At 40.2% G+C, this 72089-nt stretch overlaps 3 protein-coding genes across 4 annotated transcripts in view; 2 read left to right on the top strand and 1 right to left on the bottom strand.

The window, feature by feature from the left end:
- The window catches only part of LOC125466380 (ras-related protein Rab-18-like), a 21564-nt gene extending 7080 nt beyond the window's left edge, over positions 1-14484 (bottom strand). The window contains exons 1-5 of one of the 2 annotated variants that reach the window (XM_048560805.2): positions 14325-14440; positions 8150-8232; positions 6293-6348; positions 6123-6184; positions 4204-4276 (exon numbers count right to left, since the gene is read on the bottom strand). In XM_048560805.2, coding sequence (XP_048416762.1) covers positions 4204-4276; positions 6123-6184; positions 6293-6348; positions 8150-8178 — 220 coding nt within the window. In that variant the 5' untranslated portion in view covers positions 8179-8232; positions 14325-14440. Of the gene's footprint in view, positions 1-4203; positions 4277-6122; positions 6185-6292; positions 6349-8149; positions 8233-14324 lie in introns of both variants that reach the window. The other variant, XM_048560804.2, reaches the window with a different exon arrangement.
- Positions 14485-24113: 9629 nt separating this feature from the next.
- On the top strand, positions 24114-46831 carry dusp3a (dual specificity phosphatase 3a). Its single transcript, XM_048560680.2, has 3 exons — positions 24114-24496; positions 34172-34398; positions 43802-46831. The coding sequence occupies exons 1-3, from the start codon at positions 24375-24377 to the stop codon at positions 44005-44007; spliced, it is 555 nt and encodes a 184-aa protein (XP_048416637.1). The 5' UTR covers positions 24114-24374; the 3' UTR covers positions 44008-46831.
- A 21343-nt stretch (positions 46832-68174) lies between these two features.
- sost (sclerostin) overlaps positions 68175-72089 on the top strand; it is a 6429-nt gene continuing 2514 nt past the window's right edge. Inside the window, exons 1-2 of the mRNA XM_048560229.2 lie at positions 68175-68569; positions 71517-72089. The exon at positions 71517-72089 is cut by the window's right edge and continues 2514 nt beyond it. Of these exons, the coding sequence (XP_048416186.1) occupies positions 68344-68569; positions 71517-71944 (654 nt within the window). The 5' untranslated portion in view covers positions 68175-68343 and the 3' untranslated portion in view covers positions 71945-72089. The remainder of the gene's footprint in view (positions 68570-71516) is intronic.

Here is a 72089-nt window from a genome sequence, read left to right as displayed (position 1 = left end):
AGGTGGTCGCAGTTTAAATATTCAATATATTGCCTATAAATTTTGTAAATATCCATAAATTTGCATTGTAGTCCTTTCTTACTAATGGAGCAAAAATGGAAATCCCTTACTCTGATAAGTAATCTCAAAAATTCCACATGCAAAACTTCTAGTTTGCTTTGGCCAGTTAATATTAATGTGATCTTTGCAATTACACAGAAACATAGAAGATAGGAGCTGGATGCAGCCATTCGGCCCTTTGAGCCTGCTCTGCCATTGTTCATGATCATAGCTGATCGTCTCAACTCAATACCTAATCCTGCTTTCCCCCCATAACCTTTGATCCCATTCACCCCAAATGCTATATCTAGTCACCTCTTGAATACAATCAATGTTTTGGCATCAACTACTTCCTGTGGTAATAAATTCCACAGGCTCATCACTCTTTGGATGAAAAAAAAACTCATCTCCATCCTAAATCATCTAATGGAATCCTCATACTATGACCCCCGGTTATGGATACACCCACCATCAGGAACATCCTCCCTACATCTACCCTGCATAGTCCTGTTAGAATTTTATAAGTCTCTTGGAGATGCCTCCTCATTCATCTGAACTCCAGCGAAAACAATCCCAACCTAGTCAATCTGTCTTCATATGTCAGACCCACCATCCTTGGAATTACCACTTCAAGTTTGCTGTAAATAAATAAATAAATAAAGTTTATTACTAGGTTTGTATTGCTTGAGTCATGCATTGTTTATGAACTCTCTTTCCTTAAAATTGCTTGAGAAACAAGCAAATGAACTCAACTTAAGTGCACTCCAGATCATTACTCCCTAAAAATGATATACAGTATCATCACAATTCAGTTAAACATTTTAATGTGTTGTTTTACTTGTTCTTGGAAATCAAAGAGAAACATCAGGCATCTTTTTCCTGCATCAAATTTGATAATTAACATACAGTAGAAAATAGAACAGCTGTGACCTTATTCTCTTGGAATAAGGTCACAGTCTCTACCAGTCTACCAGTCTCTAAATTTATAAAGATTTTAAGGGAGTAGACATAGAGCAAGTATTTTCTCTTGTAGGGAAAGAACAAAACTAGAGGCTGTCAGCAAAAGGTAGTCACCAAGAATTCAGAAGAAATTTAGAGTTCCAGGCTCATTCAGCGCAGAAACAGGCCCTTCGATCCTATCACGCCAAACATAATCTCAAACTAAACAAGTCCCACTTGCCTGCTCCTGGCTCATATCTCTCCAAACCTTTCCTATTCATGTACTTATCCAAGTGTCTTCTAAACATTGTAATTGTGCCCGCATCCACCACTTCCTCAAGAGGTTCATTCCACAGACGAACCACTTGGTGTGACAAATTTGCCCTCATTTATTTTTCAAATCTCTCTCCTCTCACTTTAAAGAAGTGCCCTCAAGTCTTGAAATCCCCCATCCGAGGGGAAAGACATCTACCATTAACCCTATCTATACGTCGCATGATTTTATAAACTTCTAAGGTCACCTCTGAACCTCCTATGCTCCAGTGAAATAAGTCCCAGCCTATCCAACTTTTCTTTATAACTTAAACTTTTCATACCAGGCAATGTCCTGGTAAATGTCTTCTAAATGCTCTCCAGCTCATCAATATCCTTCCAATACCAAGGCAACCAAAACCGGACACAGTACTCCAGACAAGGCCTCGCCAATGTCCTGTACAACCTCCACATGACTTCCCAACTCCTATAATCAGAGAACTGAGCAATGAAGAGAGCATGCTAAATGACTTTTTTAAACCACCCTGTCCATATGTGATGCAAGTTTCAAAGAACTATGTACTTGAACTCCTAGATCCCTTTGTTTTACAACAATATGCAAGGTCCTACCATGAATTGTTTAAGTTCTACCCTGGTTTCTTGTATCAAAAATGCAATACCTCACATTTATCCAAATGAATTCCATCTGTCATTCTTCAGCCCATTGACCCATTTGATCAAGATCCCTCTGTAATCTTAGAAAACCTTTTTCACTGTCTACTATGCCACCAATTTTGGTGTTGTCCGCAAACTTACTAACCATGCCTTCTATATTCTCATCCAAATCATTTATGTAAATAACAAAGAAAAGAGCATGAGTAATGAATGCAAGGTACTAAATTGTTATCTCAAAATGGGGAAAAAAGTTTGCACTTGGATAGTGATGTGGGAAGAGTTGCGTCTTCTACAGTTAGCGAAAAGACTTGTATTTAGAAAATACTACATTTAACCTAGTTTTCTAATCAACTTCCTCAGAGATTTTATTACACACCTCTGGAGCAGGTGTGACTTAAAACAAGGTTTTTTGGGCCAGGGGTAGGGATACTACCACCACACCACAAAAGGGCCCTTAAACTTGTACTTATATCCCATGTTTCTCAGGAAAAATTGCATCTTTATAGCCCATGACTTGACCTCGAGAGTGGTGAGAGCCCCTAGCACTGGTTGAGGTGAATATGATAAGTGCATTTAAAGATTTGCATTTGACAGAATGAGAATAGTAGGTTACATGGATAGAATTAAGGTGGGAAGCAGAAAAGAAAACTCAAGAGAAGCATAGAGTCCTAGAGATCTGCAGCACAGTGCAAGAACCTTTGGTCTATCATCTCCATGCTGTCAAAAACAACCACCTTACTATTCAAATCCCCACGTAAGGTTCTTGCATAGATATGTAGCTTGTGTTGTGGATGAGGTTGTTGACTTGGTTGCCGAGCTGGCTGGTTATAGTTCAGATGTGTTGTCACCACGCTAGGTAACATCATTCGTGCGGCCTCTGATGAAGCCATGTTTTTCTACTCTGCTTAATATTTACACGATCCAGTCTGTTGACGTGTTTTGTCATTTCCAGTTCTGTTTTTGCAAGGATTTGTATTTTGGGTCTAGTTCCACATATTTATTTATACCAGTATGGGTGGAGAAACAGGCCTCTAGGAATTTCTGTGCGTGTCAATCGTCGGCTTGAGCTAGCATGGTCATGTTGTCCCAGTTAAGCTAATGGCTTTCATTGCCCGAGTGCACTGAAATGAGGGCAAGTTTGTTGTGTCATTTTGCAGCTAGCTGGTGTTTGTGTATCCTGATAGTTAGTTTCCTGGTTCACCACCCGTAATGCAATCAATAAACATGTGGAATTAGACCCCATATACAAACGCTTGCAAAAATGAACTAGAAATGAAAAAAACACCTCAACAGACTGGATCATATAAATACTAAGCGGAGTACAATTACATCGCTTCAATCACCTCATTCAAGTCCCATTTTCTAGCACTTGGCCCATAGCTTTGTATGCTTTGGCATCACAATTGCACATCTAAATGCTTCTTAAATGTTATGAGGGTTTCACTTGTTGGGTGGAATCATCCCGTTCTGTCCCGTATATTCTGTCTACGATTACAAATGGTGCAGTGTTGGAGCTACCAGCAACCACAATACTGGATGGCTCAAGATCAACTGTCAGGCACTGCTGGTAACAGAAATACTTCAGTGCTCCTTCTCAGTCCACTCGGCAAGTTAGCTTAGATTTTGAGACTGGCTACGAGGAATACTTGTATCAGAATGCAAAGTCTTAACAGCCTGGGAAGCTTCATACAACAGCTTTTAACTTCAACATCATTCCAAACTTTAAAAAAAGATTAGTCTAGACCATGCAAACAGACTTAGATAATGCTTACATGCTGTAGTGAAATGCAACGTTGCCATGATTTCCGAGGATCATACGCTGCTCCGAGGGAGGCAACTGGTAGTGAGTTTAACTCAGCTAAGGAGAGGGTGAAAATATTATCTCTGGATTGTTAGTAAGAGATCCAGATAACATTCTGGGTTCAAATCCAGCCATGGCAGATGGTGGAAACCGCCATATTTACCTGGTCTGGTTAAAAACTTGAGTTCTGAGGAATGGTCACCAGTCCTGAAATGCTAACTCTGTTTTATTTCTTCACAGATGCTGCCAGACCTGCTGAGCTTTTCCAGCAACTTCTGTTTTTGTTCCTGTACTAACATGTGCTGGTATGATCCCACTGCACTAACTGCTATACAATGACTTTACAGTGGGTAATTTCAGTTACAAAGCACTTCTTTTTTTAAAAAAGGCCAACTTCATTGCAATATCAAAGGTTTGGACCATCGTGCCTCTTGCAAAATGGAGCAAGACAAAGATTGAAAATCACACAAAACCTCCAAAATTGATAGACACCTTACCTAAAATAACACCTTGAGCACCTCTGTAATAACTTGGTGTTAATGTCCGGAATCGCTCCTGTCCAGCTGTATCCTACCAAAGCAAAATCAAAATCTGAAATATAAGGCTGAAGGAATTTACAATGCAAGTGAACAACAATTATGATAATGCAAAGATGTGGCTAGATCAAGTTAGCAGAAGGGCACCATTCAAAGATGGACTTGGCTAATCCAAGATTATCTCAAAGCTTCAAGGTAGTATTCAAAACATTGATATACATTTTAAATGTTAAGATGCACGTCTGGGATTTTCAACATATTCAAACATTTTAAGTTAAATGTGGAGAATACATTGATCTGACACCATTAAAGTCTGGGAACAGCGTAGTTTTCACAAACTAGGGCAATTCTGGACATTAATAATGTGAAACAAAGAGTGAGACAGTTAGAAATCAGGAAAGCAAGCTTACAGAGTTTAATTCTTGAAAGAGCAAGGAAAAACTAAAATAGGATTCAAGGGTTTCACAATTCTCATTTTTGGTTACTTTCTTTAAAAAAATTTTTTTTCCCTTTTCTACAAAGTGGGAAGGTGATGGTCATTCAAACATGGAGAAAAGAGCTGAGTTCCAGAGATGAGGTGAGTGACAGCCCTTGATATCAGGGCTGCATTCAACTGAGTGTGACATCAAGGAGCCCTACTAAAACTGGAGTCAATAGGAACCAGCAGCAAACTTCCCACCGATTGGAGTCACACCTTGCACGTCAGAAGATGGTTGTGCTTGTGAAAGGTCATTCATCTCAGCTCTAAAATATCTCCACAGGAGTACCTCAGTGTAGTCCCCTGGGCCAAACCACCTTCAACTGCCTCAGTGGCCTTCCTTCCATCATAACTTCAGAAGTGGGGATATTCACCAAAGATTGCACACTGTTCAGCACTGTTCCCACCTTCTCAGATACTGAAGTCGACCATGTTCAAATGCAAAAGACTTGGACAACATCTAGGCTTGAGCTTATACTTGGCAAGTAACATTCTTGCCACACAAATGCCAGGCAATGACCATCTCCCGTTAGAGACAACTTAACCACTGCCGCTTGACATATTACCATTATTGAAACCCCTACCATCGAATCCCTGGGCATTATTATTGACCAGAAATTCACTGGAGTTACTACATAAACACAGTGGCTATAACAGCAAGTCAGAGGCTCACCTTCTGACACCCCAGTGCCTGTCCATTAGCTACCAGGCACAAGTCTGGAACATGACAGAATATTCCCTACTTGCCCGGATAGGTGCAGCTCCAAAAGCACTCATGAAACTTGGCACCATCCAGGACAAAGCAGCCTGCTTGGCTGGCACCACGTCAGCAAGCAATCACTCCTTCCATCACCAAGGTTCAATCACAGCAGTGTGAGGGGCACTGCAGAAATTCCAAGATCCTTAGACAATACCTTCCAAATCCATAAATCGCTTCCATCTAGAAGGGCAAGGGCAGCAGATACATGGGAACACCACCACCACATGCAAGATCCCCTCCAAGCCACTCACCAACCTGACCTCGAAATATCTTGCCATTCTATTGCAGGGTCAAAGCAGTATTGCAGGCCTACCTACAGCACATGGACCGCAGCAGTTCAAGAAGGCGGCTCACCATCACCTTCTCAAGGGCAACACGGGATGAGCAATAAAAGCTGGCCAGCAACGATGCCCACATCCCACGAGAGAATTAAAAATAATAAATGTCCATTTTAATGCAAAAAGATGACCTACTGTGTGAAGTTTCCTTCCTCTCCACATTCAACTGTCTAAAAATAAATACTGTGCATGTGGAGAGGTGTTTCAAAGAGTTGAAAAGTGAAGAAACAGAAAACTAAGCTTTAATCTCAAACTCAATTCAAGACACCAGCCACTGTTTGCAAGATGTATTTAACTGACTTACCCAGATTGCAAGCTTGATACTGTTGTCATCAAACTTCATGGTTTTCACTTTAAAGTCAACCCCTAAAGGAAAAGGTTGCAAGGAATCACATTAATACATTGACATTAGAAAATTTGATTTTTGAATACCTTGAGATATTACAGACTAAGTAAAATAATGTTTAACCTCACCAATAGTTGAACCAATTTCAGAGTCAAATGTGTCATCTGTGAACCTTAGTAGAAGGCTAAAATATAAAAAGATTTTTTTAGTGATGCACAAAAAAGTGTATTGCTGTAATTTCTTTTAAAACCAGTAGCATACCGAAAGCACCAAGTATGGAATTTCAAAAAAAAAAGCAATCAACCTGCAGCATGTCTCTAAGGGGGCATATCCCAATTACTTCTGTAAGTCAAAGCTTGGAGACCTCCACCTACCAACACCACTCGCACAAGTAGAACTGGGGTACTGATGGAAGTTTAAGTTATAAATTGTACAGGCTTGCAGGATTGCTTTGTCTAACTAGAACCTCTACACTGACTGAAGCAATGCCTTCAAGGATTGTCTACAGCAGGAACTGGAATCAATGGATCCAGGGCAGCTTGGTGCTGTAATTCACGCTAGCTAGTCAATCATTATGATTACGCTTTTGACTAGTGCAAAAATGAAAGAATCAGATATTAAAATCAAAGCACACAAAGATGAGTGTCTAGTGTACATTACCTGCTCTGTCATTTTGAGATCATTTCTCTCCACTGAGAGAGTCATCCATTGGTCGCCAAACAATTGATAACAAAAGGTCTGGGTTCTCACTGCGTGGGCATTAGGGACAAATATGGGTTTTTCTCCCAGCAGGGTACATTCCTGATGAGGCAATACTTGTGTTATACATTGCAACAAAGAAACTAGGTGTGGAATGTGTAGTCTGTTGAAAGATCCAACAGACATTTAGTACAGATAGCTGCTACATTCACATGTACAAATGTCTGGGCTAATATTACACTATGCTTCTAATAGCTTGTCATGCTGCAAGTGATCAGAGTCAAGTTGGAGTCTTGGGTCTTTATACCATTAGGCCATGCATAAAGATACAATAACGGTAGCATCAGCGGGTGTCAAAGGTATAGTGACTATGAGACATACCTCAACAAGAATCTCCCGCCAAGAAATAAATTGATAATTAGGTGGTTAACTTTGATATTTGACAAACTGCATCTGTAGATGCACATGACCCTAATATCACAATAAGGCACACATCAGAAAGAAAATAATGCTACGTAAATCACTTGGGGGTGAAAAAGCACTTCCAGAAATACTTGAAACCAACAACTTAAGACTATCCCGGCAATGAAGAAGATCAAAGAAGATGTGCAACAGTGAACAATATCGCGTTTCTTTTCACAGTTGTCTCATCTACCTCCATGTGATTCTTACAGCCAGAATATACACAGATCAATTTAACCAGGTACCCTTATGGTTTTATCATGCTGTTACTCAATACATCAAATGCCCTGTAGAAAATTAGCACAAGTAGGGTTTCTGCGATAACAAAATGTGTAGCTGGATGAACACAGCAGGCCAAGTAGCATCTTAGGAGCACAAAAGGTGATGTTTCGGACCTCGACCCATCTAGCTTTTGTGCTAAGCTGACGTTTCAGCTAGCACAAAAGCTAGATGGGTCGAGGTCCGAAACATCACCTTTTGTGCTCCTGAGATGCTGCTTGGCCTGCTGTGTTCATCCAGCTCCACGTTTTATTATCTTGGATTCTCCAGCATCTGCAATTCCCATTATCTCTGGACATGAGTAGGGTTTACTTCAGCTGTACAACGTTCTGCAGATTTTACATAAATCCACATCATATCCTATACATTGATTAATATGGAGCTTTCAGGAGAGGAATGGCGTTCCCTGGACAGCAGATTATAGATCTCTAGGCCATCCCAAAATGGTGTCCATGTTTGTTTTGCCCTGGAATGCTATGTATTTGAGTTACAGATCATTATTTCAGTTGTTCCATTAAAAAGTGTACAATCATTGAACAACTTACTAAAATATGCAATGCAGTATTTCATTCATAAGGTTGGAATGCTAGGGAATCCCAGGAGAATGTTCATATCAGCCAGATGCTCCCTACATGAAGGAAGGTTTAAAGAAAGTGAAATTATATAAAGTGAAATGCAGGAATACTTCATTAAGAGGTATCAGCTTAAGTGAAAATTCAACACTCTTTTTTTCAATTACATCATTCAAGTATTCCTTCCTGAATGCAGTAGTTCTTTTTAATGTACTGTTCCACTGCCATTGATCTTTCTATACAAGCTGAGAAGTTATGGGTTATACAACAGTATGGAGTGCATCACACCACAGCTATTTCCTCTAATACAGTTTATGAGACAGATAACACAGTGTGGAGCTGGAGGATCTCAGCAGGCCAGGCACCATCAGAGGAGCAGGAAAGTTGCCATCTCGGGTCAGGACCGTTCCTCATGAGACAGAGCCCTGGCTGTTTCCCCTCACACAGTGCAAGGATCCTAGTCCAACTGAAGTAAATCTACTGATACACCCAACTGGCATCCATCTGAATTTACAAGTCGTTACCATACACTGCTTTAGATTTGGGAGAGTCGCATAAAAGGTAGAGATAAACAACCTGGTAGTTCAGCATTATTAGCCAGCACACTGGAAAATTTTTGAGCACTTTTTTGGAGTGAGCGTTTTAAGGCTTTTTATATGCATGTAAATAGAAGACAAAAACACACAGTCAGCCATCCAGTCAAAAACTGCACCAGACAGTTCAACTCTCCCTGTTTAAAACACTGAAATGTGTGCTCAAGTCCTTAGAATGGAATTTGACCCTGTGCTCCATGACATGGAAGTGAATGTGTGTCATCTCTGAAACAGAGATGTCAGCTTGAAAAATATATCAGAGATTCAAATGCAGTTTACATCCATTGAACAAAGGACAAATAAATTAATGAAAGATGCTCGCCTCCCACTGTCACTCTGACAGATCTGAGCGCTTCATGCTCTGGGAAGATACTAGGATCTATTTCACAAGACAAGTTTATTGCTACAGTCGCCTTCAACACCCATTATAAATAAGTGTTTGTTCAATTCTTCCTTCAACTTGGGTGAAAAAAATGTCAAAATTAGTGCAAGATCCAAGTTAACCAGATTGACGTATTTAATAACAGTGTAAATCCAGGTGTTCTATGCACTAGCTCACCAAATACCATGCAAAAAATCCAGACTTGGAGTTAAAAAAAGTAGTTTGACAGTTGCATTCCAACCAAGGTTTAATCTGGGACAACACATTCTGTCCCTGTTTAGATACAAAGTGTAGGGAAACAATGTATGAGTGGCAACTTATTTTAGAATATAACACTAGAAGCTTTTTGGTATAATGCAAAGCAAGATACTAAAAATAGTTCCATGGGAATCAAAACTTAAAACCTAATCGAATGCTCCTAGTCTGGGATTCTGTCAAATTAAGAAGTTTGGCAATATCCTTGCTACACATCATTTAGTTCTTCGAAAACACCAAATTTATTATTCCAGTTTTAAACCATTGTCACCTTGGCTTCCTGACAACACAATTTTGTTCTATTTGTCCTTCAAATGTAAACAGAAATACAAGATAGAATTTGTTATTGTTCCCTTTTACTGAGTACATTACTTCAACTTCATGGCAAAGTAGAGTTGTATATAGGCCAAATTAAGTAGGAGTGACATATTCATTAATGAAGGCTCTTAGTGAACTTGCTGGGTTGTTAAAATGACAAAACAGCAAGGTTTAGGCCATTTTCTTTTCCCCAACACATATGAAGAACCAGATTTATTAAGTCCAATTTACTCTTGCAGATTTGAACTCAATGTCTACACTGAGTCCACTGTAGTATTTCAGCTACCACAAGCTCGCTTAGAACACAAAGAAAACCAGTCGCTTTCAGTGTTCGGGGAATATTTTTGTATACACTCCCACACCCTGCCTTCCACCCCACCCTTCAATGTTCCCATTCATACTCTTTCTTCAAGATCGGAAAATAGGTCTGGTTGGCTCATCTAGGTAGAGTTTCTTGAAATGAAGTACGACATAAATACCAGGGAAGAGATATAGGACAGCAGACATGATGGCATTTCATTTTCTACAGATAAATCTTTAAGTAGCATGAAATCAAATATTCTGTTGATTTTACTGAAGTACTTTCTTTTCTATCCTAATCAATATAGATTTTCTAGCCCACTGGATACGAAACGTTAACTCTGTTTTTTTCCTTCACAGATGCCACCAGGTCTGCTGGGTTTTTCCAGCAACTTTGATTTTATTCTTGATTTACAGCATCCTCAGTTCTTTCAGTTTTTAATTTAGATTTGCTAGATTATTGACTTAGCCAACAGAATTTACTTTGCAGCAAACCTCTCTTTCCCACAGATGGACAATATTTAGGATGCATAACCAAACCATCACTGAAAATTATTTCAGGAATGACACCCACTGCAATGCATGCCAGGCTCACATCTGAAACAGTCAGTATAAAAGTACAGAATTTAAAAAAAGAGGTGGAAAATTAATCCCTACATTAACACCTAGAACCAACTGAAGCTGAGGAGCAGTTCTTGCATGACAAAACTACACATGCGCATGTGTGTGGAGGGGGGCAGGGAGGGATGAAATTGAGATTTGCGTTAATATTGTTGTTTACTCTCAAATTTGCACCTTGATTTATAACGTCTACTCAAAGTCTTCTATCTTGATCTTCATTCTTCAAAATTAGATTATTGATGCAGGAATGTCTGTTAGTGATTGCGAGTTAATGTTGTAAAATGTACTTTGCAGATGAGGTATGGCCTAAAGCAACGGGAAAAAGATGCAGCTTAGACTTACTCAGTTGTTAGTGATGTGGAGTTGCACCTATGAAGAAAACATTGAGGATGCCAAAGCCATTTTAGGCCCACAATCCTGTTCCACATTCAATGAGATCATGATTGACCTGCATCTTAACTCCCATCCCACAGCCTTGGTTCGAGATCCTTTGTACCAAATCCCTAGCAAAAATTTAATACTGAATTTTAAATTAGTAATTCAGCTAGTATTTATTCCGTTCTGTGGGAGTGTGCTCTACTTATCTACTACCTATTGTACTTCTTGACATAATCTCAATTCTAATACAATTTCATAACATCTCAAAACAATAATAGAAATTGTTAGAGAAACTCAGCAGGTCCTGCAGCACCTGTGGACAGAAAATAGAGTTAACCTTTCAAGTCCAAGACCCTTCTTCAGAGTTTCTCTACATTTTAGAGAATTAGGAAAGTTGCTTTCAACAGTGAAGACTAAAGCCAAATGGGTAAGTGTCTTCACATTCAAAACAATAATAGTGTGATGCTTCTACAATCTCAACATATTTTTAAGACAATTTCAAACTGCAATAGTGGGAGGTGAAGGTGTTTGGTGGGTGGAGAATCTGTCTGGATCGATGATTTAAGACTTTTAAGCCAAATTACCTTTTTAAGTCATAAAGGAGTGAGCGAAAGGAGGACTCCAATTCGGAAAGTCAGCGGCACTAAGGGGTGTAAGCAAGAGGAGGAGCAGTTTGAATGAAATTGAAGGTAATTCATTTCAGTCCCCCGCCACCATTTAAAATTCTCAAAGTAGAGATTTTCTATGTTAACCCATTCAGAAACATGATTATGTGCTTCATATTTCTGCAGCAGGTGTGTCCTAGGCTTAACCATCCTTCTTCAGAAGGTATGAAGTGGGATTATTCACTGATGCTTGCACAACGTTCAGCACAATCAGCAAATTCTCAGATCCTGAAGATTTGTGTGTACAGGCAGTAAGATACAGACAATACTCAGGCTTAGGCTGACAAGTGGCATATAACATTTGAGCCAAAAAGTGCTGGGTAACGGCTGTCTCCAATAAAAGTGAGTCTAACCATTGCTGAATTCCCCATGTCCAACATCCAGCAAGTGACCATTGGCCAGAAACTGAACTGGACGAGCCATATAAACACTGTGACTACAAGAGTTAGTCAGAGCTAAGAATTCTGTGGCAAATAACTCACCTGTACCTTCAAGCATGTCCACAATCTACAAGGCACATGTCAGGAATGTCATGGAATACTTGGCACTTACTTGGATGGCAGCAACACCAATAATACAAGCAACATGACAACATCCAGGACAAAGCAGCCCACTTGACTGGCAACCCATCCCCAGCTTTAACATTCTCTCCCTTCAGCACTGGTGCACAATGGCAGTAATGTGTACTATCTACAAGATGCACTGCAGTAACTGACAAAGAACTCCTTGCAACCTCTACCACCTAAAAGGACCATGGTAGTGAATGCATTCTGCACTCCTACTCAAGCCATAGCCCAACTCATGTTTTATACAGTTCTACCATAGCATCCTTGCTGGAGATTGTTGGCCTCAGTTAAAGAAAAAGTATGCAATGTGCCATCTTGCCTGCCTCATCTACCTATCCTGCTATCCTTAGGGATTATGAATGTGCATTCCCAAGGTCCCTCTGTTTCTCTACAATTCTCAGTACTCATCCATTCATTGTTTATTCCTTTGCCTACTTTGACTTCCCCAAATGCACTCTCACTTCAGACTGAATTTAATTTGACATTTTGCCCTGCTGACCAGTCTATTGAAATTGTTCAGCAAACTACAGTGAATCACAGGCTCACCCATTTTTGTAACACCTGCAAATTTTGTTAAATTGTAGCCCCTACACAGCAGTCTCAAGCATCGATTTGTAGCATGAAAAGGAAGATAGCCAGGACTGAGGTTTGCCCAACGATATTGGTAACAGCCTTCTTGAGAAGTATTCAGCAACTTTTTTTCCTCCTGCCATTGAGCCAATACTAAAATCAACTTGTCACTTGTTCATGGATCCTATAACTGTTACCTTTCTGACAGTAAGATGCACAAGTTCTTATCAAAAACCTTGCTAAAATCTGTACCAATTGCATTAAGCGCATTAGCCTCATTGATTCTCCCTATCACCTGCTTTCACAATGCTTGTCCCATCCATTAGTTCATACTCCTCTTCAACTACAATGTCTACATCAAACCCCTCTTTTAAGAAAGATATCAAACAGCTCCAAGGAACCATATCTAAGCCTTCCTTCACACAACAGTGCACATTGAGGTCTCAAGCTGGGGAAATGGTAACATAGTGGCAATATCATTGGTCTAATAATTGAGAGATCAAGGCCAAATTGTCTCAGCTCAGTAGATCAAATCTCACCAGGGCAGCTGGTGTATTATAAATTCAATTAATAAAATCCAGAATTATATTAAAATTGTCTCAGCGATAAATATCAGTAACTGTTAACCATGTTTCACCTCAAGCCCCACAAGTGACTCCAAAGCCACAGCAACATGATTGACTCTTAACTCCCCTCTGAAATTGCCAAAGGTACCCACATCCTATAAAAACTATAAAGAGAATAAAGTGCCCTACACCTATCCTTGAAAAACAGTTTGGGATTTTCCTTGATTTTGCTTGATGTCTTAATTTTTTTACTAACTGCATTCCTAGTCTTTATGTAGTTCTCTCAGATTTATGCAGTTTTGACCTTTCGCAATCTGACAAAAGGTATATTCCTTGCCAATTAGGAGGCTCTAGAACCAAGAGTCCCACCCCTGTTCTTTCTGGGAACATATTAGTTCCGAATTCTCACCAATCTCCTTGAAATGCCTTTCATTCCCCTGACGCTGATTCCAAAAGATAATTCGGCTTTAAATTGATTCAGCATACTCAAATAAAAAATTGGGCAAGTCGTTGCATTCCGAGGACAAGCTTGAGCCAAATCAGGCAGCCATTATCCCAGAGATAATGGGAACTGCAGAGGCTGGAGAATCCAAGATAATAAAGTGTGGAGCTGGATGAACAGAGCAGGCCAAGCAGCATCTGAGGAGCACAAAAGCTGACGTTTCGGGTCTAGACCCTTCATCAGAGGGTCCCAGACAGAAACTAAAAACAGCTTATACAACGGTCATGTCATAAAGCAATTATACTTCTGTAGTCAGCTGAACTATTAACTTCCTTTTTAAAATGTATGATAGAGATCTATTTAGTTTTTAAGTATAATAATTACTCAGGCAGATTTGTCGCCTTCCCAGATCCCCACGTCGAGTGGCCAGAGTAGTTGCCGATGAATTGTAGAGGAGCCTGAAAATGACACGTTGTGTATTGCTTCTCTTACCTGGACTTGCCCACTCCACTTTCCCCAATGATCAGAATCTTCAGTGTAGCGAGAATTCCCTCTTCCATAGTCCGAATGTATCTGGATTCCAAAAGAACAAAGGCGCCGCGTCAGCTGATCGCCCAATTGTTACATGCACTCGTGACATGGATGTTGCAGCGTGAAGATGACGCAGTCGCGTAATTCATTCCCACGGACCTTTAACCTTTCAGTACGGCAGAACTCCCAGTTAGAAGATTCTTTATCAGACTGGCTCATGAACTAAGTAAATCACCAGTTGTGAAGCTCGTCGGTAGTAGAGTTCTGGATAGTAATTGAAAGTAATATCTTTTACTTTCAAACGAAAGTGGGTTTCTCAGTCTTTAATATACAATCTATCTCTTAAAGACTCGCATCAGGCAACTTTTTTTGAAGTATTGTTTTCAATTGCTATCTAGAACCATTAACGGCTCGTAGCAAATTATTTTTAAAGAAATATTGTGTTGCAGTAATTCGCGGCAGGCGTATTTTTTTTAAAGATCAGGATTTTTATTGTATTGCATAATTGTTAAAGGCTGTCTTTCCTTTTAAGAGTATAGGAACTTTTTTTAACAGAGAGGGTATTACAGAGAATGTTGGAGAGCTGGGAATGTGTTGGAAAGACTTGCTATCTAAAGAGTTTGCAATTTTCCTTCGTTTACTAAACCTAAAGTAACGTTGTCATCCAACCTATACTTTAAATCTAATACAAAATAAAAGTTAAATATTAAGTTAAACTATTTGACGAATCACTGTACGTTGTAATGTCATGTCAGAAACAGGAAGGTTTTCTCTTGTAAAGAGCATGTGACCGGAAAGGTACAGGGATATAGAAGACAACAAAATGTGAAGCTGGATGAACACAGCAGGCCAAGCAGCATCTAGGGAGCACAAAAGCTGACGTTTCGGGCTGAGACCCTTCATCAGAAAATGGGGATGGGGAGAGGGAACTAGAATAAATGGGGAGGCGGACCGAAGATGGTGAGAAAAGAAGATAGGTGGAGAGGAGAGTATAGGTAGGGAGGGGATAGGTCAGTCCAGGGAAGACGGACAGGTCAAGGAGGCGGGATGAGGTTAGTAGGTAGGCAATGGAGGTGCGGCTTGAGGTGGGAGGAGGGGATAGGTGAGAGGAAGAACAAGCTAGGGAGGCGGAGACGGGCTGGGCTGGTTTTGGGATACAGTGGGGGAAGGGGAGATTTTGAAGCTTGTGAAGGTCTAGGCCCGAAACGTCAGCTTTTGTGTTCCTGAGATGCTGCTTGGCCTGCTGTGTTCACCCAGCTTCACACTTTATCTTGGGAACTGCAGATGCTGGAGAATCCATTATTTCTGATATCACAAAACCAGCCCAGCTCGTCCCCTCCCCCCACTGCATCCCTAAACCAGTCCAGCCTGTCTCTGCCTCCCTAACCTGTTCTTCCTCTCACCCATCCCTTCCTCCCACCTCAAGCTGCACCTCCATTTCCTACCTACTGACCTATCCCCTCCCTAACTCCCCATCTATACTTTCCTCTCCATCTTTGGTCTGCCCCCCCCCGCCTATTTATTCCAGAAACCCCTCCCCATCCCCCTCTCTGATGAAGGGTCTAGGCCCAAGACGTCAGATTTTGTGCTGCTGACATGCTGCTTGGCCTGCTGTGTTCATCCAGCCTCACACTTTGTTATCTCGGATTCTCCAGCATCTGCAGTTCCCATTATTTAAGGTACAGGGGTATCCCTAGTTACACTTCAGTGCAGCGATATCGTTTGCATGTAGAGGATTTGTTTATTTGGGAAATTGAGGTAACATGTCTGTGCGTGTTAGAGTACAGTGGAGAGTTACGCCAAAAATCTAGTTAAAAGATTCACGTAATCACAAATGACAAGAATGAACTCTGTGAAACTTATCATTACGGAATAAAATGGTTTTATCAGTTAGTTCAAATGGCTGGACTGCAGATTTGCATTGCAGCATGATACATTAACATTCACCTTCTCAACCTCTCCCTTTCCCTGAGGCATTATGACCTTCAGGCTAAACCACCACTAGATCAGAGATACTAGGAACTGGAGATGCTGGAGATTCCAAGATAACAAGGTGTAGAGCTGGATGAAGACAGCAGGCCAAGCAGCATTTTGGAAGCAGGAAAGCTGACGTTTCAGGCCTAGACCGTTCATCAGAAATGGTCTAGGCCTGAAATGTCAGCTTTGCTACTTGGCCTGCTGTGTTCATCCAGCTCCATGCCTTGATACCATTATTTCGGTGCGTAATGAGAAAGCAGCCCTATGGTCTATTGGAATTATGGTGATTTTAAGATTGCTGTCTAACCAGAGTATTATCACTCATAACTGAGTGCCTTCCCACCACCAAAATCCCAGTGACTTCTTAAACTGGTAATGGCTAGTAAAAACACGTGTGTATCCAATCAAATATTTACATGGTGACTTTAAGCATTTTTTTTGTAGTGCTATGTTAAATGAGTTCCAAAAGTAGAAACATGAAAAGTTTCTTCAGGCTAATAAAAATTTGTGTCTAACAACACACATCATTTAAATAAGCTGTTGGTTACTGCAGGCATCTGTATTTGGAGTCCCAGCTGTTTTTCAATATATATAAATGATTTGAAAATCAAAGAAGGTGGGATTATGATAGCATAGTGGGTAACGTCACTGGGCTAGTAATCCGCACACGAAGAATAACGGGCCGGGAACATAGGATTGAATCCCGGCATAGCAGGTGGTGCTGTCTCGATGTTATCAATGCAAATCTGGAAATATAACCATCATCAATTGCAAAAACCCACCTAATTCGCTAATGTCCTTTGAGGAGAGAAATGTCTGTGCAATTAAGGATGGTTTAACCAGTGATGCCAAAATGACAGTGACAGAGTCAACACAATAACTGAAAACCATAGAGGGAGAGGGTTCGTGGAGTAGATTGGTATTGTCTTTATGTCTGAGCAAGGACGTCTGGGTGCAAGTCCCAGAAGGTTTGTAATAACACTTCTGAATGTGTTGATTGGAAAAACCTGCTAAAGACAATGAAAACCAAAGAGATTGCAGATGCTGGAAATCAGAAACAAGAACAGAAATTGCTGGGAAATCAGAGCAGTTCAGACAATATCTGTGGAGAGACCGCTTTCTCTGCTGGACCTGCTGAATGTTGCCAGCAATTTCTGTTTGTGTTGTCAATGGTTTGAAGTTGGGGATCAAATGTAATACCATAAACATTTTATTATTTTTGTTATGCAGGGAGTGTACACATCACTGTTATACTTTATTTACAGCATAAATTGTTTAAATAATAATGCAATCTTACAGAATATAAAACTTAGTGGCAGGGAGCCTTCTCGCTCACACCCTTTAAATGAGTACTCAGATATCGCAGAGATTGCGGTATTTGAGAAATTAACTCAATTGAATCAACTGTTGATATTTTGTGTGGGGATTCTGTTGAACATGTATATTTACTTCAATGTAAATCAATTTAAAAACTGTAATAATTGGACAGAATAATATAGTAAACAATCGCTTTTGAGGCATGTAATTTTTTGCCAGTTTACCAAGAATGCTGGTTCAAAAGGTGCCAGTTTAAAAAAAGTTTGCTGTATCCTAAAATTTACAAATGATATTCCCACTCAGCTTTGTATACTGTGAAGTAGACGTAAAATGGGTTGTGGAGGATTTGACGGGCTTAGTGAATGGCAGATGGAATATAATGTGGAAAGATGTGAGGTGATTGACATTAGTAGAAGAAATAGATTTTGCAGAGTATTTCTTAAGTAGCAAGGGGTTGGAAAGTACAGCTGTACAAAGGGACGTAGATGTCTTGTCAATAAGTCATTGAACGCTGTACAGCTGCAGGAAGTTATTAGAATGCTGTAAGCCTCTATTGCAAGAGGATTTGACGACAGGAATAGTGAATTCTTGCTTTAATTGTATAAGAGCTTGGTTAGACCTGGAGTAGTGTGTGCAGTTCTGGTCTCCTCTCAGGAAAGGTTTTATTACTGTGGAGGGAGTGCAACAAAGGTTTAGACTTGTAATCAGGATGGCGGGGAAGAGAGATTTGGCAAACTGGGCCTTCTTCATCTCAAGTTTGCAAGAATGAGAGGTGATGTCATTGAAACGTACAAACTGCTTAAAGGGATAAACAGGATAGATGCAGAGGGTCTAGGCCCGAAACATCAGCTTTCCTGCTCCTCTGCTGCTTGGCCTGCTGTTTTCATCCAGCTCTACACCTTGTTATCTCAGAGGCAACTAAGCTGTTTCTCCTTGTTGGGGTTCAACAACAAAGGGACACAATTAGATCTAAGATGAGAATAGCTTTGTTTTAAACTCAGAGCATGGTGAACCTTTGGAATCTTCTATCAGAGAGGACTGTGGAAGATCCATCTTTGAGCATGTTTAAAAATTAATAAATCTCTGATTACCAGTGGTGTACGCAATTATAGGAGATGGATGCGTGAAAGGTATTGAAGTGTTTGATCAGCCATGATCATACTGAATGACAGGATAGGCTCAGTATGCTGAACAACTCACTCCTGCTCATATGCTCCTATCTATGGCAGCCTATACTTCGTTTAAAGAGACATGGCTTATGGTTGAAGTGGTATCATTAACGCTTCTGAGTATTTGAGCATGTGTTTTAATGAAGCTTTGGAGACATAACATGTTTGATTAAAAATATCTTGTGACACACCTCTGGAGCAGTTGGGACTTTTCTTCTGGCCCAGTGATAGGGTCACTACCATTGCACCACAAGACCTTTTATTTATCATTCATAATGGTGTTACACAAGATCTCTAATCACTTTTGATCAATCTGCTGGGACATGTTAGACCTTCTGGCTTGGAGTAGAAATACTGTCACTATGCTACAAGAGCCCTGTGAAAGCATCATGGGTGAGTACAAATGATCCATTAGAACTGACTGAAGTGAAATGGAAATATTTCAACCTCAACCAAATGATATTAACTATTAATTTATTTTGTTCATTGTTTTTGAAAACTTTCTGTGTAAATTCATTGCAACTTTATGCCTACATAACAAAAGTGACAAGTTCTAAAGGAATAATGTTCATATCAAATATTTTGGGCTAAAATGTAGGACATATAATTTTTCTTAAGGGAAGCAACACTGTCAGGGGACCTATAATTGTAAGCTCAAAAATGTTTCCAAAAATTGAAAATCATTGCAAAGATCCTGAATCGAGAATAAGATGGGGAATATGGAAAGATTGAACAAAGGAGAGAATGGATGCAAATGTGAAAGAAAAGAAACTTCACCCTGGAGGTAAAAACTAGATCCCATGGGTGAGTGGTGGGAAAATGTTAAAGCTATGTTGGATGTCGGGTGAAATAATATGACTTGGAAGATAGTAATGTACCAAGCTAACTAAATAGCTGTATCCAGGTTCAATACTACCTTCAAAAGGTCAGAACAGATTTTGGAAGACAGTAAGCTAAATTGAATTAGTTAAATGTAAGAGTTAGCTGAGCACCATTCAGATTTTCATGCTTTTCTGGGATGTGGCATTGTGGACTAAACCAGTATTTGTTACCCTTTCCTAATTGCCTTTGAGAAGGTGGTCATGAGCCACTTGAACCACTGAAGTTCTTTCAGCGTAGGTACAGCAACAGTTCCAGGATTTTGATCAAATGATACTGAAAGAACAGCAACGTCATTCCAAGTCAGGAGGCCATGTAGTTTGGAAAGGAATATGTAGACATTGGTGTTCCCAAACAAAAACAGAAATCGCTGGAAAAACTCAGCAGGTCTGGTACCACATGTGGATAGAAAATAGAGTTAGTGTTTCAAGTCCAGCGACCCATCCTCAGAGCTGTTTACACTCCCATCTTATGTTACTCACATGCCAAAATATTAAAACACACCAGTGATCCATCATTTTTGGACAATTCTTGCATCTAAGTTGGGCACTTCTGCTGTTCAGGTTTTTTGGCTTCACTTCCAAATTTTGAAGCTGATTATTTGGCATGCATGATGGTATCAAATTCAAAATATAAAACCCAACTAGAAAATGAACCAAAATTCGTAGTCCCTCAACTCCCTCGGATGAGCCTTAGCTCCATGTGGCATTGGTATATCCATAGTGCTATAAATCCCACTCATTTCACCTCTGCCAATCACTAGCTTATTCATTCAACTTATTACCATGCATTTGTGTGGGATTTTAAGGTTCTAAGGCAATTTTTGGAAATATCTTCAAGACCTTCAAAGAGTGGCAAATCAGGTATGTTGTGTTCTGTGTCAGGGACAGCAATCCGCATTCCCATGCAGTCTGGCTTCCTGTGGAGAATTATGTATATAGTTCATCATTGGACAGTAACTCTAAATCAAACACTAATTATTACCGATGAGCTTACAAACAATTTGTGGACTGTCATATTCAATCAATGTTGGTGATTCACAGAGCCACCATTACAGCCCAAATAAGCTGCATATTTTTCAGCACATAAAGAGGGAGACTTGGCTGACCAAAGATTTCACTGACTATTGCCAAGGCATTTGGATGTCCATTTCAAGAATATTGACAAGATGAATAATCTACATTTAAACATTACTATTACACAGCTGTCACATTATCACACCAGTGACAGTGAATTAAATGTTCTTTTGGAAATAGGGTGCATTATTCACAAGTGGCTTATGAGAGTCTTCTTGGAAATGGAGAAAGACACTTGCATCTTCACTGATATTGCAGAGATGGTCCATTTATTATGTGGAGAGAAGGTACTACATTAACAACACAATTCTAGAGTACTAACTCAGCTTGTACTAGTTCAAAGATATTATTTTTCTTTAGGATAAATTTTCATCCCAAAATGAACTACTAACACGTCATTCTAGCTGTAAGTGAGCAGAGTCAGGAAAAGAAACATTTTTTCTGAAGATTTGAGTGTATAGATCAGTTTTGTAAGCACATATTTAATTGTGAGAATGTAGTTTCGTCAAGTGAAATGCATCTTGGTGTAGTGTTGTTTTCCTGTCAAGTTTAGATCAATTTGCACAAAACTATAAAAGCTTTCTTCACACACATGACTTACAATAATCTGACAGAAGTTTGAGAAATATCTGTCTTTTGTTATTGCATATTCCAATCTCATGGAAAGATTGTTTTGGCTCATTAAAAGCTATACAGTTATGCAGTGGAAAGGTAGGGGTGAAGAAACTTTGAATGGAGGTCACTTTGTAAATAAATAGTTCAGATTGCCTCGTGCACTCAGGTTAAATTTTGAAGCAGTGCCCCTTAACTCTGGACTGACCCACAAGAGGAAACATCCTTTTTGTGTCCACCTTGGCAATACCACTTTGGATCCTGTACACTTAACACTTGAAATGCCATAGCATACAAGGCCAAGTGCTGGAAAATGGGATGAAAACAGATGGATGTTCAATGACCAGGGTAGATATGATGGGCCGAAAGGACTCTTTCTATGCTGTGACTCCATGACCTCAATGGAATTACCCCTTGCTCTTCTAAACTCCACTGGAAGTAAGCTCAGCCTGATAAACCTTTCCTCATATGACAACCTACTCATTCCAGGTATCAATCTAGTAAATCGCCTCTGAGCCAGCACGAGCATTTACATTTTTCCTTAAATAAGGAGTCCAAAACTGCATACAGTTTTTGAGATGTGGTCTCACTAGTGTTCCATGTAACTGAAGTGCAACACCCTAATGAGAGGAACTGAACATAAACTAGGGTCGGTGTGGACTTTTTAGGCTGAAGGGCCTGTTTCCACACTGTAGGGATTCTATGACCTAAAGATAACATCCAATTAATTTTCTTGATTGTGTGCTGTATCTGCAGACTAACTTCTTAGGACAAAACAAGAGCATCTCTGAATTCCAGTGTTGTTCTCCATTAAAGTTATATTCTGCTTTTCTGTTCTTCATGCCATGGCAAACAACTTCACATTTTCCCACATTCTCCATTCGCCAGATTTTTGTCCACTAACTCAACCTGCTTACATCCATCTGCAGATTGGTTCGCAATAAACAGCTGCACCTCCCGGTTCCCTGCAGCCATATGGTATCAATGTGGACTTCACCAGTTTCAAAATCTCCCCTTCCCCCACTGCATCCCTAAACCAGCCCAGTTCATCCCCTCCCCCCACTGCACCACACAACCAGCCCAGCTCTTCCCCCCCACCCACTGCATCCCAAAACCAGTCCAACCTGTCTCTGCCTCCCTAACCGGTTCTTCCTCTCACCCATCCCTTCCTCCCACCCCAAGCCGCACCCCCAGCTACCTACTAACCTCATCCCACCTCCTTGACCTGTCCGTCTTCCCTGGACTGACCTATCCCCTCCCTACCTCCCCACCCACACCTTCTCCACCTATCTTCTTTACTCTCCATCTTCGGTCCGCCTCCCCCTCTCTCCCTATTTATTCCAGTTCCCTCCCCCCATCCCCCTCTCTGATGAAGGGTCTAGGCCCGAAACGTCAGCTTTTGTGCTCCTGAGATGCTGCTTGGCCTGCTGTGTTCATCCAGCCTCACATTTTATTATCTTGGTTATATTTACTATCTAGTTATATGGAACCTTTCCCAAATCAAAGGAGTTTTCGAAAATTAAATCTACTGGCCACTAACATTTAAGAGCCTAGAGCCTTGATTGAAGTCCATCTGGACCCACAGATGTCACCCCACAGCTCCATTAATTTACTTTAGTACTGCTTTCTCTTTGCCTCCCCCCCATTGTAATTTCACTGAATTTCTTTCACCCTTCCACCTCCTGGTTTACTGTAATTACTGGAATGTTTCAGCATGGTGAAGACAGAAACAAAATACTTGTTGACTTCATTTGTTATTTTGTTCTTCACTACTCTATATGCACATGAAATTAAGTGGAGAGAATGTGGTAGGTGGATTAATTTTGGGTTGCAGTAATGAAGACCCGGCAGAGCTTGAGTGGAATCAGTTGCCTCCCTCTGTGCCATAAGCATACCTATAGTTCTGTCAACAACAGTTTGCATCTGTATGGCATCTTTGACATGAAATAAAGTCACAAGGGTTTCACAGGAGTGTTTTCAAACAAGTTAGACACCGAGCCACATGAGATATTTTGGAAAAGTATGTTCATATTCGGAGGTTTGAAGAACGAACTTGATGAGAATGTACAGAGTTTGTTAGGCTTAGGAAGGAAGGTCGAATGTTTGAGGCCCAAACACAGCCACCATCAGCACAATGATAAATATTGTGGATAGTGAGGGAGTGCAGAGATCTCAGATTGCTGTAAGGTGATACAGATAGGGAGGAGCAGGGCTGTGAAATAGTTTTGAAACTGAGGTAAGTTTAAAATAGAGGTATTGGTGGACCAGAATCAAACTGTAAGTCAGTCAGCAGTTAGGGAATGCGCAGCAAATTTTTGGATGACCTTAGGTTTATGGAGGTTGTTCCTGGAAGAAAGTAGCTAGCAGAGAGTTGGAATCATCAAGTTTAAAGTAAACAAAAGGCATGAGCCAAAGTTTCAGCATCAGATGATCTGGTGGTAGGAGCAGAGATAGGCAAATTGTCAGAGGCAGCCGTAAACAGATTTAAGAATGCTGAGCGCGACCAGAAGCTGAGTAACACACCTGATGCCCTTGTGAGTGAATACAGTTCCCTTGTACCATCATGGTGTTCTCGCTGACCAAATTGCAAAGTTTACACATTGAGGCGTGAGCACTAAGTGAATTGAGGGGCTGGGCGTGGTGGAGAATGCTGGCTGGTGGGAGTTGAGTGTCTCAGATTTCACTTTCGAAGAAGGTACATTCCTGATTGCTGTGCGTGAGGCTGGTGCCTGTGTGACTGCCGCCTGCCGGAGAAAGGCGTTGTTGCTGTGGCTGCCAACAGCTGATCGTCTCTTTGATTTTCTTCCCTTCGCCACCACCCTCCCACCTCCACCAACCGCTTTCCCTTAAGGGTCTTCATTCCGTGTCCACAGATGTGGGAACTTTAACACCGGCTGCGAGAACAAAGCACCCGTACACACACGCCGTCTTAAAGCAGCTCCTTCTGTCTTTGCTACTGAGTGCAGCCGCAGCTACGGAACATGTCAGAGCACCGCTTGATGGTGGAGGAACTCAACGAGCTCTTAGCAAATGACAGCGGCTTCTACAGCCTCCCATCCCAGCACTGCAATGAAGTTTACTCCAGGATCTATGTGGGCAACGCGTAAGTGTTACATTTACATGCAGCAGCTGCACCCGTGATGTGTTTGAGTCTCTTTATTAGCGAATCTATTGAACTGATCTTGACAGGATCTCTGATCATACCTAAACACATTTTCTAATGTTGTAAACGTTATTAATAGCTGGTCGGATTTTAGGTTCTTAGAAGAATCCCACCAATTGATTCATACACAAATGTGGCAATGCTTTTTTGCACCAAAGTCAGCACTTTTTTTAAAAAAAGGTACAAATAACCTTTTGTAACTGAATATTTAAGTTTCTGTTCGTGGCTTTAGATGTCCTGGAATTTGTTCCCCCGTGGGTATTGTACAGGGCTGTGCCAGGCGTAATCAGGGACTGGATTTTGTTTTGTGTGAGGCTTCGCCTCCGGCAGGTTGGAAGGTGGTTTCACAGTTCACCCAGGGGCCTAATAATCCAAAGATCCTATTGTCGCATTGGAATGGATCTGCAATTTGTTTTTGTTTTATAACATGCCATTAAGCACAGATTAGTCTGTGCTCAAAGTTTTCAGGCCCTTATTCCAGTGAGTGATGAAATATTATGTTGGGGTCCCAGGTTCATGCCTGGCCAGTCCAGGTTGAGTCATGTTTGGACTCCAGTGTATGCCAGAAAAGAAATCCCATCACAGTGATCTCTTCAGAAAATGTCCAAGTTCCACCTCCTCCAGAGGTGTGTAACCACATCTCTGAACAGATTGATGAGAAAATATCTACATCTGAGATAATCATAGGATTAAGTTCAAATAGTCTACCCATGACATTGATGTTTACATATTTAGTGCCACTTTGGTAAGGTAACAAAGGCTGCAGATCCCACTTTCAGACAGAGGGAAAACTGGCACAAAATATTATTTGATTATTAATTTCATTGTGTCACCTTTGGAAGGTGTCACTTAATTAAAGTCATTGTAAATGCAGATTTATATTGACTGGTGAAATTGTTCCGTAAACACCACTGGACTGTTATAATGTGTTGCACACACAGGCTTCCATGTGCTTTGCTACTGATCTCCGTTTTACATTAGCACTACAATTCTCACAGAAATATAGTGTCACACAGAGGCTAGAGTGCGAGAGGAAGAACCATCCTTGGGTTGACCTTGGGACAGGATGGTGAGGACCTGGCAATAGGGTGTCCAGTATTTGCCTGATAATGGTATGTCAAAAACATAACCTATAGGACAAATCCAAAGACAGCACTAATGCACTGGATTATAGAGTTCGTAGCTGCTTTTTTTTAGAAACGAAACTCAATAATACAGTTCTAGATGTTTTAAGTAGAGGTGTCCTCTCAAAGTAGGAACTGATTAAGTAAGGGTCTTGTCTATATTTTAAAGTGTCATTATTTCTAATGTAGGGAAAAATAACCTACATTTTCTGGTGAGTTAAATAGCTTGTGTTTGTTAGCTAGTTGATTTAGTAGCATAATCCTTTCTGTCCATAAGATAGCTATGACCTTGTCAGTTTTCATTTACAATTAAATTTAAGTTAAATTTGATCGATTCAAACTAATTTTTTATCACAGAATGTTCTGGGAATTTGCATGATTTTAAAAAATAGATATGAACTAATAACATTCAGTCAAAAGGATGGTGAATTGCAAATTAAAATTTTATGGTACAAGTTCTTAAAGGGTTAAATTAGGAGGATTGTTGTGTTACCTTCATTTATTGTCTGTTGAAGTGAAAAGGTTAAGAAGTGATCTAGTTGAAATCTTTAGTATGGTAAAGGCACAATGGTAGAGCAGACAGATTTTCTCTGGAAGGGCAATTTCAGAACAAGAGGGCTTAGTATCATCTGAGCAACGTTATACAGTAATGAAATCAGGGAGCAGTTTTTTTACACAGAGTATATTGGAAATCTGGAATTCTTACCTCCAAAAGACTACAAATGGTGGGTCAGTTGAAATTTTTAAGACTGAAATTAATAGATTTTGTTAAAGTAAGGATATGGAGAAATACAGAACAAAGATGAGTGAATGGGTTTGAGCAATGATTGAGCTGAATAAGGAAACAAACTCGAGGGGTTAAGTGGCATCTCCTTTTCTTATATTGCTAGAATTCTATTTATTTAGCAGGACCCCATGTCGTGCAGAAAGAATTATAGTTATCTCACCTGTTATTGAACCAACTGTAAAAAGAACCTTATCTGCTCATTTTCTACAATCTCTGAGTTCAACCTTATTTCACAAATTAATCCTTTACAATTGTTGGAAGAGAAGCAGCAGATGTTTGAAGGAGTACATTCATACTTCTGTAATTGTTTAATTATAAGTGCTGTCACAGCAATCATTGTTGCTGTAAGAGATGCAAAGACTGCATAATTAATAATTTGTGAAGAAATGAACAAATGAGCAGAGTGTTACTAATATTTGTTAGATTGACCAATTTAATTTTGGATATTGTAAAAGTACAGCAGCTGGCCAACGCAGGAGTGCAGCACAATGAAAGCCAGGCTACATTGGACTCATTGCATTTTAGTACAGTTGTAAGGAGTCACAGTTGATTTACTGTATTGTGCTGTCTGCTAGAGAGTAACAAAGGGGCTCAAAAACATTGATGTCTGCAAATTTTGTTTGCACATTTGTTCGACAATTTTGACACTGAGGACAAGACAGTTTGGATTATATGAAGTAGTCACCATCATGCCAAAACTAGACAGCAACCAGAAGTCCATCAGAAACCATAGCTGATTTATTAGCCTCTGGAAAATGAGGATTTGCCTACCTTTCACTATATTATATTGTCCTTATGTGTTTCTTATTGCACATGTATGAAATGTGTCCGTAATTGGCTAAAGCAGCATTTATTACCATCCCTAAACGCCCAGAGGACAGTTAAGAGACCATTTCTCTCTTATTGAATTTCTTTTTAAAAATAGTTTAAAATTATTATTTAAAATATCAACACACTGTAGAATTCACTGCGTGAGTGCTGCCTTTGGGTTTATTAAAAACATTTTTAGTTAGCCTGTGAACAATGGACACCCTCTGACAATCATAGAACCGTATGATCCTTACAATGCGGAATGAGACCATTGAGTCTGTGCAACTCTCCGAGCAGCATTCCACTTAAACTCAGCTCCTCCACTCCCGCATTTACCGTGGCTTATCCACCTAGCCAGGGAACTCCAGTAAGGCCTGATTAGTGAACCTGAGAAGTTTTTACAACAATAGACAGTGAGCTAGCATTTTGTCTTGATTTTTATGAAACTCAAATTTCACCTAATGCCGTAATGAGATCCAAATCCATATCCACAGAACATTAATCGGGAGTTCTGGATTACTAGTCTAGTGACATTGCCACACCTCCCCTAATGATATTGCGGTATTGTTGTCAGGCAACAACAGGATGAGATCTAAATAGCAAGGCTTGTTTAAAATACTCCAGACTCTGATCAAGTTCTGAAGTAACTACCAAGGCTGATTTGTTTGCCAAAACCTTTAAGAAAAGAATTTTCTATTTCTGTACTGTAAGAAAAGAATTTTGTCAGTAACCATTGGGTTCACTCATGGTACACTTGTTTTCATATTGTGGTGTGAGCTACATGTATTTGTGCGTTAATGAGGCTTACTGACACAGCTATGTGTGTAGTTAAAAGTTGTGGAACAATTGGAACATTTAGTCAAGTAGCAGTAGGAAACACATTTACAGACATGTTGGATCGATACATTTCCAACATGATTAGGTAAGAGAAAAAGGAGTCCTTCGAGTGTGAAGACATAATTAATCAGGAAAATCACCCATTGGCTTTATGCTTCTTGACACCAGACACTGATGTTTTTCAAAATAACATATTTGTCAACTATTTCACCTGTATTATTTTCTCTTTATGTTAAGCCCTACTTCAGACAAAATGAATGCTAGCAACTTGATTCTAACTGATATCAATACATGAGTCCATTTGTTCCTCACATCCTATGAGAAGGTACTTTGTTTTCATTCCATCCCTGTGTCCGGCTGTTGTAGGAGCTCACTGGTTGGGGAATTGGAGGCATGTGTCTCCCACATGATATCCAGCTGTTTCACGGAAGGCAGTTTTAATTCAACAACATATTTGACCATTTCCATATTCATGATTCTGGGGAATCAAACTGCCTCCTCACATTCAGGGAATGACACCCTGCAAAGCTATATCTAGTTGCTTCTGCAAAGGAGGAAAAAAAAGCCAATCAAGAGAAGAAAATGGAGTCACAGTTTCTAACTGCAGGCTTGGTAAAATATTTTTAAAACTGACATCTCATGACTAAAAGTCATTCTACCAAGTCACACTGAGCTGAAAACCTTATACGGGAAGATTGCATCTGAGGCTATTTGAATATTTACAGCCATCCCAGGAGCATGTGGATAAGTTGCAACAGATTTTTCAAGATGATCTAACAATGGTTAGTTATTGCAGAGCTTTATTACAGCAATTTCAGCCTGAATCTGTGAAAATATACCGGTTGTACCGATATCCATATGTTATTTTGTTGCATTTGAAAGCAACCTTGAATTATAGCCAATGCATATGTCTGAAATACTGTATAGTATAAGGTTTGGGACTATGCTGGGACTTGTGTATTTATTTTTAACACTAATGTAGCCCAAACAAAATGTTACATCTGTCAGGAACTTGCAGAGCTAATTATAGAAATCACATCAGTTCAGCTGCCAGTCGGGCAACTTGGCAAACAGTTAGATCATCCGTGGAACTGTTAAACACCCTTACCGTTTTGCTTGTATGGCTCCTTAAGTTTTAAACTTTTCTCAGAAAAGCCTTGAAAATACCCCTTTGAAAGCTCAGAATGAGATCCTACTGTTAATTACTCAGCTGCAGTGAGTTACTCAAATGGGAGGTGATGGCCTGATAGTATTATCACTAGACTGTTAATCCAGAGGTCCTGATATTGTTCTGGGGACCTGGGTTTGAATCCTGCTAATAGCAGATGGTGGAATTTGAATTCAATAAGTATATGGAGTTAGGAGTCTAATGGTGACTGTGCATTGATTGTCAGTTGTCATGAAAATCCCAACAGGTTCACTGATGCAGGGAAGGAGACTGCTGTCCTTACCTGATCTGGGCCTACGTGTGATGCCAGACCCATAGCAATGTGCTTGACTTTTAACTGCCCTCTGGATAATTAGGGAAGGTAAAAGTTGCTGGCCTGACCAGTGACGCCCATATCCTGTGAATGAAGAAAACAAAGCTTGCTTCTCTGCCTTTTGGCTCAGATTGAGTAGAATATCTTATCAGTTCAATATCTGGAAAGTTACACAATATTCCAAGGAGTGGCATTGCACTGTCATATTGATTGCAGTCAGCACCTGATAATTCTATTTCTTCAAAAATAACTTGCGAACAAGTCTTTCATTTCCCGTTGTTTACTTTCTTCCGTAACTTCGTTGTGATTTTGAAAAAAAATCCCAAACTGTCCAGGTGCTTTCTATATGGTAAATCGAGATTTGAGTAAATCATAATGACGTAACGAACACATGAAGATTGCTGTACTCCCGACTCACTCTGGTAGGCCTGTGTTCCCTTGCCTTCTCAGGTTACACTAATGGAGGGGTCACAGTCATTTTCAAGCTTCACAATGGGATTGTGGTGGGAAACGGTGTAGAAAGCACTCTCATAAGGACTTGAAGAGTTTTATTTGGTGTTAAGGAGTAAGCAGTATCAGGCACCACTTTACGTGCAGACACAAATAGCCCAAGATACTCTGAATTGGTATCATAATGCATAGGTGGCAGAATTGCCTAAAAGCAGCAGGGTAAAGCTTGATTGGAGACAGTGGTGTTGTCACTGGATTAATAATCTGTACACCTAGGTTAATGGTTTGAATCCCACCATGGCGGGTAATGAAATTTGAAATTCAGTTTTTAAAATCTGCTAGTCCAATGGCAGCTATGAAACCATTCCCAAATGATGTAAAAATCCCGAGACATTAACAGTATGCAGAGCTGGGCTGAGAAATGGCAGATGGAGTTCAACCTGGATAAATGCGAGGTGATGCATTTTGGAAGGTCGAACTTAAATGCTGAATATAGGATTAAAGGCAGGATTCTCGGCAGTGTCGAGGAACAGTGGGATCTTGGTGTTCAAGTGCATAGCTCCCTCAAAGTTGCCACCCCGGTGGATAAGATTGTTAAGAAAGCATATGGTGTTTTGGCTTTCATTAACAGGGGGATAGAGTTTAAGAGCTGCGAGGTTATGCTGCAGCTCTACAAAACCCTGGTGAGACCACACTTGGAATATTGTGTCCAGTCCTGGTCGCCCTATTATAGGAAAGATGTGGAGGCTTTGGAGAGGGTGCAAAGGAGGTTTACCAGGATGCTTCCTGGACTGGAGGGCTTGTCTTACGAGGAGAGGTTGACTGAGCTCGGACTTTTCTCTCTGGAGAGAAGGAGGAAGAGAGGTGACCTGATTGAGGTGTACGAGGTTATGAGAGGCATGGATAGAATCAGTAGCCAGAGACTTTTCCCCAGGGCAGGATTGACTGCCACGAGGGGTCATAGTTTTAAGGTGTTAGGAAGAAGGTATAGAGGAGACGTCAGAGGGAGGTTCTTCACCCAGAGAGTTGTGAGCGCATGGAATACTTTGCCAGTGGAAGTCGTGGAAGCAGAGTCATAAGTGACATTTAAGCGACTGCTGGACATGCACGTGGACAGAAGTGAATTGAGGGGAATGTAGGTTAGGTTATGTTATTTTTGGATTGGGATTATTCCACGGCACAACATCGTGGGCCGAAGGGCCTGTACTGTGCTGTACTTTGCTGCTGTGCTGCTGTGTTCACTAATGTACTTTAGGAAAGGGAACTCTGCCAATCTCCATGATCCTGTGACTACAGACCACAGTAATATGTTTGACTCTTAACTGCCCTCTGAAATGGCCAAACGTGTTGCTCATTTCAAGGCGAATTAGTCAGAGATGCAGTCCTCACTGTCAGCTCCCACATCACATGAATGAATAAAGGCACACTGTAGGTGCAGACACTCCCAGCCTGGAATTCTTAAGACCATGATTTCGTTGGCTAAGCTTATCATGAAGATCTCTCCTTCTCAACTTCTCCCCTCCCTTGAGGCGTGTTGACCCTGAGGTTAAACCACTACCAGTCATCTCTGTCTAATGCGAGAGGAGCTGTGGGTTCCCCGGGACTATGGCAACTTTACTTACTGTATCAATATGTAGGCAGCAGTGTTGGCTTATCACACAAGATAAAACAATTTAATTGTAAGAACCTGTTAGGGACTTAATAGAAACAAGCCAGCAAAGACTAACTGCCTTGCCAGTGACTTGAAGTTGCTTCTGGGTGATGTTTTTAATTTCTATAGTTGCATAACCAGAGGGGGAAAAACCTATAAAGAGCCTGTCGTACTTGGAAATTAATGCGCTGAATCTACGTTTAGAGGTTTATGAGATGAGTCAGACTAATATGTGTCATTCGCTAGCTTTAGTATTGTTTTCCTTCTGGGTATACTCTACCTGCCTACACACACACACTTCCAGATGAAGAAGGGCTGTTTGGGTGAGCGCCCAAGTGTGAGTCACTGCCTAAAGGAGAGAAAATGATGGAAGTGGGCCATAATCACTTTTCTTTTTTCATTATTGAGAGGTGAAAATAACCTGAATTGCCTGTCGCAGATTAGCAACAAAATGTTTATGTTTGGCCAGCAGGAGTGGTTCAACATATTTTGCTTACCCCTGTGAGTTAGAGAATCCACAATATCAAAGTATCACTGAAACTCTGTGATGAAGGGTGCCAGCTTTGAATGTGTTCAAGTGTTGGATTTGAAGTTTTCCTGTGGGGGATTATTTTCCGAAAATTCGCAAAGTTGCCTGACCTCAGCTGTATTCTCAACCTGTTTAAAAGCATCGTTGCATGTAACCCATCACCCCTGCACTCACTGACCTACATTGACCCGCACAATCGTCACCCCTTTATTCACTAGCGTGAGCATTAATCTTACTTTAAAATTGCATTTACCATTCCCATTTATTTTAATTTTGTTATTATTATTATTATTATTATTATAATAAAATCCCTACAGTATAGAAACAGGCCCTTTGGCCCAACACGTCCATACCGAGTCTCAGAGCATCCCGTCCAGACTCATCCTCTATGAAGGGAGATTTTATACTACAGGCATCTCAATTTCTCATCCTGTCTTAATTATTTTGTACTGAGGCCATAGGGTTAAATGTATTCATGCAAGCTTCACTGCATAATAACCAATAATGTTTCACTCTGTTGGTCCTCTGCCACTCAACCCACCAATGGCCTCTCGTGCAGCATGTCTGTCCTCCTTCACAAACCAGTAGGAAAGCAGAAAGTCTCTACATCACCCCCTTACATGATCTTTGAGTGTCAAATGAACAACCATTTATCCCCATCTCCAATATTTATTGTAGATAACACAATCATAGATTTTTAAAGTAACAAGTAAAGACTAATATTTATATACTACCACTTAGAACAAAGCACTTTAGTCGTTTTTGTAATGTAGGAAACACATACAATACATCCGGAAGGAGGCTATTCAACCCAAAAATGCCTATACCTGCTCTTTGAAAGAGCTGTTTAATTAGTCCCAAACCCTGCTTTTTCCCTATAAATGTGTTTTTCTTTTCCTTTTCATGTTGTTGTCCAATTTTATTTTGAAAGTTGTTGTTAATTCTGCATCACCTCAGAATTCACTGTCCAGATATAGCAACTGAACCAAAATGCGAAAAGCAGATCGGGTAGAAAAACACACTCATCTTGCATTTTAATGAGATAATAGGAACTGCTGATGCTGGAGACTGAGATAACAAGGTGTGGAGCTGGACGATCATAGCAGGCCAGGCAGCATCAGAGGAGCAGGAAAACTGACGTTTCGGGTCAGGACCCTTCTTCAGAAATGGGGGCGGGGAAGTGGGCCCTGAAATAAATAAATAAAACCCTGCAGCCCAATGGTCTCAATGTGGACTTTGCAAGCTTCAAAATCTCCTCATCCCAAGACCAGTTCTCCCCTCATCCCCGCTTCCTTGACCTGTCCATCTGTTCTCCCACTTAACCGCGCTTCCCTCCTCACTGACCAACCTCCATCCTAACTCCCGACCTACACTCACCTGTACTGGCTTCATCCATGCCTCCTTGACCTGTCCGTTTTCTCTCCACCTATCCCTCCTCCCACCTCACTGACCAACCTCCGCCCTCACTTCCTACCTCCTCGCCCCATCGCCCCTTCCTTGACCTGTCCGTCTTTCCTCCCACCAACCCGCCTGTCCCTCCTCACTGACCAACCCTCATCCTAACTCCCTACCTACAATCACCTTTACTGGCTTCATTCCCCTCCACCTCCTTGACCTGTCCATCTTCTCTCCACCTACCTACTCCTCTATTCACCTTCTATCATCACCTCACTTCCTCTCTATTTATAGAGCCCCCTTCCCCGCCCCCATTTCTTATGAGGCTGCTTGGCCTGCTGTGTTCATCCAGCTCCACACCTTGTTATCTTGCATTTTAATGATCCTAGTCTCCTCCAGGCTTCCTTACCTGAAAAATAAATGCCAATTCCTGACTTTCTGAGGTCTGCCCTGGAGTAGATAGCAAACTCTTTTTGACTCTGAAGCTATTCACATGACTGAATGATTTCTGGTCTTTGAAGGATTAAGATTTTGAATCCTTTGTTTTGCAGATTTGTTGCACAAAATCTTATGAGATTAGAGCGTTTGGGGATAACACATGTACTAAACAGTGCAGAAGGCAACTCATTCATGCATGTTAACACCAATGCCGAGTTCTACGCAGGATCTGGAATCGTCTACCATGGAATTAAGGCCAATGACACAGAAGCATTCAATCTCAGTGCCTATTTTGAAGAAGCTGCAGATTTTATTGACACATCATTAGCACAAAAGGATGGTAAGCAGAAAGTATGCAGCAGAAATGTCATCATATCATAACCACTGTTAGTTTTGTTAGTAGGTAATTATGCAGTCTCACCCACAACCCTGCTGTGATATTAAATAATTTATTGTGCCACTCATTGGTTTAAATAAAAAGATTCTGCCAAGCCTTACATGAAGCCAGTTGTCAAGGCCAGAAGGCATTAGGTGGGTACCCACTAAGCCGTAGGGTCCTAAGTAAGAAAGAATAAAATAAATATCTTTATGAATGTTTCGTGGACATTATAGGTTCAAATGATATTATTAAGTTAGGATTATTTCTATCTTGGCAGACATGGCACTAGTGAATGGTACTTTTTGTTTTTGTTGTTTGCTCTCATAAGAAGAATTGTCTATCTGGACTCGATCATAAGTGCCAATAGCAGAGTTCATATTCTCAAAACTGAACTGTACACAGAGAACAAAGGGGACTTCTCTTTGCAAAATAATACCTGAATATTTTGAATTCAGAAGGGTAATTTGGGAAACTGCACAGGAATTTAGCATATAAATATCTTGTACTATTGTCATGACTGCATAATGGTTTGTCCCTACAAAAGGGTATGATTGTGACCTGGTTATGTTAACGTATGCAGAATGGTCACTTAGTTTTGTACTGCTCTGATAATCCAGAGGCTCGAATGATAATACAAAAAAGGTAAATTCAATTTTCATGGTTCCCATTTAGGAATCTCAGCTTTATTTAAGCAAGGTTTGGAAGTAAAAAGCTGGCATCAGTAAAAGTAACCATGAAAGTATCAAATTAATGCGAAAATTCAACAGCTAACTAGTTTTTTTTAAGGAGAGGAAACCTGTTAACGGGACTGTAGTCCCATATCAGTGTGTTTAACCCTCACTTGTTTTGATGCAGCCTGTCAAACCACTTCTGCAAAACAACTCAACAAAGACCTACCGCAAGGTGACTCAGGATGGCCAGTAAATTCTGACCTTGCAAGTGGCACCCAGTTGTTGAGATTTTTTAAAAAAATACTCAAAAGCTGAATAGTTCTTTAGAATGGTGCTATGAATAGTCAAGGACAGAGATCATTCTGCATTTCCCAGCAACCAGATTTAGCAGCAGCAGCAGGTTGGGATTAAAACACATGCTGAACTCTTCAATCAGCAAATATTATTTGGTGCAGGGTACTTGGAAGAACAGAGGAACCAGAATTCCTGTTTAACTGTGCAAAAATAAGTTAGACATTGAGATTGCATTATCTTGGACTAGCGGTTGTGAAAAGTATTCCATCCAGTCGACAATAGGATTGATGAATGCCTAAACTTTTAAAACCTATCAAAATAAAAACAATTATTTTTGGCATGGTACTCAGTGAATGTTTTTCTGGATTTCATGTCACCTACATTAAGATTGAGTCACATCAGTAGCTCAGTGATGCCAATAGACAACTTCTACTTACCTTAAACTTTGAAGCACAAATTATTTTGATACTCAACTAAGCAACTACTCAATTTGAAAGAGGATTATAAACATTAATCTTATGATATGATTGTATACAGTTTAGATGATCTTTTTGCACTGTACCAGCTATAAATCTTTTCCACATTAAAGAGAGGCATTTGTCTGTAGTCTGGTAGGCTCAACCATCTTCAATGACCTTCCGTCCATCATGAGGTCAGATGTCGGGAGGTTCACTAATAATTGCACAATGTTCAGCACAGCTTCTAACAGCTCTGCCACTGAAGCAGCCCCGGAATCTGTTCAGCTAAACCTGGATAACATCCAGAAATGGAGTCAAACAGCCCAGAAACAGACCCTTCAGCCCACCAGTCCATGCTGAACATAATCCCAAACTAAACTAGTTCCACCTGTTTGTTCCTGGTCCATATTCCTCCAAACATCTGCTATCATGCATTTACCTAAGTATCTTTCAAACTCTGTAAACATGTCCGCATCCGCTACTTCCTCAGAAATTGCATTCCACACATGAACCTCGCTATGTGTGCAAATTTTGTCCCTCATTCTTTTTTTAAAATCTCTCTCCTCTCACCTTAAAAATATATCCCTTAGGCTTGAAATACCCCATTCTAGGGAAAAGACACACACCATTAGCCCTAGTTTATCAGGTCACCCCTCAACTTCCCATGCTCCAGTGTAAAAAGTCCCAGCCTGTCCTGCCTTTCTTTATAACTTAAACCTTCCATATCCAGCAACATCCTGGTAAATCTCTTCTGAACTCTCTCCAGCTTGATAATATCCATCCTATAACTGGGCGACCAGAACTGGACACAGTATTCCAGAAGAGGCCTCACTAATGTCCTGTCCAACATGACTTCCCAACTCCTAGACTCAAAGGGCTGAGCAATGAAGGCAAATATGCTAAATGCCCTCTTAACCACCCTGTCAATACGTGATGCAAACTTCAAAGAATTATTTATATGAACTCCTAGGTCTCTCTATTCTACAACACCAACCAAGACCGTACCATCAATTGTATAAGTCGTGCCCCTGTCAGTTGTACCAAAATGCAATACCTGGCACGTATCCAAGTTAAACTCCATCTGCTAACTTTCAGCTCATTGACCCATTTGATCAAGATCCCTTTGTAATCTTAGAAAACGTTCTTCACCACCTACTATAGCACTAATTTTGGTGTTGTCCGCAAACTTACTGACCATGCCTTTCATATTCTCATCCAAGGCATTTATATAAATGACAGACAGAAGAGGATCCAGCACTGACCCCTGTTGAACACCGCTGGTGACAGGCCTCCAGCAAGAAATGCAACCATTTACCACCATTCTCTGTCTCCTGCTGTTAAGCCAATTTTGTATCCAATTGGCAAGCTCACCCTGAATCCTATGTGACCTAACTTTATTAATTCGTCTACTATGCAGAACATTGTCAAAGGCTTTACTAAAGTCCAAGTTAGCAACGTCTATTCCTCTGCCCTCATCAATCTCTTTGGTAGCTTCCTCAAAAAAGTTTTACCTCTCACAACATGTTGACTATCCTTACTCAATTTTTGCCTCTCTGAATGTTTATAAATCCTATCTTTTAGAATCACCTCTAAGTACTTACCCAAGCTGAATTCAGACTTACAGGTCTGTAGTTCCCCAGTTTCTCCTTACAATCCTTCTTAAACAAAGGCACATTAGCCACCCTCTGGTCATCACCTATATTTATAGATGATGCAAATATTTCTGCAAGTGGCCATGCAGTTTCCTCCCTTACTTCCCACAGTGTTCTTGTGCTCATTAGTGGCAACTGACATTGTTTGGCATCTGCATGGCACAAATGACTGTCTCTAACAGGAAAGAATCGAACCATCATCCCATGACATTCAATGGTATTACGGCTGTATCACACATTATTGATATCCTGGGGCTTACCATTGAATTGAAATTGAACTGAACCATAGTCATATAAAGACTGTGGCCAAAAGAGCAGATCAGAGGTTAGGAATCCTGTGGAAAATAATGCATCTTCAGTCTCCCCACTACCTTTCCATCATATATAAGGCACAATTCAGGAGTGTAATGGAATAATCCTCACTTGCCTGAGTGGGTACCGCTCCAACAACACTCAAGCAGCTTGACTTAATCCAGGACAAAGTAGCTCTCTTTTTGGAATTCCAGTTGCCACTTCCAGCATTCCTTCCCTTCATTGTCTACATATAGTGATAACAGCATATACCGTATACGCCATGTACCAGAGCAACTCGCTAAGCCTGCTTTGGTAACATCTTCCAAAGACACAGTCTCCATTACCTTGAAAAACAAGGACAGCTAATGCATAGAACCATAGAACCATCTGCAAGTTCCCTCCCAAACCACACACCATCCTGAATTGGAACTGTATTGCTGGGTCAAATTTGTGTAGCTCCCTAACAGTGCTGCAACAACACTGGAGCAATTCAAGAAGGCAGCTCACCATCACCTTCTCCAGAGAAATTTGGGATGGGCAGTCATACCATTATGTAAGAAATAACAAGAAAAAGGATCAAAGTAATTTTAGTTTCTATCTTTCAAAAGCTCAACTTTCTCCCACACACAGAATCTGTTACCATTTGGCATAAAGGTATTTGTTACAACCCCCACAAACAGTTCACCACAAACAATAAGGAACTAAATACAAGATTTTCTTGAGTGAAAGTCAGAGCATTTTAATTCTAGGCTAATCCCATGAAAAAGAAATCAAAGATGTGATATCAAACTCTCACACACATGAACAAAGTTTGCAAAGTTAAAATGAGAAGAGTGTCCAGTGCAACAATGTAGAGAAACAAATTGGGAGTATTTTTAATGTGTGAAGTTTTGATTATCGGGTTAGTTAGGGACATCCTGGATTGAGGACAGCCACAAATATTGCCAACTTCTTAGAGTTCTCAGTGTTCAGACATTACTCCAATTCATTTTGTCACTAGGATTTGTCTTTCCTGAGAGAGAGAGAGCCTCCTCTTTTTTTTTCCCAAATTCAAAACCATCTCTTGGCCCTGCAGTTCCTTGAAATCTACTTCACTTGTGTATTCTAGATTCAGAGTTCAATATCTCTAAGTTGGCCAATTGTAGGTCTTTTTTTTCTATTTCCAAGATGCCTGCTTCTCATGATTATGAAAAATCTAACAGGAGATTCAAGTCGCTTCACACTTTCCTGGTTTCCGTCACTTTGATAAGAATTTTGATTTTAGTTTTGACTGGTTCTCGTTTATTGATGATTTCATGAAGCTTAATTCAATCTGTGGTCAGATGTTTACTGTAGCCATGCTTAAGTACCTTTTCCCCACCTTTTGAGATTATTTCAGAACACAAAAGCCCCAAGAATAAATTCAGATGATGGAATTTGAAAATCCTTTGTCTACATTTTATCACTATTGTAACATATTAAATAAAACAATTGCTGTGATAGCGTGGTGGTGCTGTAATGAAAATATTTTGTGCAATGATGTGGCAACATGCAAATGTTCTGCATAGTTTCACTCTCAAATTTGCGTGTGATACATAGTGCACAGTAGAAATAATTGGGTAATAGGACACGAAGATCATAAATCTTAGGTCACCAGCAATTTATAATAAATACTAAGTTATTAGAAAATAATGGAGATTGATGTTAGCTGTTTAATTCTGAACCAAAACCTTGTGATGACCCACACAATCTGATGTGGCATTAGTTAAGCATTTCCTGCAGATAAAAATCGGAGGTCAATAATTTCTGAAAAGTTGGAAGTGTAACATGAGAAGCCAATCTCCTTCATCTTTGTCAGTACTGAATTTAATTGTTCTCAAGGACATTTGACATTATCCATGATTTATGTACAAATAATGATTGGAAAAGGTATAGATCGATGATAATTCAGAAACTAGAGAAGACGAATTATTAAGATGCAATCAAGAAGCTTTGCTGACATATTAGCCCTTAATGCTGCAACATGGTCTCAAAATTCTGCTATATGTTTATTAGTGGAGATAAAATGCTCTCTCTGTTCCACTACCTTGTTGATATGTTTATGAATAATGACCTTAAAACTTTAGAGCCAGATAGGATTTTCATTAATGGTAGCAAGGTATCCTCAAGCCTTAGTTTAACAGGCCTATTCTGAGAAAGCCAGTTTGTAAACACCCAATATGTTACCCAATATAAGTTTAATTTTCTAGGACAGAGATGCTAGGGAAGCTCAGCAGGTCGAGCAGCATTTATGAAGAGAAAGCAGAGTTAAGTTCTGAATTGAGAAACTTTCTCTTTCTCTGCTTTCTCTTCACAGATGCTGCCAGAGCTGCTGAGTTTCTTCAGCAATTTCTGTTTTGATTCAGAACTTCAGCTTCTGCAGTTCTTTGTTTTGTGTTGATTTTCCAGGACCCTTTTTCAATCCTCTGCATCACAGCTGGTGCTGTGGTTTTGAAAGTAGAATAGAAAATAGACCGGTAGAGTACATGTTTTGCACTTTGAAATTAATTGATTAAAAGATGCACAGTTTGGTTTTCTATCTTACCTTCTGCTGCAGAAGTTCTGGTTTGCTAACTTACAGCTTCTCATTTGTTGCTAAATGTCCAGTTCACACCACAAAACGACAGGATAGGCACACACATAATCACTAATGTGAAGTAGCACCTACATTATACATTCAATATTTTATATACATTAGTGCTGTATTCTATCTAGTACAAATATGCCCATGTGCTTCCAAACAAGATCCATAAACTAATGCACCAAAAATGTTCTTCAGAACTCACAACCTATTTGTTAATGATTATAAATCCCCTCTGAATAGATTTAGATGCTTGTGCTCTTGGTTGTGATGGACTCATTGCCAATGCTGAACGACAAATCTTAAAAATGAATGTGTCTTCAATGACCCTGGTCTTAATCGGGCCTGATCGGTTTGAGAAATAATTTATGTTCATGTATTATATGTCAAATTATCAATGTTAAATCTTTAAAATGGTTTTGGAGCAGAAAGTAGACTGAAGTTACTGTTTTTACTGGATCACAATATGAAAAGGTGGCTTAAAAACATTGTACATCTTATGGTCTGACATCTATATTCTAATATCTCCTCAAGAGTACCTTTAAAATCCTGGTGCATCTTACTGCCTGGAGTATCTTGTGGTCAGGCAATGTGGTATTTCCCCATTTACTTCATGTACTTGCTGCAGCTCCAGGAAAGTTACACAAAAGTAAGGTTGCTGATAAATCCAGGGACTACCACTCCTGCCTAAAACTGCTACCTCCTGATACACGGCTCTCGGAAGAAATGCTAAGACTTGGACTATATTGAAACCAACATTGAACTGTCAATCCATGAAGATCTTTCAGAACCTGTCAAATATGTGATTGAAACCACACAAATCTGTCCGAAATTCTGTGAATGCTTCGAGTAATTTTAAGTTTTGACAGAAAGGTCAAATGACACAATCTCTAGACTGTCCCGATATCTACCACAAAGACCTAGTGAGTGATACAATGGTACAGCCTTCAGGATTTGACTTTCCGCTAACAGGGTCATTGTCCCCCATTTAAAGGTTATTACACTTCCATCACAAATGAAATTTCACGGACTGCTCAGCTTGTATCTTCGGCCACCCAGATCATGCTGTTCAATGCATGGTGAGTGAATGTGGCCTCCAAAAATTTCTATCTGATTCGTAACAATCGCCCAACAATGCACGGTGCAGTGACTTGCTTGCCAACAAGGACCTAGATTTGAGCATGAAAACATGAACCTTATGAAAGGTTGAAGAAAGCAGGGGCATAAAGTTTTAGACAAAAAGCCACCCTTTCTTTATGCAGATCTAATACGAGCAGGATTCCAAAACACAGAAAACTCTGAATTTGGAAAGCTTAGGCCAAATGCAGGATAGGCTGATCCCAACTCACCTGACACACCGGGGATCCAAATCAAGTTTTTCTTCATATTTTGATTGTTTTGGTTGAGGCTGTGTCACGGTCAGTAGGTTTGTACTATGTGGCGCAGACATTGGCTGAGACAAGACTGTGTTCATCCAGCTCCACACTTTGTTATCTTACAAAGGAAAGCCTGTTTAGTTATTTCCAAGCCTTTTGAGAAGTGTTGTTTCATAGTGAGCATGTTTGTTGACATTATCTCTAGACCTCTTTCTTGGTCCCATGATATTGTCCTAGTAATCCTCTAATTTGGTAAACCATTTTAAGGTTAGGATTATGAAAGGCCATTTGCTGAGATAATTTTTGACTGCCTCCAAATGAATGATATTTTTGGGCCTTAAATAACATGCATGTCCTAGCGAGTTTTGAGAAGATTTGTAGCTCAGGTTGAGGTTCTGGATGTGAGTTTGCTCACTGAGCTGGAAGGTTAGTTTTCAGATGTTTTGTCACCATTCTAGGTAACATCATCAGTGAGCCTCCGACGAAGCTTCATCGGAGGCTCAGTGATGATGTTACCTAGAATGGTGACGAAACGTCTGAAAACTAACCTTCCAGCTCAGCGAGCAAGCTCACATCCAGAACATGCATGTCCTCCATAGGTTCTTGATAATGGAAGAAATGACATGCCAAGTTGCTGACAAGTGAATAAATATAATAATGCTCGTCACAACCAGTTTTGATAGAAACTCAAGACTATTATCCCTTAATGGCTGTCAAGAAATTGCCCTGCTGAGTGTTTTGAGCTATCTTCTGCGAACTTGTACAAAGATCCTGCTTGTTTCATTAAATTCCTTGCTGTTCTTTTGAGGAGGTTTGGTTCAGTGAAGATTATTGTACCAGCTGTGTCCTTCAGTTGCACTTCAGAGCCCAGCTTGTTGATTCACAGTTCAGTAACATGGCCAATGGAGCAAGATCCTGTACTAATTAACAATATTGTCCTACTGAACAAAATATCTGAATAATTCAAGCTATCCTCCAAGCCCACTAGAAAATTCCTGACACTTTTGGCATTAACCCAAGTATCTGTATGTATCTTATTGCATTTTCTTGTAAAAACATGGATCATTTCCACCTCCATAACATGGCTCAACTCCACCTGACCTCAGCTTAGCCACTGCTGAAACCTTCATCATTGCCTGTACTATTTCTAATCTAAATAATTCTAATACATTCTAGGCCTGACTCCGTCATGCAACCCTCCAAAAAAACCTAAGGCCATTCAAAAATTACTGTCCGTGTCATTACTTAGATCAAATCTTGTTCACTCATCAGCTCTACGCTCGCTGACCTCCACTGGTGCACAGTCAAGTGGAGCCTTGATTTTAAAAATCTTATCCCTGATTTCAAGTTCCTTTGTGGTTTCATCCCTGTTCTTTCTGTGTAATCTCCTCTAGCGTCAAACTCCCCTACACCTACTCATATAATTTTGAGCATTCCTGATTTTAATCACTTCACTGTTTGTGACTTAGTTGCCCAGACCCTAAAAGCTGAGGAGTTCTCTCCCTAAACTTCTCCATCTCTTTACTTACCTTTCCTGATTCAAGACACTGATTAAAATTTATCTCTTTGTTCAAGCTTTCGGTCATCTGCCCTCATATCAATATCTGTGCTTGAGTGACAGTTCTGCTTCTGCTTTATGATGTTCCTGTGAAAGCCCTTGGAAGATTCGCAATGCTAAACGTGCTATATGCATATAAGTTATTACACTCCTTTGGAGCAGGTGACACTTGAAGCCGGGCCTCCTGTCTCAAGACACTCCCACTGCACCACAGAGTCGGATTGATCAGAAAAGTTTTAAACTAACACGAGTAATAATGAAATACTCCACAAGAACTGATTTGTTTTATGCAGCTGTAGATGGATAGTAACGCAGGAAAATTAAAACATTGGAAAAACTGTTTACACATTCTACTGTTCAATTTACTTGGCTGTCCAGGAGATTAATTGAGGCAAGAAGTTGTTTGAGTTATTTCATTTGTAGGGCAATCAGGTTTGATTCTGTGCTGCTCTGCTTCCCCAGGACGAGTTTTGGTGCATTGCCGGGAGGGATACAGCCGATCGCCTACTCTAGTTATCGCTTACCTCATGCTCCAACACAAGATGGATGTCAAGACAGCCCTTTTAACCGTGCGCCAGAAAAGAGAGATTGGCCCAAATGATGGATTTCTGCGACAACTTTGTCAATTAAATGAAAAACTGGTCAAGGAGGGTAAAATTAAATCTTAAAACAACCATTTTGCAAGTAGCCAGTGCCTGGTGTGAATTTACAGAGGTTTTATTGTACCAAATGTTGTCTGTTGATTTTAGGGCTAGGACAAAGTTTCAATATTTCAATTCTTTCTTCGGGGGATTGGCTTTCTTTGAAGGAATATTTTTCATGCGTTTATATAAAGCCATAGTTTCAGCATCTCAAAGATTTATTTTAAACTCATCTCACTATTACCAATTTTATTGAACCTTTAAAATCTGATGGATGCACATTGTGGGGTAGAACTTCACCAACATTCTGGTATTGTTCATACACCTGAACCTGGAGGCCTGGGTTCAAGTCCCACCTACTCCAGAGTTGTGTAATAACATCTCTGAACAGGTTGGTGAAGGATATTCTTAGGCCCTCTTGTGGCACAGTGATAGTGTCTCTACCTATGGACCAGGAGGCTTGTGTTCAAGTCCCACATGTTCCAGAGGTGAGTACTGACATCTCTGAACAGATTGATTTTAAAAAAAAAAGATAAAATAAAACTTAAAAGTGAGAATGTAAACAAAGCAGATTGGTAGAAATAATGCACAAAAATATCGAAGTGCTTAGTGTCCGTACTGACACATTTTACCTCTACTGATGGTAATGGCAGTGGTTACTAACTGCGTGCAGTTTACCTGCACATTGGGTCTGTAGCATGAGGTATTTGAAGCGCTTGTTATCCCATTTTGGAAAAAAATATCAACACCGTACATTGAGTCACCATCAGAATTGTAGGTTTCTTTACCTGATTCAAAGCTGGACCTTTCTCCCAGTTTGAATCGATGAAAATCAAACCCATAATTTATTTCTAAAGCTGACAGCCAGTAGATGGTTGTGATTGCCTGTTGGCTCCTCCACGGAAATAAAGTCAGAGCATCATCAGCACTTTTCCCGTAACTGTTCGATGTTTTCTCACAACCCGTGTAAATCCTTTATAGCTTGCTGGCAGGTTTGATTTCCTTGAGCTGAAAATGATTGGCCACCATAATTTTGTATAACCTTGTTAACCAGTCAGGAGTTGTTATAATTTATCTGTTGTGACATATTTCTCTTGTGCTTGGTTTGCTTTGCAGCTCCTATTCTGACAGTTTGAAAGATACGGCGCTTAAAATGTCTTAAGTCAGCAAATATACTGGTTGGAATCTGTCCCCTTTCTAATTACAGCAAAACACATGACTTATTTTAAAAAGAACAGGGCTCAGTGTGCATCTTTTTCAGCTTTAGCAAGTTTTGTTTTCATCCAAAAGAATGGGGGAGGTGGGGGAAGGAGAAAAGAGGACTGAAGAGTCCCCTGAAGAAAATTGAAAAATAGCTTTGGTCCTTGCTTGACTTAACTAATTTTGAGTTTGCAAGATGTTGTGATTGTTCTTATTTCTGGAAGGGGTGTGTCATTAGGACTGTAGCAATAAGACACTTGTCAAAGTGACAACTGTTCAGATATTTTATGAAACCAGCTGTGCTTTTAGCTACCAATGGACAAAACAGAAATCACCTTAAGGTGATAACTTATGGGTGCAATGGGCATTTCTTCATCCAGATCTTATGCTGAAATGTTCAGTGATTTTGATCACTAGTTATAACAAGTCAAGAGTCTCAAATACCAGGAAGGATTCCCTGTCTAGAACAATTTAACTATTCTGATATTAAGTGGAAGTTAGCCTTTCTGCTCAGAGGCTGAGGAGGGAATTAATGAGCAAGTTTCTCCATTACCAGTGCTGCCTTATGACTCATGTGGAAAGGTGTCCAAGTTTATGTAAGTATAGAATCAGACTCAATTATGATGAAATCTTTGGCCAATTAAGCTGCTTTTTCTCTTTACCCAAGTGCTTACAAATGAAGAATAATTACTTGCACCAAATGCACCAAAATCCATGGGACAGTATCCCAGCGTGGCTACCTTCAAGAGGGAAAGGGCGAATAATTTGGATGGGGCAGGGACAGGGCCAACTGAGAGTTGAGCCAATTTATTCTACCTCTGGTTTTGATTGATATGGCTTCCAGGCTGTAATTTAAACACATCGTACTCACAGGACTCTTAACTGGCACTTGCAGCTCTTCTCTTGTAGCTATGAAAAGCTGAATATAGTGAAAACATGACAAACGTTGGTTGGGCATCTATTTGTGACTTGCAGAGGTCTCACCTGTGACAGCATATGTCCCCGTAGACATCAGCCAGCAAAAGTAAGATGAATGCTCCTCCATTTTTGAGTAGAATGCAAACTGCCTTTACGCATACAGGAATGGTAGAAAGATTTATGACTGAAGCTAATCATACGTGATGAATTAATAGTTTAGTATTTGGCCCATGAAAGGCTTGAAAAGATTTATAACGGGCTTAATGTAGGTGCGTAAAGTGTGTATAATTTGAAAAGTGGACTTACCGTAATGTACACAGAGAAAATACCTTAAACAACAATGTGTATCTAGTCTATATGAGCTTCAAATGCTTTCTGTTAATGTTAAATATTAATCTTATAATGTAACCTCTGTGCTCCACAATAGTGAAAGGGAAACCCCTGCCCTTTTTAGGTGAATGAAGGAGAATGTTGAGAATCTTTTCTGGACCGTCAAACTCCCTGCTCCCACAAATGGTACAACAACACCGAGTACCTAAAGACAGATACATTTTTAAAATCTAAAAGAAGAAATTATATTTTCTTCAAAAAGGAAAAGAGACATAAGCAAAGAGAACATTAGCCAGCAGTTCAATCAGATGATGGCTTGCCAAAACTTTCTCTGACAGTTAGCATGGAGGTAATGGAGTTTTCACTGAAACTAGTTTCATATTCTAGGAGTTGCGCTGGGGATATGGGGGTGGGGGTGGGGGTGGGCGGATGGTGTGCGAAAATGGTCTATATTAGTTGTGCAAAATGAGCTCATAGTGAATTGGCAGCAGACTTCTTACTATGCTAATTTGGAAAGTATTGACGAGATTTTGAATTACAAATTAAGTAACAGTGAGACTGGAAAATAGGTCTCCAAGAACACTTTGAAATCTCATTTTCAAAATTAGGGCGTGTGGTGAAAAATGAGCTGCCCGTTTATTGTTAGATGGTTTCTGTTGATGGTATAAATCAGTCTCATTCCGAGTTTTATTTTAATATTTGAATTTAAATGGCAGTAATGCATGAGGTGTGTGCATTTTCTTTTAGAGGACAATGCGTTTAAATTTGGATTTTCCTTTTATTGATTTGAAAACTGAGACAGGATAAAAATTTGATATATATGTAACAGTATTTTCAACATTGCCATGCCTTTCCCATTTTTTTGAGAAGTGGGATACAATAGAAATAAGTACATTTAGAGCAGTGTTCAGGTGATTGCATTGCCTGATTGAGCTACCAAATTCCAGTGTTCCCTGTCACTCTAACCAACAGACTCAAGAGCCTTCCTTGAATAGTGAAGCTTTTTAATCTGATTCCACTTTTCAAATATTGTGATCACTTATTTAGAAATTAGCTTGGAAACCCTGTGAGAGACAGTGTTTGGAATAGCTACACTGCTACAGTTGGGAGAATCACAAGCTGGGATCAGCAGGTTACCCAGATGGTTTCAAGAAAAGCAAAGTGTTTTGTAGATTCTTTTTAGTCAACCTTTTCAAACATATTATGTATGCCACACCTCTGGAGCAGTGAGGACTTCAACCTGACTAACCATAAGATCCCTTAATTTGTTTAATGTTTTATGTCCTGACTGACCAACACAAACTAAATGTCCTTTCGGCTTTTTACTTTTGTTCTCTCCCTCTGTCTCTATTTGTAGTTATTTTAATTAAGCTGTTTGGACATGTTTTTGAAACACCTCTGGGGAAGGTGGGACTTGAACATGGATCTTAGGGACACTACCACAGCACCACAAGATGTTTTTTGTAGCCTTGTTATGCTTGCCGTATTACTGTTTGCTGCAACCTACGTTTTCCTGAAACCATGGAAAGCATATACAGATTGGCATGAAGGGTCTTGTTGTTTTAACTTTGGTGAATTTTCTGATTTAGTTTGTTAAGATCTAATGTAACTCATATTTCTACCTTGTAAATCAATATCGTGTACAAGGCATGTTTTTCACCAGCATTGTGATATCAAGCTAATAGAAGTTCAGTCCTGGCTCAGTTCAAAATTTAATTAATATAATTGATAAGTTATAAAATGGGCTTGCCAAATACAAATGTAAGGTACACTTTTTAGTGGTAATCTATAGACAGCACTTCCGTGTACTCTGAAGTAATTTAAAGTTTGAATTAACTAATTTTATTTCAAGTCCATGTAAATATGCATAAACATTTTCTATTGTAATGCTCTGTACTTGAATCAATTATATATTTAAAATGTTCTTTATTTTACAAGCCAACACAGGCCCTACAAAGATGCTTTCTATTGTAGAAATGCAGGCTTATAACTCAGGAAATTTTTCCTATCCTTAGAGTTATGCATTGTCATCTCAAAGATATTATTCTTATTATTGTGAAATAGACATTAGAGCCTATGCCTCGATTGCAAACTGGATCCATCACACTGCTATTTAAGGGAACTTGTGTGCAAGTAGCTGCCACTGTTCTTATATAAGATAGTGATTAAACTACAAAAGTAATTTTTTGTTTGTCACACATTTTGGGAGGTCTGGTGATTACGAAGGGCACTATGTAAATGCAAGTTTTCCCTTTTCCTAAACGGCCAGATCAGTGAGTATTTATTAAAGGTCCATAGCCAATTCTGCAAACCTTCACTAAATTGCTGTGTCTGACCATAACGTTTAAAAATAAGCATCAAGTGGTTATGTTTCACAATCTAGATTGTTTGTTGGTGCTGCTCACTAATTGAGAAATATCAAACTATTTGTACTTAAGTTTAACTAGATATGACAAGAGTCTTGAATTATTATTTGCATATGTGTGTTCGAATTATAAACAGTAGGGGAGCCTGTGACTTCACTAGCAGGAATGTACAGTGGGGTTTTGGATCCAGTTGTTGAATTCAAAAATTATCCAGTCATTTTCAATATCTGCTAAGCTTGATTGGGCTCTTTCTTTACATGCATACCCCCCATTTTATATAGTATCATATGACAGATAATGATTGTAAATGATGCTAAAACAATAATTCCTTGCCTGATTGGTATCAGCAGCACCTATTAAGAATTATTTAAACCATGGGGGTGCCAGGTTCTGTGCTGAGTAAATGTCTCCCATCAAAAGTGGCAGTGAGCTTCTGCAGGTGACCTCAGCAGCCCTGGTGAGGGGGGAGTGGGGCGTGCAATAAAAGCAGCTGAGGTTTCTTCTCATGATCTCTATCAAGAGGCAGTTGCATGTATGCGGCCATCGTAAGGATACATTGTGTTGACTGTAGTGACCAACACTTGGAAGATGCCAGTATTCGTTCATAAAACAGTAAACTAGGATGAGTCAATATTTCAAGGAAATGTGAAAAAAATGCTGAGCTGAGCAGTTTCCCCTCTTTCAGAAACTTGTTGGTTTCACCTGTTACGATGCAAAAAAAGTGGTATTCAACCAATTCTTAATTTAGTGTTACCTAACTTAATCAAACAGTGCACACCAATATTGTGTTTAATTGCCTCGCCTTCATAACCTCACAGCAGTCTTTAACATTCCTTACACTGGTAGATTAGTGCTCCATGTGCAAATAACTCTAATCACTGTGGTTCAGGAGCAGTCAGGGGGACTGTAACACTAACCTGAACAAAAGTGAAGGCTAATCACTGAACAGGGTGCCCAGCTGAGCAGGAATGCTGTAGGATTCAGTTGGAAAATGAGTCAGTGGTTGACTTTAGTGATTTCTTAGTGGTTTCAGTAAAACAAAGTACCCATTTTATTAATCAAACAATGAAATGTATTGACATAGTTCTTGATTGTCACAGTCCTTTAAAATGGCACACAAATAGTCCAGAAATATAATTATACATAATGTATTTGAACATGTATGTGAAGATGTTTCACATTTTAGTTACATTGAAAAATGTTTGTTGACTTTTAATGAACAGCGAGGAACAATTTGTCTTCCCTTTTTTGATGTTTGCTAATACTGTAACTGTAAACTGACAAATATACTAAAGCTATATTCCTTCACCCAACAAAAAAAGAGCAAGTTTTTATTTATTCTGAATGAATGGACAAAACAAAATTACTCTGGTCTATAAAGCAATAAGTGCAAGTGGTGATCACAAGATAATTGAACATTTTGAATAGACATGGATGAGAAATTTGATTGTAGCATGTTTTTCTATAGTTGTCAGATATTCACCATTTATAGATGGCTTCTGAATCTTAAAATCCTAGCCACAGTCTCAGAGACAGTCTAGTTCAGCACAGCAGAAGAGCAGCATTCAAATGCCAATACAGACCCCTGAAGGAAAGGATAATTGGTTGGAAGTACGAACTTCTTTTAAAACACTTCTTGAAACTCTATGCAGATTTTAACTTGGTAATGAATAGTACATGTATGACTGAAGAATGTGAACTGGAGGCACTAATGCACTTGCTCACTCACTTCTGATAATTGTTGAAACACAGCCAATGAAGTTAGAATGAATCAGACCATTCAGAATCATGTTAATATTTGTCAGTTTACAATTTGAGCCATAGTTCCTTTCTATAGTCTGAGTGAATTGCCGATAGCCTTGAAAATATTAGCCAGGTGCAGTTTGTAACAGAAATGACACTCTTCCAATATTCCTCTAATTAAGGGCACGTAACAGAGCCTTTTACTGTAACAAGAAATTAAGTCATTGATTGAAATCACTAATAGGATGCTAAAAGAGATGGTCTAATTATTGTCAGATTCCCTCTTCGTGTGCTGGAAAGGTAAAAAGAACTAAAGAATTATCAAGGGAAACTATTGTTATCATTGTGACTTCATCAGCAAGTAGAAGGTATTCCCTACATTGACCAACAAGGGCAATGATTCTGTAGAGAGAAAAAAAAATGAGTTTATTCTTAGACTAACCTTATAAATTTGCCTGCACTTTTTCATCTTTCTCCAAACATAGGAAACACGTACCTCTCCTGAATATGAGAAAGATGGTATTCACCAACAGGTGAATGTGTTGTGTACATTGCTTGTGTTAAATTCAGGCAAGAATAGTTTGCTTAATACTGTTTATTAATCCTGTAATATTATTTGACAATCCATAATTTGTGGGGGGAGAAATATTAACTGCAGCATTAATCCTTTATTCCTTTTTTATTTTAAGTCTGGAATTTTGATCAAAATTTGTAGATGTTCTTCCAGCCCCACCTGATTTGATTTGGGTTGGCTTCCTGTTTATGGCAGTATTTGGTTTACAATAGAATTTGACATGTTTTTAAACAACAGATGGTGAAATGAATATATGGAAGCAGAAGTCAAGAATATAAGACTGCTGGGTCTGCCCCAACATTCAGTAAGATCTTGGCTGATCTAATCGTGGCCTCGACTTCTCTTCCTGCCTGTTCCCCACAGCTCTGCTACTTTTTAAGAAAATGTCTGAATCAGCCTTGAATATATTTAGTGACTGAGCATCCACGGCTCTCTGGGCTATAGTGTTCCAAATATTCTGTGAAAGTTACAAGACATTTCACTGATAATCCCATCAATCACAATTATTGGGGCTATTTCATAGATAAGTAATAAAAATGTAAGGTCACAAATGAAGTGATCAGTTCTTGCCTAGTAAAATTCTACTACAGAGCCATTGCTGATGACAATGGTTGACATGCAAGGCAGAATGGTTTCCAGGTAAAATTGACATCTCTGAAATCGTGAAGGTGAATGTTGTTGTAAATGTTACATCGGATTTCAAGTTTGATGGCGCAACCTGCTAAATTAAACTTCTGACATGAAGGAATTTGTGGCTGGTTGAATAAATATTTCCTTTAAACACAGTCACCATTGACATTAGCACACATGTTGGATTAGAACATAGAACATAGAACAGTACAGCACAGAACAGAACAGGCCCTTCAGCCCACAATGTTGTGCCGACCATTGATCCTCATGTATGCACCCTCAAATTTCTGTGACCATATGCATGTCCAGCAGTCTCTTAAATGTCCCCAATGACCTTGCTTCCACAACAGCTGCTGGCAACGCATTCCATGCTCTCACAACTCTCTGTGTAAAGAACCCGCCTCTGATATCCCCTCTATACTTTCCTCCAACCAGCTTAAAACTATGACCCCTCGTGTTAGCCATTTCTGCCCTGGGAAATAGTCTCTGGCTATCAACTCTATCTATGCCTCTCATTATCTTGTATACCTCAATTAGGTCCCCTCTCCTCCTCCTTTTCTCCAATGATTCTAAATCAGCAGCAGAGAAACTGAGATTTATATCCATCACTAAAGAAAGTGTGGACAAATGGACAAAACAATGTATCATCATTAAACAAGCAGATATGTTTCACTAAAACAAAAGCAAAATACTACAGATACTGGAAATCTGAAATAAAAACACAATGTTAGGAACATAGAGAAAAGGGGTTAGTGTTGCAGGCTGTTAAATGCTGGAAGTACTCAGTAGATCTAGCGGAATCATTGAAGAGACAAACAGAGGTCTGGCTTTTCACCCATGAATCACTTGCCAATTTACGGCTCGATGAACCCAACTTTTAAAAAGGGCTATCTTGCCATCAGATTTTCATCTGGGCTGGAAGGCAGGAGATTACTATATTAGCAGTCAGGGAAGGTGGACTGGGTGGAAAGCTTGTGTCGAAGCTCCAGTAATATGTCCAAAATATTTAAAGAGAGAATAAGTTTTAAAATATCCCTTCAGCCCTCCCGTCTCACCATCCAACTCCCTCCTTGTGCTCTTCCATGCCACCTCATGCTTTCTTACCTACCCTAAATCCCCTCATACCCTCCGTATCAATCTATGCCCTGTATGCCTTCAGAAACCCACATGCTATCCTATGGCACCATACCCACTCATATAATGCTTTTTAGTGCCTTTGTCAGTTTAGTGCCAACCAATGTCCCCCATTCACCACCTTAGCCAAGTATAACAAGTCAGCCTGTATCCACATGGGCAAAGCGTAGGAACCCATACAGAAACACAATAGAATGACGTTGTAACTATCTCTTGTCAAGTTCACTGTATTGAAGAAGACATCCATTGACACAAACCCATTCACTAAATTTATGTTCCTTCAACTACATTATGCCTTGCAAGAACAAACTTGTAATTCAAGTGCACAGCCCCTTACAACAACAAGAATTGGAATTTGTAGTTTTACTTCAAACCGCTGTAACTACCTGTAACTGTTAATCAGACTGTGAATTGGGAGGCTCCCTACTGTGATAATCGAGGGTGCGAGATCTGTCATGGAGCAATAAGCCAGTAATGGAAACCCTACGGCTTTGTCAATAGAGTGTAATAGAAAGCAATAATTATTTTTATACACTGCAGGCAGGCTCTTTTCCCCAAAGGTTTAAAGGGCAATGATTTTGAATACCTTCACAGTGTGACAATCCCCTTTGATAGTTATTTTAAACAGTTTATTTCGGTGGTTAATTTTGACAGGTCTGTGGATAGTTCTAATGAGCCTTAGCTTATGCACTGTTAATGTACGGGGTGCGAATATAAAGTAACAATATTTTGATGATTTGCACAGTGATATCTTCCAGTAACCCCTGATTAGCAGTAAAAAAACTGAAATACTTGGATCATCAATGACAATGTTATTTCTTGAATTAACAATTACAAAGGGCATCTGACCTGCCCTAAAAATGTCCTGGAATAATATCCAAAGATTGCCTGCCCTAGTGAACCAAAGAAATGCACAAAATTCAGACTTGATCTTACCATGACTACTCTGCATTTAGGGTTTTACAATCCTGAGCTACCAAAATTGGATTTGAGTGAAGGCAGTTGATGATATCAGTGACCAGCCATTGTGTGAACTGTGAATACATTATCCATCCCCATTTCATCTCTGCAAAATGGTGAGTAATGTGTTTGGGAACAGGACTTCTGATTTCTAGACTCATCTATCATTTTCATAATGATGCAGAGGCTCTCTGTAATGGCAAAAATTGAGGCCAAAGACAATGATTTGGTTATATTAGAACCGTCGCTGTTTCCTTCTCCACAGATACTACCAGGACTTCTTTGTCTTTCCAGCATTTTTAGCCATTTTTAATTTTCGATTTCCAGTACCCCTAATGTTTTGCTTTGGATTGAAGTCATTGACATTTGTATTGAACTGCACTTAAATGTTTGAGTGGGTTCATCAGGAAAAGTAGTGAATACAACAGAGTCACAACGCTTTGAATTTCATCCCTATTAGGACAATTAAGAAGAAAAAGTAATTTGTAAATCACAAACGAGGTGAACTAAACTTGTGACTTCTAGAAGATTTCATCATTGTTGTTCATTACTTCAGACAAAAATATTTGTTTGGAAGTCGAAAATTTGTTTGATTTCATCCTTACTGTGTGATGCCAATGAGGTGAGAATGATGTCGACTCAATGTAGCAATATTTCTCCTTGAAAGAAATGAGACAAAGTATTTATTGTACTAAGGCGCATTCAGCACATGTCCATGTAAAAGATGTACTGTCATCAGTGATACCCTAACCAATTTGAAGTCAGTCCTGCAGAGACATGCAGCATTGACTTAGATGGAGCCAGATGAGATTATAATGATGATGTCTCACTCAGGCTCCTCCAAGACCAGGAGCTCTACTATCCAGAGGGACAAGAGCAGTAGATAGCTGCACTGCCACCTGCATGTACCACTCCAAACCACCCACTATCCTGACTGTATCACTGCCCTTCAGTGCTGCTGAGCCAAACTCCTGGAGCTGCCTTCCTCAGAGCACTGTGGATGCACATGGACTGCAGCACTTCAAGAGTGAGGCTTGTCACCATCTTCTCAAAGTGGTTAATAATTGCTGATCCAGCCAATAATGCCCACTTCCCATCAAGGAGTGAATAAATAAAGAAAAACTGACGGGGGCAATAATGAGTTGAATTCTGTGAGGGAAACAAGGGATAATTTCTTGCCATGTTGCTGCCTTGCGGCCTCAAGGTAATCTGAGTTGGTTAATTCTATGAATAAGAAAGAGAACTGGAGGGCATTACTGATGATATGATGTCTCGAGAAATTTAACCACATCAGCAGCTATAACAGTACAATGATGGCATCAAATGCACTTACAGCAATGTTTCATTTTAAAGAAAAGAGTAATAAAAATGTCAGGCTATCTAGGCAACAGCAAATAAACTTGCTGCTGGAAAACAAATCTGTCTCTGAAACATTTTGGGCAGATTTCCAAAATAGAGATATCTCCACTTTTAAGAATAATGTGGTCTTACAGGTTTGATTTCTCTTGGGAACGCATCTTCTAATGGAGCTAAGCAATATTGTGTCTAGAACATCAAATATGAGGAACTATTCTTTTGACATTTAAATAGGAAAACCTTTAAACAACTAAGCTCCGCTTCATGAGGTGGTTTCATTGCATCTCCTTTTTCTCCTCTTGCCCCTCACCCCTAGACTAGTATTAAAAAGATGTTAGCACTTATCTTGGACCCGGTGTAATGTGATCTGAGATCCCGAAATGTTAGCTTTTGTGCTCCTGAGATGCTGCTTGGCCTGCTGTGTTCATCCAGCTTCACACTTTGTTATCCCGGTGTGTTGTATTTGGGGAATAATATAGATTTATTATACTTATTCTATATAAGTAGAAAATATTGTACGCACAGGCTCAACAGTCTTCTATGGCACTTCACTTCATGTTGACATGATTGGAAAGGAAGCCCTGTGTTTCATAAATTAACAGGGAAGTCCTTTTACATTTAAATTTCAGAGAAAATCCAAGAATTGGTCTTGGTTTTTATCTAACTAAGCCTTAGACAGATATTTCCAGAACGAGGGTGCTTTGGATCTAGATATTCCAAACAGTCAGATTCAGCAGGTAGAAAATCTGCCTCATCTTTCTGTGGCACTTGGGATTGTGCAGGATTGTAGCCAGATCTCTCCTGATTCTGCCTTGTAAGAGAATTGTTTGTTAAATTGGCCTTCTTTCAGTCTCATTTTTCAGGTGGGTTACGCATCCTCTGCCCCACAGATTTTCCATTTGGCTTTACTCTGTCTCCAAATCCTTCCTGAAGTCCCTTTTATATGTCATTTATGAACTTACTATTTTCTGAACAGGTGTGGGAAGATCTATACATGCCACCAGAAAACAGGGCTAAAACCCATAATGGCTGGAGAAACTCAGCAGGTCTGTCTGGCAGAACTGAGGAAGGTTCTGAAGAAGTGTCACTGGATTCATATCATTAACTCTGATTTCTCTCCACGGGGGCCACTGGACCTGCTGAGTTTTCCAGCAATTTCTGTTTTTGTTTCAGATCTTCACTGTCCATAGTTCTTCATTTTATTCCAGAAAAAGAAGGGCTTGTTTAGCCTTGCATGTAAGAAATCAATCTTCAAAAGATTAGGATGTGAAAGTTGGTAAGGAATTTTCACACCACAACTACTCCTAGTCCCTCCAATAGTTTGTCACAATGTTTGGCAAATTCCCAACACAGGATTCTTCAAAGGAACAATCAATTCTTGATATGTATTTTTGGAAAAGCGTGTGTTATTATTTAATACTGTATCCTTATACATATGTCTTAGCTTGGAGAATGAAGACTTAAACTATTAGACTCAAAATTGTGAGAACTTGAACATACTATGTTTCTGTTTTTCAGGTCTATTTTTGTTGACTGCATGTGGTATGGAAAACCTTGTCCCCAACTATGACATAGGCAGTCAGTGACTCAACTGAGATTTAAATCAAAATTTAATTCCAGCCCTTTAGCTTTGAGCTCAGATTTGCAAACTCCTGAATGAACTGTTAAGGTTCTCTGAGAGTCCAGGCTGGTGTCACTTAATTACATATCTAAACATTTTCGAATAAGACTTGGCTGAGAAAAAACAGTTCCCAAATCAGATTTGCTTAGAACCAAGGTGCTGGGAGAAGCCTTAAGCTCATTAGGGCATAATTTGTGAGTTGAGTGGCCTATCTGCTGTGGAACTCTGAGTGAGACAAGCTGATTGAAATGTTTCCATTTTATGTAAGTGGCCGCTTCCATCATGTATATAATTCTGTTTAGATAGTCAGCAAGCAAAGACTGCAAGCTGGTGTATTAAAATCTATTTTAAAGATGTATAGGTTTACATGCTCCTGAAGCCTTACACTTGAGTAATTCCTTTATATTTTGAAGTTTCTGTATTTACTTCTGAATTTGCAAAGTATGTCGTGATAGAAGTACAAAAAAATCCTGAAATATATTGTAAATTTACTTGACTGGAGATTTGTCTTTTGTTCCTTTTTGGTGCAATGTTTTGCTGTTTAAAAATAAAATGATAGAATTCTGGCTATTTGTGTCAATGGTTTTATTATTGGCTACATTGATACAGGAATGATGTGTCCACTAAATGTTAAGCAAACCACTGGTTGGCCGAAGGGTCTGTTTCCGTGCTGTATGACTCTGTGATTCCTCACCTGCACCTCCCTCACTACTGCCCCCATCAAATGCATCAGCTGTTTCTGCCCCTGTTTTACAGTTCTGTGCCATTCGCTATTTTTGAACCGTGTAGACCATGGGATAGAAAATATTATATATTCAATCAGAGACATTTAGAATGACATGATCTGATCAACATGAATCATTTATTATCATCTCTAGCCAACTCTCTCCACTGTTGTGTGGGTAGCCCCATGTGGACAAAATGCACAGTGCAATTTTCAATACACTGCAGACAACAACAAAGAAAAGAGACGCTACAAGGAAAAACAGAGAAGCAAGAAGATAAATATGGAGAAAAAGGAAACAACAATGGTGACAGGGGAGGGAATCAGCATGATGACAGTAGGAAGGGGTGAGATAGAGGGAAATTATATATTCCAACTGGGTAGGGAGAAACTGTTCTCACAGGTAAACAGATGGAGGGTACGGCTTAAGTGTTTTGCAAAAGAAGCAAGTGTGAGATGAGTTTTTTTTCCTGTAGCAAATTGAAATGCATTGCCTAGAAGCATTGTGGAGGCAAGGTCAACTAAGACATTCAACAAGGCATTTTCTGATTGTCTTTACTTAAATAATGTGACGGCTCCAGGGAAAAAGCAGGAGATTGGCGCTAAGTTAAAATTCACAGAAAGCCAGTGCAGACATGATGGACTGAACAACCTCCTCCTGCACTATAAGAATTCTGTGATTCAGATTCAAGTGCCAAAATGGAAGAGATTAATCAATATTTTATTGAAAATATCACCCCATTGTGTACTTACTCCCTTTGTGACTATCTCTAAAATGAACATAAAGAACAGACAGGAGCATGAAAGCCTAGAGGAACTACAATGTAAACAGACCAGCCAGTGATAGAAAGTTATGCACAGCCCATGAAAAGTAACGCCATTGGGGGATTGTCCAGTTATATTTTTTTTAAATCCTCAGATTTGTGTCTTACCGTTTGTCACAGTAACATTTAAGAGTAGAAGGTAAGAGATGGGCTAAACTGTAGCTAAATTTCCCATTTATGTAAAACATTTAGAACAGCATCTTAAGGTACAATTTTAATCATTTTTGTCTGTTGTGTTCTGATCTTAACTTTCTCTTCTGAACCAGCAAGAGAGGTGTCCCCCAGAACCCAATGGGCTGCATCCATGATAGCTTACAAAGCAGTTATTGGGCCTCGATCACTTCTATAACTGAGATCCTTTTTTGGGGATTATCCTGTGGCTTTGTTCCTGTACCCAGGCCAATCTAGCATAGCCAGGGTAAAAATAGTCCAAAAGATTATTTGACATTTCTCTGTGAAGCCTGGCAGTGAAGAAGTGTTCATTCATAGGTACAGGAGTAGCCCTTCAAGCCTGCTCCACTGTTCAATAAGATCCTGGCTGATCTATGGCCTAACTCCATACGCCTTGGGCTCATATCCCCAATACCCTTGCTAAATAAAAATTTATCTATCTCAGAATTAAAATTAAAAACTCAATTAGCATTGACTGCCATTTGAAGAAGAGGCTTCCAAATCTCCATTACACATTGTATTTAGAAGTCCTTTCTAACTGCTCTCCTGAATGACCTGGCCCTAGTTCTTAGACTATGCCCTTGTTCTAGAATTAACAAATTGTGGAAAAGTTTATCTCCCTTGCCTTTCCATGTTACTATCCTGAACACCTTGATTAGACCAACCCTTAACCGTCTAAATTCTGGAGAATATAAATACAATTTGTCTAACCTGGCCTCAAAACCTAACCCCTGAAATCCAACTACCACCCTCATAAACCTTTATTGAACTCCCTCCAGGGCTGAAACCTTATATTAAAATCTAACTGCCATAGCTTTGCCAATTCACCTATTCTATCAATTATCCTGTTGTAATTTTATGCTATCATTAACACTGTCTACAATACTGCCCGATTTTGTGATGTCAGCAAATTTGGATTTTGACTTTTTGTACAATTATCTAAATTGTTAATGAATATTGTGTATAATTAAGGCCCCTACACAGATCTCTGCAGGCCACCACTAGTCAAGTCCTGCCAAATTGAGTACCTACCTGTTATTCCAGCTTCTGTTTCTTGTCCCCTCAACCAATTTCCTATCCATGTCAGTAATTTGCTGTCTATTCTTTGGGCTTCCACCTTAGCCAACTAGTCTGTTGTATAGGACTTTATCAAATGCCTTCTGGAAGTCATAGAATCTCTTCAGTGTAGAAATAGGCTAATTGACCCATAGAGTCCACACTGACCTTCCAAAGAGCATCCTACCCAGACCCACTCCCTGCATTTCTCATGGTTAATCCACCAAGCCTGGTCATCTTTGGATTGTGGGAGGAAATGAGTACCCAGAGGAAACGCACACAGAGATGGGGAGAATGTAAGAACTCCACACAGATGGTTGCCTCAAGGTGGAAACAAACCCAGGTCCCTGGCACTTTGAGGCAACAGTGCTAACCACTGAGTCACCATGCCACCCCCAGCCCATATAAACAACGTGTTAACTTACCTCTTTCCACCAGCTTTGTCGCCTCTTCAAAAAACTCTGAGGTTTGTCAGACATGACCTATCCTTCATGAATCCATGGTGACTCTCCCTGATTAACTGTAAATTTTCAACATGATCAGTTACCCCTTTCTTGATTATAGATCAACAATTTTCCCACCACAGATATCCGTAACTGGTCAGCAATTCCCTAGTTTCCCTCTGTCACCCTTTTAAAGAGCTTTACAACACTGCGATATTGCATCAGAGATAATGGGAACTGCAAATGCTGGAGAGTCCGAGATAACAAAGTGTGGAGCTGGATGAACACAGCAGGCCAAGCAGTATCTTAGGAGTACAAAAGCTGACGTTTCGGGCCAAGACCCTTTGTCAGAAAAGCGGGGTGGGGAGAGGGTTCTGAAATAAATAGGCAGGGGGGGAGGCGGATTGAAGATGGAGAGAGGAGAAGATAGGTGGAGAGGAGACAGACAGGTTAAAGGGGCGGAGATGGAGCCTGTAGAGGTGAGTATAGGTGGGGAGGTAGGGAGGGGATAGGTCAGTCTGGGGGAGGAGGGACAGGTCAAGGGGGAGGGATGAGGTTAGTAGGTAGGAAATGGAGGTGCGGCTTGAGGTGGGAGGAGGGGATAGGTGCGAGGAAGAACAAGCTAGAGAGGCGGGGATGAGCCGGGCTGATTTTGGGATGCACCGGAGGGGAGGGGAGATTTTGAAGCTTGTGAAATCCACATTGATACCAACCGGGCTGCAGGGTTCCCAAGCGGAATATGAGGTGCTGTTCCTGCAACCTTCGGGTGGCATCATTGTGGCACTGCAGGAGGCCCATGATGGACATGTCATCTAAGGAATGGGAGGGGGAGTTGAAATGGTTCGCGGCTGGGAGGCGCAGCTGTTTATTGCGAACCGAGCATAGGTGTTATGCAAAGCGGTCCCCAAGCCTCTGCTTGGTTTCCCCAATGTAGAGGAAGCCACACCGGGTACAGTGAATGCAGTATACCACATTGGCAGATGTGCAGGTGAACCTCTGCTTAATGTGGAAAGTTTTCTTGGGGCCTGGGATGGGGGTGAGGGAGGAGGTGTGGGGGCAAGTGTAGCACTTCCTGCGGTTGCAGGGGAAGGTGCCGGGTGTGGTGGGGTTGGAGGGCAGTGTGGAGCGGACAAGTGAGTCCCAGAGAGAGTGGTCCCTCCGGAAGGCAGACAAGGGTGGGGATGGATAAATGTCTTTGCTGGTGGGTTCGGATTGTAGATGGCAGAAGTGTCGGAGGATGATGCGTTGTATCCGGAGGTTGTTAGTTTGATGGGCAATTCGACTTGTCTTCAACAAACAGCATTTATGAAGCATGTTGCACATAGGTTTTTTTTAAAAGAAAATTCATCAGATGTGAGCTTTACTGGTAAAGTCAGCAGTTGCTACCCATCTCTTAATGACTTTGAGAGGATGATGGTGAGTTACATTTTGAACCATTACTGTCTTTGTAGTGTTGATAAGGGAATTGGCCCAACAACAAAGAAGGAACAGTGATATAGTTCTAAGTCTAAGATGACTTGGAGGAAACCTGTGGGTGTTCCTGTGTGCCTTCTGCTCTTGCACTATGTGATAAAGATTGTGGGTTTGGAAGATGCTGTTGAAGGATCTTTGTCAAGTTGATGCAGTGTGTCTTCTAACCAGAATGGTGTTCACTTCCTTGAGTGCTACTGGAATTATACTGATCCCAAGCAAATGAAAGGTATTTCATCAGAGACACGACTTATGCCTTCTCGATGATGGGTGGGCTTTGGAGTCAAGAGATGAGTTAACCACAGAATGTCCAAAACAAAATAAAAACCAAAAGAACTGCAGTTGCTTTAAATGGGATGTCAGCATTGGTGAAGACAAATCAGAGTGATCCTTCCTTAGTTCTGAGGAATGTCCAAAGCACTTCACAGAAATTCCAGGGCTTTATTTTACACTTAAATGAGAATAGGTCTTCTTCGATTGGTGGCTTCTCACTTCGGTGTTTATTCATTCCCTTCATATACTTACGTACTCATGCGTTGTTCCTTGATACTTCTGGCTTCTCTCCGATTCTGAACGTGGCGATTTTAAACGTACTCAAAAGCACCAGGTGGCGCTGTTGTCTATATTTTGTTGAAAGACTTGACACTCTTAAGTTGCTCCTGGCAACTGGTGTCCTATGTCTGTAGTTTCAAGACACATATATATGTCATATATTTGAGTGTTTTAAGTCATTTTTAACATAAAAAGGTTGCTTTCAAAAGACTTTTATTGCCTATGTATTATTTAGAAACAGTAGAAAGTAAGATTGAAAGATGGAACATAAAACTGAATATGAAATATAAACCAATGTGAAGCTGGGATGTTGGAGCAACAAATGAAGAAGAAAATAGTAGGCAGTTTTGTTAGTAGATCTAGATCAGGAAAATGGGATGAGGCTCGAATGGAGCATGAATACCAGCTTAGACTGGTTGGGCTGAGTGGCCTGTTTCTGTTCTCCTCTGTCTCATGTCATTCCCATGTATATAAAGAGGAACTTTATATGGTGCAGTGTATACTGTTATATCCTGCTGCTAAAGTAGAGTTATCCGGCCTAAAGCATACAGCAAGCCGATGAGTACTGGTTGGTGCTTGTAAATGTGATGTAAGGTTTATAATAATATTATAATCTCTGCCGAATTTGGATTGTTTTAAAAGAGAAGCATGCAGTTATGGTTTAGTGCTGTTTGGGATGTTTTTAAACAAAAAGTCAGAAAGTTCTTCTGGAAAAGTGGCCTAAAGGCTGTAGTTTCTAGTGTCAGGACTTTCTGCAGTCAGGACTTTGGAGAACTCTTAGAGGGTCAATATAATAGTCTTCGGTTTATGTCAGGCTGTGGAAACACATTAATCTATTAATTTTGTTTTCAGTTCAGTTCATAAAACACCAGAGTTTTAATTAAGAAGAATCAAGAGTTAAATTCAGAAGCAAGTTTTTATTTCTTTTCTAATTGGATTTTTCTTCAGTTAAGAGGAAAGCAATCACGGCAGCAGTTTTATTTTTTAATTTTGCGAAATTTCCAACCAGGAGAGTTTGTGATAGAAATCTTCAAGTTGTTAAAAGTTTAAAGTTTCAGAATTGTGGACTGTTTATGCCATCAGATCCACAGAGGAATTATAAAATTGGCTCGACTGTACAAGAATGAGAAACTGCAAGAAGTCAGCAGGGTAGAAACTTGAATGTTTGAAATGGTGTATAATACCACTGGATTTCAGTCTCTTTACTGGAAAATTTGGGAAACCAGTTGAAACTTTGTTTTAAAAACTGAAAGAGCTGAGGATACTGCAAATCAGGAACAGACAGAAGTTGCTGGAAAAGCTCACCAGGTCTGACAGCATCTATGAAGAAAAGATCAGATAACGTCTCGGGTCCGGTGATCCTCCCTCCTCCTTTATGAAATAGGGACGGGGATGGGGTAGGGAGTAAATGATATGATAGAGCCGGAAAAGAGAAAAGAGCAAAAATAAAGTTGCTGGCAAAGCTCAGCAGTTCTGGCAGCATCTGTGAAGAAAAAAAATCAGTTAATGTTTCAGGTTTGGTGACCCGTCCTCAGAACTAAGGGTCATTGGACCCGAAACTTGCCCTATAACTGAATCATGAATGTCTTTAGGGAAGCAGATCTGCTGGTTTTACCTAGTCTGGCCTGTGAGTGACTCCAGGCCTACAGCGATTGGCAATTACTAGCCCTCTGTACAATTAGGGATGGACAAAATTTCTGGTCTTGCCAGCAATGCCCATATTTCACATAAACTACATTTTTCAAAATTGGCTCAACCAATCTATGCTCAATTTGAGCTCCTCCAACCATTCCTGGCCTAAATTTATCATTGTCACCCCCAGTACCTTTGCCCCAAATGTTTGACTGGGTTCTATTAAAATGCAGCTATACTATTTGTTTCAACAATCCCTGTGATGATAGTGAGTTCCACATTATCACTATTCTCTGGTAAAGTGTAAAGAATAGGAGCAGGAGAATGCCAGTCAGTCCCTCGAGTCATTCAATATGCTCATGGCTAATCATTCAACTCTGTATCCTATTCCTAATAAAAACCGAAAGAACTGCAGATGCTGTAAATCAGGAACAAAGACAAAGTTGCTGGAAAATCGCAGCAGGTCTGGCAGCATCTGTGAAGGTAAGAACAGAGTTAATGTTTCAGGTCTGGTGGCAACCCTTCCTCAGAACAGTTCTGAGGAAGGGTCCCTGGACCTGTAACGTTAACTCTGTTTTCTCCTTCACAGATGCTGCCAGACCTGCTGAGCTTTTCCAGCAACTTTGTCTTTGTTCCTATATCCTCTTCCTGCTTTCTCCCCACACTCTTTGATCCCTTTATACCTAAGAACTAAGGGCATTATCTAAATTCGTTCTGAACTTCCATTGAGGTTTTGAGGACCATCTCATATTGCTGGACTTAGTTATGCTCAGAAGAGGAAACCGAAACATATTCTCTGTATTTATTCTATCAAAATATTAACATTGAAGAGCATCACTGCCCATCCTAATTAGTTTCCTCTTCCAGCATAGGACAGCAATCGGGAGTAGGCACATTGTTTGATATTCCCCATTCAAGGATGATGGAGCCAACTGGAGTATCCCAGCAGTTGCTGTGGCTGAGATCACTTAACTCAACATGATTAAGAATTTAATTCAAACTGTTTTAACCCTCCTGGTTCAGCTGCACATGAGTCTAATCGACTGAGCTCTTTATTCCTCATTTTACTGCGTCCTGTTTATTATAAGCTCTTTCCAGATTTCCAATATGTTGTCATCTTGGGCTGATCAATTTTAGATTATATTCCTACCTGTTACTGTATTGTGCATAGTGATGAACAGATAACAGCACCTTTCAAAAACAATTCTTTGAAACTTTACACAAGGCGAAAGTTGACTGCCTTTCTCAGTTTATCAGAATCTCTCTATTGTTACATTGATGAAAGATGTGGATGGCAAATGGAAATTGGCAACAGGAATCTACATTGGTATTTCCTTTACTCATTTCAGGGTCATTCTCAGATTATGAGGTTAGACAAGTCGTGACCTCCTTAGATCTCAAGTGTGCAAATATTTAATGCTGTCAATTTGCTGAAATATGAGTTAATCAGTGACAGGTGACTAAAGTTAAGTTCTTTATTTGGCTATCCTGTTATGTTTATTTGAGATTAATCTGTGCTTTTGAAGCTATGCGTGCCCCAATGTTGGTTTAATTAAAAAAACAATCTATTATGTGTAGTTTTAAATGTTTTATTTGCATGTTCTCATTAGAGGTGATCTATAGACTTCAGTCTAACCAGAAGGGAAGACAACTACATGAGCAATAAGAAACAAAGAGATTTTCTGGTTAAGGCAACTTTAACTGCTGACAGTTTGTTCCTGTCCCTTTCAAATATCACGTACTGAATCTCACAGAATTTTCAGCAGAAATGTTTCTGTTTGCTGTGCCTGTGCTAATGCTAACTCAACAGGAGTGATTTTTTTAGTCAATTTGGAAGGTTAATGTGGAAGAAGAGCATAAAGCACAGAACAAAATGGCTGCAAGAGCCAAGCCATGCTTCAGGCTACCTGCCTACCATCTGTTATGGGACGGCGGGGAGGATGGTTCGAATGTGCAGCTCCAAAGTGAGTCAATTATTTTGTTATTTTTGTCTTGTGCCTGCAGTCACAATCTCTCTTATTTGCAATATCATGCTGGGATCACTATGGGTCTATCAGAATTAATATCTCCTCAGAAAACCACAAGGTAACTATAATCTCACCAGAGAAATAAAGAACCCAAAACATTCACTTCCTAGAGCAAGTAGTGTGTGGAAGAATTTTACTCATTAATTTTTAAGTTTTTTTCCTGGATATACTGGACAGAACTCCACCCATTTTAAGTCATTTCTAACCAGATGTGGTACCATATATAGCAGGTAGGTCTTGAATCCAGACCTCCTGGCTCAAAGGTTGAGACATTACCACAGCCCAACAAGAGCCCTCCTGTTTGTTTTATGTTTGTGGGTGTATGAAGATGCTGTTACCAACTCCTGGTTTCAGCTTCAGTTCATGCCTCCTTGCAGTGATAGGAGCAGTCCAGCCTTGTCTGTGGTGTTCCTGGGATTGGGATGTCGGGAGGGGGGGGGAGGCTGATGGAATGGTTCTTGCTGTTGATTTATGTCCAAGAAGCCTGGGTGGACAGCGGGTTGGGATAGCTCTCTGCCTGGACTTCAATGTCACACAGACCAAGTATTCCAATAGACATATAGCAGAGTTTGGGATGGCACCCATATCCCAAAGGACCAAAATAAGTGTGAGCCAGTCCCCTTACTGGGTGGGGTGGTTGGTTGCCCAAAACTTACATGTATATTTGTATCAACCAATTGTTTCCCCCAATTATTCCACACATGTATGTTTGTATGTGTTTAGAATCAGTGCGAACGGCAGGATTTAGAGGGGGCAGGAGATTAGGTTACTGAGTGACTGAGCCCTGTGGTTTACTCTAGCTCCGATTTGTGTCTAAGGGGCAAAGGTGGGGAGACAGGAGGTTTCATTGCGGCCTTTGATCGATGATGCTGCGTCTTTGGCAGGTCACATTTTTACCCGTAAAAGGGGGCCACGTCTGTCTGCGGAGAAGTGAAACACAGTCATCAAGTGGCTGTCCTGAAGCATTCAGGAAATTGTTAAGGGAATTGCTACCTTCGTTGCTGCTAATTTAACGAAACGCCGCTTCGCACAGGAAGGGGAAGCGGCAGCTTTGGATTTACGGGGGGGGGGGGTGCGGGGGAATGAACATACTGCTTCAGATACCCAGGGGAGTGCCTTGGCGACTCCTTATCAAAATTATAAATTAACAAGAATTACTGAGCGAAAAGAATGCTTGCAGTCACGCTTGAAATGGAGACTGAAATTAGACGGATTCTCATTCCTTGGGCTGAGGGAAGATATGAAAATGTTTAGCTCGGATCTAAGACGCCACTGCATTGGCTGACATTGTCCCCAATACAAGCCTTCAGGCAGCATTATTAATTCCAAACAATTACTCATATTTTATTTTTAAGATTAAATTTATTTTTATATCTTGAAGTCTGGGGCTAGCCGACTACACCGCTCAGGCCGTAACTACACTCCTATCATTGCGCAGATGTTGCTTATATTAAATATAAGGTCTGTGACTCTCAATCAATAGTCTCAGGCAAAGGGAACTTAAAACTTGATGCTTTGCTGCGTGTGAACTGCAACACAATAAACATCCTGTGTGTGGCACTCTGGTCCCTGGCGATGTTCGAGTGCTTTTGCCACTGCTTCTATCCTCAGCTTGGCGCGAGAGATTCCTTCCAAAGTCTTAAACCAGTTTGTGTGTGTGTGTGTGAGAGAGAGAGAGAGAGAGGGAGACAGACAGAGAGACAAAAATGGAGGAGTGTGTGAGAGACAGAATGGATGAGTCAGACAGAGAGAGGGGAAATGAGCATGTGAGCGAGAGTAGATGACTGAGTGGCTATGTGTGCAAGGGAGAGGATGAGTGAGAGAGTGGAGGAGAGAGAGAAAGTGGATGAATGAGAAAGTGAGAACGTGAGAGGGAGTGAATGAGTGAGTGTGATTGAGAGAGTGTATGAGTGAGAGAAAGAACGGATGTGTCAATATGTCAAAGAGTGTGGTTGTGAGTAGTTGGGCCACTTTGTGGCACTAAGCAAAGTACTATTCTGCTTTTTCTATCTTTTAGAAACTAAATCAGAGCTCAGTGTGTCCGCCGGTTCGTATTATCCAATAATATTTAAAATCACCCCCATAAACGGCTCATTCGTCACAAATTTACACCTGCTATTACAATGAACGGCATTACAATGAGCGTAACTACAATTGACATAGTTACGATTAGCACAATGTGGATGTGAAAGACGGCGTAATCTTTACAGTGAGATGGCACAGAGATTCTAATTTCAAAACATTAACCATGGCTAAAAGGAAGCGTTCAAATAGTTTATCTTTCAACAGAGGACAATTATTCCCTGACTAGTCACGGATGTGAATGTTTCTTCTTTATTTTTATCAAATATGTCGTTTTGAGAGCCGGGCAGGTGGAAAACTCCTAACAGCGCAATCCACGTTCCTGAGAATGTGGAAGTTCGCAAGTTCTTTTGGCTCCGGGCCACACCTCTGTGTGTGTGTCACTCAACTTCCTATTCGAAAGATTGGTGTGAAAGAGGGAAAAAAACCGAGACATGAGTGCTGCACTCAGCCACTACTGGGAGGTGGGATTGCCCGAGGTGGGGTGGGGAGATGCCCTATAAAGGAGGATGCTGGAGAAAGTGTTGCTCAGGTTTAGGAGCTGCTGGCTATGCTTGGGATGATCATGGGGTTCCTCCAGCCCTGTCTGATAGCCGCCTGTATCTGTGCCCTGATCCGGGGCTGCCAAAGCCGGCCCGAAGGCTGGGGAACGCTGAAAAACGATGCGACCGAAATCATTCCCGAGTACCCGGAGATGCGCGCCGAGGTGAGGAATCACAGCGTGAACCAAGCGAAACACGGAGGCAGACGGCGAAGCCAATCCCTGCCAGTGAGGGGTAAGATTGCGAACACTCTTAACCTCGTTGCAGAATGACATGAAAATAAGAACTGATAGAGATGATGAAAGAGGTATCCTGAGACAGTGAATGTGACAACATTTAAATGCATGTTGGTGCATTAGATAAGAAAAAGTTCCCTTTCTATAAAACAAAGTCCCCTTTTCATTTGCACTGCAGTTATTCCCCACATAACATCTCCAACATGCATCTGCTTACTCCGTCCCTCTGTCTCTTCACACTGTTCGTTTGCAGGTTGTGTATCTGCTTCGTTTGCAGATTTTCTCTTTATAAATTCTTTGAGAATTTCGCGCCTGTAGAGCTCTAGCTGGTTACACATTGTAAAACATTAAAGGTGCACAGATTCTGTTTCATGCGGTTTGTCTGCACACCCTGATTGAATTCAATTGTAGGCTTGTTTGTTACGTGCCCTTTTGGTTCGCTCAAGTTTTTTGGATTTGTTTAGGTGCCTGCTGCTTCCTGCTTCCTTTTCCCCAATAATTGGAGTAAGTCTTTAGAAATCGCTGTATCGTTTGCATCATGTACAGCGACCACAAAGCAATAGGCACATGACAGCAAGGTTTCAAAAGTGGTACGCAGGGGCAGGCAGTGCTACAGTAACATTCACTAGCAGGCTCCCATTCTTGTCACTGATATAAAACAACCTCGGGGGCGGGGGAAGGGGCGGTGGAAAGGGAAACCGCGGATAAACTTTTCAGAACTTTTCAATGGAATCGAGAGGCGGCATGTTCCTGCAGTGGGGGCGGTGGGGGGGGTCGGTGGAAGGTTTATATCGAAGTCGCCAGTTGAGAATTGACATCAGTTATAGCAGCGCTCTGAAAAATCGCATCCGTTTGATTTTGGTCTGGAATCACCTGAATTTGACACTGTGGAGCTGAGCTTTTAAAGGCGCAGACCAAGATACCAAGACTAATTCATGTCAGCTAAAGCACACAGGCATCAGATCGAGATTACTCGTGAGCAACGCCACAGGAGCGCCTCCAAAATGCCATTGCACCCATGCACCTTCCTGTGTGTTACAGACTGGTTTATTTTGTTCATTACGATTCACAATATTTTGTTTTATATTTTCAGAGGAATACCCTACTGTGCAGATTAACTTTGCTGAATTTGGATGTGTATGACTCTACATGAGTTTTCTGAGTTTTAATCGCATGATTGGGATGGTTCTAAAAAGTAGGTGGATGGTATGGAGGTCACCACAATTTTAATTTGAGCAGCAGTTCACTCAACAGTGAAAATTCTAGCGGCTGAAGAGGGACTCAGAAACCAATTTGCAAGAAAGCAAACAAAATGCAATGGTATTTCCAAATTATCAAATAATTGCAGATCAACACAGCTTTTATGTTGCAGATAGTTTGTCAATTGAATAGTCAGCTTTCTACAGAGCCCCTAGCACTAGTGGAAATTTTCTCCCATAATTAACTGGTTCAATACAGATCTACAGTATACACATTCTATATGCCAGGCTCGCTATAACACTTACACATCATGTCATAATTTCAAATCTTCTCAAGATGCTTGGTGCACAAATAGCTTGAAGTAGACTGACTTTTAATGTGCAGGTGAAATGTGAGAAGACTTGGGTTATATGCAATGTCCACGTTGAAATTGATGCTTTTGATCAAGTAAGCAAATAATGTCAGTCAGTGAGTAAGATGAAGAAATGTATCCAAACATTTAATCTCTACTCATATATAAAAATAATGTAATTATATGGGTGGGTAGTGGGTCTGTACACATGTGGAATTTTACAGGAAAAACTGCACACAAACTTATATCTGCTGATTCCATTAACTCCTTGCTTTTCAGAAGTAATTTCCACAGTGTGTAGAGAGAGAGTATTTTCATTTGCTTTTCAAGGAAAATTAAAGGATGTTTCTTTTTCAAGCTCAGATCTTCGCACAGGCCCTTGACAATTGATAGCCAAGATATTTATTTTGGTAGCCTCTGGAGTGTCAATTCATATGAATTTCCCTTGATTGCCAAATTGTGAGATGATTAGCAATGCAGTACTAATGTCACATCAAGCAAGTAACTAAGAAATGGTGATATGTTCATTGCTAAGGACTGTAGATAAACCAACTAATTGCTTCCTTAGCATTTTAAATTATAGCATAGAAGAACTTCAGGTAATAAGAGCTTAGGTATTGGTTTTCATGTACTAAATTAAAAGCTGTACTGGCCATGCTGGAACCATTTTCTTTTGATTCAGATCTTTTCTCTTGTAAGATGACTGAAGTTGTAATTGACACTCTGACATTTTGTCACTGAGTCCTACTGCGTGTATTTGTAGTGATAGTGCCAGCCAAATCACGCAAGTAGTGATAGTGTTGTATCTTCTGTAGACTTGAGACATCATTTAAAATCAACCCATCATATCTTAGTCAGTTCATCCGATGGAATCAGGATCTTTGGTCTATGCCGAGCTAGGGCAATAATGCACTGGCTCAGTAAGCCAGACTTAGGGAAGAGAAAATTCTCTATAATTCCCTTTCTAGACGCCACCTAATCATTCAGAAAAGATGCATGTTTGAATGCAGCCAGGTCAAGCTTTTCTTCCTTGTATCAATGAGTCAGCCCGCATTTTGTCAGTTCACAAACAAGGAGTGGTCACTCAAAAGAGAGTCATCAGGAGTGAGAAACAGAACTAACAAACATTAGCATTGTTCTCTGTCTCTCTCCTCAGATATTGGCAGACCTGCCCTGCTGAGTATATGTGGCAATTTTTGCTCTTATTTTGGATTTCTAGTATCAGCAATATTCAAAAGTGAATTCAAAAATAATTAGCTTCATTTTGTGCCAATCAATCAATTTCAGGTTTATCGTTAATTATTTGATTGTATTTCTGTGTTATGTATGCGCCTGACTTTTCAATGGCAGTGCACTTATATTAATCAATCTGCCATATCTCTTCCTATGGTAGGAGCAACAGAATTCAGTTGCCGAGAGCTTCGATCCACCAGGTATATATCAGATGGAACATGTCGCAGTGTGAAACCAGTGAGGGAGCTAATTTGCTCAGGTCAGTGTTTACCAGCCCATCTCCTGCCCAATTCCATCAGCCGGGTTAGGTGGTGGAGCCGGCATCAGACCTCTGACTATCGGTGTGTGCCAGCTCACTCACGCACCCAGCGTGTCCGGCTAGAGTGCCAAAACCAGGAGACAAGGACCTACAAAATCCAAGTGGTGACTTCCTGCAAATGCAAAAGGTATTCCCGCCACCACAACCAGTCGGACAATAAGCAGTTTGGCAAGGGAGCCACTTCAAGGAGGAGAAAAAGCAAGAAGAAAACAATACCCACTAAAAACAGAGGCAAAGGCAACCATCACGACCAAGCCGATCGATACTAGAACTTTCAATCCAATTTCATATGATGCTTCACTTTACAAAAAGTCAGTGCTGGATGAAAAGTCAATATGTTCCTTTCTAAAGCACTTACTCTATAGTGCATCAAATCCAGCATATATTAATGATTCCTTTAAATCTGCAGGAGCA

This window comes from Stegostoma tigrinum, chromosome 31 (assembly GCF_030684315.1).
Source record: "Stegostoma tigrinum isolate sSteTig4 chromosome 31, sSteTig4.hap1, whole genome shotgun sequence".
Taxonomy (NCBI): Eukaryota; Metazoa; Chordata; class Chondrichthyes; order Orectolobiformes; family Stegostomatidae; genus Stegostoma; species Stegostoma tigrinum.
The sequence above is the reverse complement of the archived record's forward strand: the minus strand, read 5'-3'. Positions and strand labels throughout refer to the sequence as shown.

Excerpts from the sequence above, each read along its gene's own strand:
- dusp3a (XM_048560680.2), top strand. The coding sequence starts at position 24,375 with ATGTCAGAGCACCGCTTGATGGTGGAGGAACTCAACGAGCTCTTAGCA. Across the intron at positions 24,497-34,171 it reads AGGATCTATGTGGGCAACGC|ATTTGTTGCACAAAATCTTA; the intron begins GTAAGTGTTACA and ends TTTGTTTTGCAG. Across the intron at positions 34,399-43,801 it reads ATCATTAGCACAAAAGGATG|GACGAGTTTTGGTGCATTGC; the intron begins GTAAGCAGAAAG and ends CTGCTTCCCCAG.